The 64,476-nt window shown below is 34.1% G+C and overlaps 1 protein-coding gene across 1 annotated transcript; it reads left to right on the top strand.

Moving 5' to 3' along the window:
- Positions 1 to 521: 521 nt before the first annotated feature.
- On the top strand, positions 522 to 57,261 carry LOC133199868 (unconventional myosin-Va-like). The gene is made up of 45 exons (XM_061335687.1): positions 522 to 761; positions 5,065 to 5,106; positions 6,803 to 6,913; positions 8,224 to 8,335; positions 9,025 to 9,226; positions 9,564 to 9,720; positions 11,166 to 11,296; positions 11,514 to 11,608; positions 12,030 to 12,137; positions 12,631 to 12,737; positions 12,943 to 13,074; positions 13,421 to 13,554; positions 13,911 to 13,992; positions 14,093 to 14,233; positions 14,580 to 14,789; positions 15,140 to 15,280; positions 17,806 to 17,903; positions 18,631 to 18,717; positions 18,842 to 18,953; positions 21,986 to 22,197; positions 22,486 to 22,600; positions 22,863 to 23,054; positions 24,599 to 24,688; positions 25,108 to 25,332; positions 26,031 to 26,124; positions 26,213 to 26,478; positions 27,109 to 27,192; positions 27,492 to 27,656; positions 30,792 to 30,968; positions 31,678 to 31,728; positions 32,621 to 32,747; positions 36,207 to 36,245; positions 36,945 to 37,134; positions 45,857 to 45,977; positions 49,700 to 49,777; positions 50,396 to 50,489; positions 50,908 to 51,060; positions 51,890 to 52,041; positions 52,298 to 52,387; positions 52,581 to 52,731; positions 53,130 to 53,263; positions 53,455 to 53,526; positions 53,675 to 53,760; positions 54,894 to 55,065; positions 55,265 to 57,261. The coding sequence occupies exons 1-45, from the start codon at positions 735 to 737 to the stop codon at positions 55,502 to 55,504; spliced, it is 5,799 nt and encodes a 1,932-aa protein (XP_061191671.1). The 5' UTR covers positions 522 to 734; the 3' UTR covers positions 55,505 to 57,261.
- The last annotated feature ends 7,215 nt before the right edge of the window (positions 57,262 to 64,476 follow it).

Raw genomic sequence — 64,476 nt, forward strand, 5'->3', positions numbered from 1 at the left:
TTGACCCTTGTATCAACCAAACATAAATAAACAGACAACTTGGCTGAGACAGAGAGGTGATATATGAATTAAGCAAGGGGAAAAAGATTTGTTTGGCTTTATTAATTAACTTCATTTTATTCCTCATATCTTAAAAAATCAATTAAGGATTTAAAAAAAAATACCCAACCATGTAAAAACACGTGTGTTAACGTTTGACACAATCACTTGGATGATAATGACCCCCCCCCCCCCTCCCCCCTTCTTCCGAACACACTCGCATACACACGATTAATATTGCATTTCTGTTTTCCCCATTAATTACATGTATATTGATTGTACAATCACTGTGAAGGTCAAAACATAAAATTTAAGTCGTCTTTTAATTCCGCAAAATATCATATTTAACTTATTTATTAATTTTGTTACAAGAAAGAAAATTTTTTTTCGGGATCGAGATTCCACACATGCGCCACAGGACAACACGACGAAAATACCTGAGATCATTCCGATAGGTGACAGGTCGTCAGCGGAACGTTTGACATGCACCTGGAAAACCGTTAAGCGTGCAGGTGACAAGATCAGAGATAAATCTCGGATTTTTAGGGTGGGCGGACTGAGACTCACAAGAAAACTAAGGTCAGAAAGAGAGCAAAAAATATGATATTTAGACGAGTACAGACGCCATGAGACTCGATCCCGGATAAAAATAAATTACTGACGACAAGTGTGAACGAAGAGGGCGCCATTAAACAATGACTTCGGCGGACCTATATGTTCAGGTAGGCAAAAGATTCAAAACAAAAACGTGTCAAAGTTGTGGTAGATTCTAACTGTCAGGTAGCTGACTGTGTGGCTACTAAGCCGGTTCTGACACGAGAATAACATTTTAGGTCAGTGGGAATATGATATTTTTATCTGCACTGTCATTGTTTTGCTGTACATGACTAATTATCCTCACACAGGTGCCGTTTGACACCTGTCGTTTATAGGTGAGAGGGGCGGATCTAAGAATTATGCAAGTTCTGTTTTTGATATGTAACAGAGATATTTATGTGCCTCTGCTGGGGATTGAACCCCGGGGCCTCTGGCTTGTCAGTCCAGTGCTCTACCGATTGAGCTAAAGGGTTAACCCACTAGACCAAGTTACTTAGTAGGATGCCGTGTATCTTACACTACCACAGATACATGTCTCATGATATTCTTTTTTGACATTGATATTTTTTCGACATGTATCAAAAACTTATTTATTAATTTTTTTTCGATGTGAATGAGCCCATAACTGGGACTCCTTACTTTGAAGTATCTTCCATGAAACTGAAGCAATCTGTAGTTGATTTTGTTTGTTACAAACTGCCCCCCCCCCCCCAAAAAAAAATCAAACTTGCCCCATCTTACATGTACAGTTTACATAATGCCACTTAGCTGCAGATCTGTAGCTCGCTGGTAAAAAAATTGGAATGGATCCTACATACGTCAAATTTACAAATCATGAAAACATAAAAACCTTAGAATGGTTTGAATCCTGGGTTTCTGGTGCTTGATTCAGTTTCTACATGAATATAGAGTGTGTTTTGATTGTCAGACTCTAAGGTGAATTATCAAAGATGCAGTATTGTGTACAGTGATTGTCCTATGTTTTACATGCATGCAGTGATTGTCCTATGTTTTACATGCATGCAGTGATTGTCCTATGTTTTACATGCATGCAGTGATTGTCCTATGTTTTGCTTTAGTGAGACTGAAATTAAATGTTCTTCCAAATGAATCTACAACATGTGAATAGAGAGAGGAGACATTGTTATATTGACATGGTGAGGGATGTTAGTTAATGAGTTTTTATATCTGTATTGTAAGTGATAGGGCTCATATATCCCCCTCCCATCACCTTCCGACCTTTAAAGACACAAAGATAAAAGAAACTGTATGTGTATCATATAGGCAAAGAAAACCTGGTAAATAGTATTAGTGCAAATGTTTAGGAACTGAAATTATTTGGAGCGATTACAGCTTGTAATACAAACCATGGGACGGATCTACACTAGGATGTGTGTAGTGTTAATCTATCAGCTGATTCTACAATGGGTATTGCGCAATCAATGTGTTACATTACTGAGTGTTATGTCAAAGGAATTTTAAATCTTCCATGAGCTTCTGAAATCTAGAAATTCTTAAAGAAAGCAAAATGACTTAATTCATGGTTGATTTAGGCAGATATAGTGTTGTTTTGTGCAGCTTCTTTGGTGATTCATGAAATAATGAGACTTTTTTAGGGAGTGAAAGTTTAGGGTCTGTCCCCAGGGCTTTCAAAAAGTTTAGAAACAGGTGGTACTTTTATAAAAATAGGAGGTACCTTGTGGAAGCCATTTTAAAAAAAAATGTTTTATCAAATTTTTCTCCATTGAATATTTTCAATGGAGATATCATGATTTCAGCAGGGTAAAGTACTGGGTACTGGCAGATTTTGAAAGTCCTGTTTCCCTGACCCTCTGTCTGTTGTCTGTTTTCCTGTCCTGACCCTGACCTAGGTTATACATATCTTTTTTAACATGTTCTATGTAAATCGTTCCTGTTTATATGTACTTCAACAAAGTTAATCATGTTTCCTTGTGTTGAAACGACTTACACTGAAAAGTAAAACTACTGGCTTCCTGTCTTCTAAAAATAAAAAATAACAAGAGAGAGAGAGGGGGGGGGGAGGGGGAGAAAGGGATAGAGAGAGAAAGCAAGAAAGAGTGCATTACCACTTAGAGAGTCCTGATCGACATATTGTAAGAGTAATTTTAAATTGTGAAACTTAAAAAGATACTTCCCAGTGGATAAATAACAAATGTAAGATTTGCCACAAGCTGAGTGCCACATATATGTTGTTTAGTTCAGATACCATATCAAAAAAGAATGAACCTGATGCATGTTCAAAAGTCATTCACATGTCATCAGAATTTTGGTAAAGACTTAATTATGTACAAAACAGGGTCATGTGATTTTTTTTTAAATGTAAACATGGTAAACTGTCAGGTAATTGTCGGTTTATATTCCAGAACATCAGATCACAAATTCTCTTTTCTCGGCTTAACAACACCTTTAAAATGAATCTCCACAATTCTTTTACAAATGCCATGATAAACAAATAAGCAATAGTGTGTGTATAAATCAGTCTGGTAGAGGATTGTTCTTTGATTCCACATCTCTGGTCTTGTGTAGATCTGCTTAATATATACAGAATATAAACTACACCATCCAGAAGCTTATTACATCCTCCTTCACAAAATTCATTTTTCTTTTAGAAACCAATAATTAAACACAAACATAATTATGAATATATACAGACTACCAGGGCTATTAATTGTTTGATGGAGGTAGATTTGCCAAAAAATAAGCAATGAGAAGTGATGTGTGAAAGGCAATATTGTCAAAATGGTCAGAGACGCTTAATACCTTGTTCTCTCCAACTTGATGGGACCCATAATTAAAAAAAAAAGAGAGATGTCCAATGATTTGAGATTTTGAGGTTAAAATACATTTATATATTAGAAGTTTGAACTTTTAACATGTTTAATTCACTTTGACATTATCCATGTCATGATATTTGAGATAGCAAAGTTCGAGATAAATAAAAGATATTCAACTACATGTTTATACTTTTCACTTTCAATTCTGAGTCTTAATTAATTCTAATGATTAATTATTTAAGTAGAAATAGCTGCTAAATTCATCATCATGTGACCTTGAACTTACTTGTGTTACTTTGTTATCCTCCATTAGTCTGGTTCTCAATCAGCTTCATCAAAAACAGAAAATTAAAAAAAATCTCAAAAATTTTGTACAAATCTAAACATGTGTATACATAATGTAGACAAAGTGAAGCCTGCTGTATAGATCAACATTTAGCCTCGATTGACATTTCACTGGAGTAATGAAGAACAATTACTGGTGAATTACTTTTAGTAATGATCCTTAGTGAATCAGGCCAACTCAGACTACAGTTTGGTGATGAGGGAGTTCTAGGGCAGTACATGACCACTTTGATTTTTCTGTGGCTATTTTGGCTTTGAAAATAAACCATTGCATATGCCAGCATCTGTGTTTGTCATTGAACATTAGATATACATTACATGTAATTATATGTTAATGAAAAGTAAACTTTTTATGTTTTTTTTTTAAATCTGTCTAATTCCTATGTTGTGTTGACAATATGTCCGGGCATTCTTTATTCTTGAAATGACCCGTAAATTTGGGTCAGCATTAAGATGAGGCTGACTAGGAGGAGAAAGCATCCCTTCTCGCCCAGCCACAACTGCTGTGAGCCTTATGTATTGATAAGGTAGACAGAGTAATCCATTATTTTGAAAACAATGGCATAACAATTGATGAAACATTTAAGTCAAAATTTGACACATTGATTGTATTTGTAAACAAGATTATTTCAACAATAATGAATTATAGATCTCGCTGAATATGTTAATGCATAAGCTGTAAAACAGAAAACTAGTTAGACTTGGCCCACCTGCTTCTGTGCATGTTATTATTCATAAATATTTATATAAAACGTTGGAAGTTTGCAGTGACATGTAGAATATTGAATGAATAACTCATTCACTCAATACCAGAAAATCTGAGAATTAACCACAGGATGGCCATGTATAGACATGCAACCTTGTATAGATCAGAGTATTGTGTGGAATAATTCATGGATGTCCTTTAATGCAGTATGGGAATGTAATGGAGATATTCTTGTCAATTTGATGATGCATTCTCAATCTTGATTCATATTTGTGGAACAAAATTCAGACTTCTGCGATATTGGAAATTGTAGATTAAATGATCTTTTATTTTCTTGTAGACATATTTGATTTGGATTTTTCAACTCTGAAATTTCAACTTGAAATTGTTTGATCCACCCCTGAAATATCTTGTTTGACAGTGAATAGTGGCACATAACGTTTTACAATTCGAAAAAAAATTCAAATATTCTTAAATCCACTGAGGATTTATTCTGAAGACATTTAATTCTTAGATCCACCTCCAAACATGGAAATATTAAGATCGCATGTCTTTGATATTTATCGCCGATTTCAATTTCAGACGTTTCTCAAGGAGTCGGAAATAGGCCAGGTTTATGTGAAGGTTTGTATGTATGCTTGTCTGTGGTGGAGGAACGTGGTCATTATTAACACCTTAACATGGGTCTAAGTTAATTTGGTTGAGGTCCATTTCTAACAACTTGATATAACTTGGATGTGTGTGTAATTTTGTTGGGGGTTGGGGGTTAATTTTTAGGGCAGATCAATGTAACTAAAACGTCAGTTCAGGCGTTGGGGGTCAATTTAGGCTGGGGGTTTTATTTGTGGGACAAACAAAACTAACAACTTGACATAGGCCTTAGGTACAGTATAGGGGTAGTTTAATTAATGTGTGTGTGTGTGGGGGGGGGGGGGGGGGGGTAATGTAATGGGAAATCATAACTTAACTTTGACAGGCATAATTTGGTGGAGAAACATTACTAGATGCTTATTTCAAGGTTGAAAGTAATTTTGTGGAAAAGCCTTAGTATAGCTTATTGCGGAAGGGATGGAGGTGGAAGGGGGGGGGTAAATTTTGTAACCAAAAGTCTTTACTAGTTTCTGGGGAAATATTTCGTAAAAACAGGGCACAGGAAATCAAAATGAAGAAACTATTAAATATTTTAAAGACTTCTTATTTAAATTAGTTATTGCTTGACTTTAACATCTACTGCTATGGACTGATGTAGTACCAATAATTATAGATATATTTAGTGCTGTTATAATTAACTTTAACTTACAAGGCTGTTTTAGAGTACTAATACTTAGGCCACATAAACTTAAATTTATGATTGTCATCCTTATTTGCAATGAAAAAACATTGGGCTGGCAGGTGGTGGTGGTGGGGGGGGGGGGGGGTCAGGATGAGAGTCTAAAATATTTTTGTGTGGCCTTGTGTGTTGATTTAGTGCTAATATTCCATACTCACTTATAATTATCATATATCCTTACTTATTTTGGAAGAGTGTGTAAACTTATCTGACAGGTTATTAAAGGTTTGACAATTATTTGAAATTATGCCACACATATACTATAAATCACTGTTTATTTTTGAGAACTTTATTTTCGCTTATTTTTGCGAGGCTGTCTTCTAGCAAAAATTTGATTCTCACATGTATTTTTATTGTAAAAAATTATATCAAATGAAAGTCAAAATTAAGGTTTTGTCCTGTTAATAAATAACAAATGACTACCTCGCAAAAATAAGGTGTCAGAAAAATTTGGTGATGTATAGTATAGTGAAGTTATCATATAACTAAGTAGTGTCATCTATCTACTTTATCATTTTGTAAACCATGTTTTCTTTTGCTAATGACCAATCTTTCTGTGGACAGAGAAACTCAGAGAGGTCAGAGTTCATTGCTTTGGGAATTTAGTGAAGGAAAACCTGCTAGAAAATAATCTCAATATGTTCAAATACCATATTGCCAGCAAAACAAACAGCGAAGGAGAGCTGGTTTACAGTGTATATTAAGAAAGAGAATTTAAGAACTTAGCAACAGTAAATTAGGTTTTTAACACTATTTAATTAAACATATATAGTCTTCTAGGACAATTTTTACTAGTAAATTTAAGTTCTCTTTTTCTGCAGAAATAAAAAATCTTACCTAAAGTAATATGTAGAATATTCATACAGTTTTGTTCTCTGTGTAATAATTATAAGTTTGATATTTTTACATATTTTTTTCGATGTAAATATGCATTCATTTATGAAGTAAGCACTTCTTAAAACAATTTTGAATCATTTTGAATTTTTTTAGGGAGCCAGAATATGGGTCCCAGACTCAGAGAAGGTGTGGTTAGGGGCGGAGCTACTGGAAAACTATACAGGACAAAAGAAGATAAAAATACAGTTAGAAAATAATGGCGAGGTAAATAAAACAAAGAGATGCAATGTCTGAGAGAAACAGAGATAGAAGGAATGTTTAAGAGAGACAGAATGTCTAAGAGAGAGACAGATAGAGAGAATGTCTAAGAGAGAGAGAGCTTAACAATATGTTTGGCGATGAAGAGAAAGAGATATCCTTGATTTTAAGCAGAAAGTTGACATGTTTGAACTGTTATCATTACCTTCAGTGATTAATTGTAAACTATTAATTATCTTGACTACCTGAGTTTGTTTGCTCGTGATTTCAACATGTCATGAGGTTATAAGCATTGAAGATAAAATATCAGGACTTTTATTGACAACCAATGGTTTGTCCAGTACTGCAGATAATATTACTCATAGAGAAATGCATTTTTTTCCTAACATTTAAGAGAACGTAATAAAACATTGAATTTTAAGTTTGTACATTACATCCTGTTTATATTTCACAGAGAAAGAATGAATACATTAAAACAATTAACTCCTAATTAATTATCACTACAGTTCCTGATGACAATAGTAAAACAAAAGTACAACGTTCCTCTTTATTTCTCTCCGTGATCTCTTTAGTGTTACATTGTGTTTGGTGTTGTGCTCATTAATATGCGACATTAACGTCTCGTTAACAATCGGCCTTCATTATGTCCTGTCCATAAAAACCACATCTGGACATTACAGTGTACTTAGTGTCCTGGTCAGTGACCTCATGTTTTAACTGACCTGCACAGGTCACTTGTCACAGCCAATATTACTGGGCACAAGTTCTTTCTCATCTCAAGAATATCTAATACAGGAGGGGGCATACTTCACCTCACACTGTAGTAACTGACCAGAGGTCACATGTCACAAACAATATTACTGGACACAAAATCTCCCTTTTCTCAAGAGTATCTAACACAGGAGGGGCATATGTGTCCTAACATGCTCCCAAAACTGTTGGTCCTCCGTTTGTTTGATATCTCCTTTAATTACTAAAGTCTGATAAAATGTTTAAGCTTCACAAGACTGAAGGTTTAGTCATCTTTATAGTTGTCCACTTAACGCGACAAAACAGTGACCTTCAGAAGATTTAGTACATATTAAGATACTGAGTAATGATGATACAGCAAATATTTTAACAGTCTAGTCTATCATGAAAGGCATACATTGCATTATAAATGATCTTTTTGTCCTAATTATCTCCAGCAATAATCCAGATTTTAAGAGAGAAGGCCTTGATTGAGTTCTTGTTTTAAAACCTGAATGTTTAAATAAGAAAATGACAGTATTAATAGCCTTTAATTTATATGCATTCTTTATTTTCTTTTATTTAAGGAAAGAGAATTTGAAATCAAGGATAAAAATAGATTACCACATCTCAGGAACCCAGAGATTCTGATTGGAGAAAATGATTTGACATCACTCAGCTACCTCAACGAACCAGAGGGTTTGTTACAACATATTTAATCATAACAATTGTCATTTGTTACAGAAGATTTAATTGGCTAAAATTAATTTTGTTTTCTGATTGGAGAAATAGACTTGACCCCAGTGCTGTACAATTTATAAGTGTATTTTTTGGATAATAACTGTATCTAAACAATATTATTATATGATTGAATAATTTCCCTCTTTCTGATTGGCTGAGATCCAACAATGTTAGAAAAATACTATGTTATATTGACCTACACGTGACCTTCCAGGTCAATATAAGGAATTATTGCAGGTCAATATAATGAATCATGTGACCTTCCAGGTCAATATAAGGAATTATTACAGGTCAATATAATGAATTATTCCTGTTCCATTTTTTCATGTTACAATGTGTTCTTGTTGAAATTTCTCGTTAAAACTTACAATTAAAGCAAAAAAAACAGTCTTGTAGGAGTTTGCTATCATTTAATCATATAATAAAACAGTTATTGCTGTTTTTTGAGGTCAATACGATGATTTAGACACCTTCGAAGTTCAATATTCACCTTGCCCTTCGGGCTCGGTGAATATTGTACTCCTCAGGTGTCTAAATCATCGTATTGACCTCAAAAACCAGCAATAATTGTATATTATTTTGTTTTCAGTGTTATACAATTTACAAGTGTGATTTTTGGAGAGTGACTGTATTTTTTGTATTTTCAGTTCTGTACAATTTACAAGTTCGATTTTTGGAGAGTAACTGTATCTACACATACTGTGGTATCGTGTTAGTGGCCATTAACCCCTACCAACAGCTCCCTATCTACGGCAATGAACTCATACAGATGTACAGCGGTCAGGACATGGGGACCATGGACCCCCATATCTTCGCTGTGGCAGAGGAGGCATTCAAACTCATGTCCAGGTATGTTAATAAGATGTATACCGCTTGGCATTTAAACTCATGTCCATGTCTTTGTGTGTTAAAATTAGAACTGCTTGACATTCAAATTAATGTCAAGGTATGTGAAGGTGTAATACTGCTTGACATTCAAACTGATGGCCAGGCTTATAAAGAACTGAAACTCCTTAGGTCCAGGGTTGTGAATGTTTTTACCGTTTGTACCGCTTTGCATTCAAACCATCTGGAATGGGATTGATGGTGTCTGTGAAGTTTGCATGAAAAACATGCACATCATTTGTTTTCTGAAAAAAACTGCCTTTTTGGTAAAGATATTCTGACCAACTGTTGTTTTTTTCAGATTCGATAAGAACCAGTCTATTATTGTATCTGGAGAATCGGGAGCCGGGAAGACTGTGTCAGCGAAGTACGCCATGCGATATTTCGCGATGGTCGGAGGTTCTCAGAAAGAAACTCAGGTGGAACAGAAAGTCCTCGCATCTAACCCAATCATGGAGGTAAAAAAAAGAAATTATGCCCTGTCCTGATAATAAATCAATACATAACCCCATCATGGAGGTAAAATAACCCAATACATAACCCCATCATAGCATCATAGAGGAAAAATAACCCAATACATAACCCCATCATGGAGGTAAAATAACCCAATACATAACTCCATCATAGCGTCATAGAGGTAAAATAACCCAATACATAACTCCATCATAGAGGTAAAATAACCCAATACATAACCCCATCATGGAGGTAAAATAACCCAATACATAACTCCATCATGGAGGTAAAATAACCCAATACATAACCCCATCATGGAGGTAAAATAACCCAATACATAACTCCATCATAGAGGTAAATAACCCAATACATAACCCCATCATGGAGGTAAAATAACCTAATACATAACTCCATCATGGAGGTAAAATAACCCAATACATAACCCCATCATGGAGGTAAAATAACCCAATACATAACTCCATCATAGAGGTAAAATAACCCAATACATAACTCCATCATAGAGGTAAAATAACCCAATACATAACTCCATCATAGAGGTAAAATAACCCAATACATAACTCCATCATGGAGGTAAAATAACCCAATACATAACCCCATCATGGAGGTAAAATAACCCAATACATAACTCCATCATAGAGGTAAATAACCCAATACATAACTCCATCATGGAGGTAAAATAACCCAATACATAACTCCATCATAGAGGTAAATAACCCAATACATAACCCCATCATGGAGGTAAAATAACCTAATACATAACTCCATCATAGCGTCATAGAGGTAAAATAACCCAATACATAACCCCATCATGGAGGTAAAATAACCTAATACATAACTCCATCATAGCGTCATAGAGGTAAAATAACCCAATACATAACTCCATCATAGAGGTAAAATAACCCAATACATAACTCCATCATGGAGGTAAAATAACCCAAAACATAACCCCATCATGGAGGTAAAATAACACAATACATAACTCCATCATGGAGGTAAAATAACCTAATACATAACTCCATCATAGCGTCATAGAGGTAAAATAACCCAATACATAACCCCATCATGGAGGTAAAATAACCCAATACATAACTCCATCATGGAGGTAAAATAACCCAAAACATAACCCCATCATGGAGGTAAAATAACACAATACATAACTCCATCATAGAGGTAAAATAACCCAATACATAGCTCCATCAAGTAGATGAAGAAAATGCGTCTACCCTTGTAGTAAATTATTTTTGACACCATCATGGAGGTTCAGAAAATGTGTTTAGTACCCGTAAAGGAAATATATTTAACCACATTATGGAGGTGAAGAAAATGCATAAGTTATGTTATTAATTTGCTTGCATCTATTCCTTGTAAGCATATTTAAATGAGCAATGCATATATATGTTTATATGTAACATGTATTTCCTATTTGCAGGCTATAGGTAATGCTAAAACAACGAGAAATGACAACAGCAGTAGATTCGGGAAATATATAGAAATCTCCTTCAACAAAAACAACGAAATCATCGGCGCCCATATGAGGACTTACTTATTAGAAAAATCTAGGTAAATCTACCAATATATCCTAAGTCTGTCCTAAGACATTAAGAACTATTTAAAGCTTTATGATGAATTCTGGGTAATTTTTCGGAGTGGTGTATCAAGCTTTATGATGAATTCTGGGTAATTTTTCAGGGTGGTGTATCAAGCTTGATGATGAATTCTGGGTAATTTTTCAGGGTGGTGTATCAAGCTTGTTGATGAATTCTGGGTAATTTTTCAGGGTGGTGTATCAAGCTGCAGATGAGAGGAACTACCACATTTTTTATCAACTTTGTGCTTCCAAAGATCTACCTGAATTTAAGAAGTATTGTCTGTGTAAGTATGTCTGTCTGTTTGTCTGTCTGTCTGTCTGTGTGATGTCTTTGTGTATTTATTTTCCTCTGAGTGAAGGCATATGAATTAGTGCTGATCATGTCTATGGCACTACATGTAGTATGTCTTTATATGAATGGTGTATAATGATACTCAATAGAAATTAATTAATGGTGATTTAAAGTACAGTTCAGTGGAAGCAATACTTTGTGCCTGACAAATCAAAGCCAGTCTTTCTGTTTGACATTTTATTTGTTTGTACTGAATTATACCTCAGTAGTAGGACACAATGAATTGCCATTAAACACCACATTTACAATTTCCTTGTACATATATTGTGCTGCATGAAGATAGATTCTATCTGAGTGACAGGGATAAAGAGTGTATATATATTATACATGTTTAATTTGAATCCTTATTTCAGTGTCTCCTGATGATTTTTACTACACGAGTCATGGCCAGGCTCCAGAAATAGATGGCGTGGACGATGGTGAAGATCTGGTTTCTGTAAGAGAGGCATTCACAATGCTGGGTAAGGGAACCAGGCAGGAAGGGACTAGTTAATACTGAGTATTAATAATCTAAATGTAGCTTTAATTAAATTTAATTAAATTTTTGAATTTCCACAAGTAGTTATATTCCTATGCAAAGGAAAACAAAAAAATGAATTTAAACATATTTGAGCTGATAGCAGCCAGAAAGATTCGACTGTTCAAAACTAACCATGAACCTTGAGAGCCCTTTCTTATGCATTAATTTGCTGTAACTGACTCAGAACAACATATACTGATGTCTCCGACTTGTATAACTGACTGTAACAACACATACTGATGTCTCCGACTTGTATAACTGACTCATAACAACACATACTGATGTCTCCAACTTGTATAACTGACTCATAACAACACATACTGATGTCTCAGACTTGTATAACTGACTCGTAACAACACATACTGATGTCTCCGACTTGTATAACTGACTCGTAACAACACATACTGATGTCTCCAACTTGTGGTTGTTTTAAGGAATCTCTGAGAAGGAGCAGATGATGATATTCCAGATTCAGTCGGCCGTCCTACATTTTGGTAATGTTAAAATACGGGAGGCTGACGGAGAATCGTCCGAAATAAAGGTCAGTGTGACCTTATTATCTCCAGAATAATGAGGTCAATATGTTCAGTTTGTGCTCCAACATAATATCACAATAATTACATTATCTTTTATTATATTCATCAGCTAAAACCCTTTGCTATCTTAATGTTTTTTGTGTGCATTTTCCATGTTAACTTTTTTACAAGGATTAGAGTTGATGGAGATTTTTTTTTCTGATTTTACAGAAGGATGACAAACATTTAACCATTATGTGTAAACTGCTGGGCATCGAGGAATCTCAGATGAGGATGTGGCTCTGTAACAAAAAAATTGTCACCGTCGGCGAAGTGTTAACAAAGCCGTTAACGTTAACGCAGGTAAATAAAGGTGGGCGAAGTGTTAACAAAACCATTAACGTTAGCTCAGGTAAATAGAGGTCAGGGAAGTGTTAACAAAACCGTTAATGTTAGCTCATGGAAATACAGGTCGGCGAAGTGTAAACAAAACTGTTAATGTTAGCTCAGGTAAATAGAGTGTTACATGTAATCTATGTAAATCAAGTCCTATTTACAATAACTTTATTTTTGTGTAAGTAACCAAGATTGTATCTTGGATTGATTTAGTAGTAAAAGCAAATTGATGGTACAGTATAATATAGTATGAAGTTCTTCAGTGAAGTTGTTTTTGTGGTGTGCAATAATAATTTATTTCTGAATTTTTTAGGCATCCTTTGCCCAAGATGCTTTAGCCAAACACATCTACGCACAAACATTTGATTGGATCGTGGAGAAGATAAATAAAGCCCTACAAAGTGGAGCAAAGTCCACAAAGTTTATAGGAGTCTTAGATATCTACGGGTTTGTACAAAAGTTCTTATTTGTCACAAAGTTTATTAAAGTCTTAGATTTCTGTAGATATGTACTTATCACAAAGTTATCAACAAATGTGCAGTAAAGTTCTACAAATTCAGAGACATCTAGATCTATATGGGTTTATACTTAAATTATTAGGTCTATCAAAATTACAGGATATTTAGCTACTTGAACATGTATATAATACATATTCCAACAAACCAGAATGCACTCAAGTCAATAGATGCTTAGATAAAGTCAGGTGCAAACTTCATTCAGTTTAAGTTGAGATAATTTTTCCATAATGATTGTTCACAATAGTAGATGTATATTGACTAGTTTATTGATATTTATTATTTCAGATTTGAAACTTTTGAAATTAACAGTTTTGAACAGTTTTGTATCAACTATGCTAATGAGAAATTACAGCAGATATTTAATATGGTAAGACATATTCGTGCCTTGTACTTTACAATATTTTTTCCTGTGGGTAATTTCCTCAAGTATTGTCCTTTTAAAATAGATTTTTTTTGTTTATTTATAGCACGTATTTAAACTTGAACAAGAGGAGTATGTAAGGGAGGCCATTGAGTGGTCATTTATTGATTTCTATGACAACCAGCCGTGTATTGACCTGATTGAGAGTAAGCTAGGAATTCTGGATCTTCTGGACGAGGAGTGCAAAGTAAGTACTGATATAATGTAAGTACTGATGTAAGTAAGTACTGATATAATGTAAGTACTGATGTAAGTTAGTACTGATATAATGTAAGTACTGGTATAAAGTAAGTACAGTGAAACACAGTTATTAATAGCGAAGTGATTTTTATTCCTGATGGTTTTAAAATATCTTGTGAACTGAATGGATATAACGAGTTATGTTTAAATAACAAATCAAAATTATTGGTCCCTGGCACTGTTATAAGCATGTTTTACTGTACTGATGCAAATTCAGTACTGATTAGTATAACCTAAGAACTGATGTAAAGTTATTGTTCGTGTCCAGTAAGTAAGAGTTGTTTCCCTTACAGATGCCCAAGGGTTCGGATGAGAATTGGTGCCAGAAGCTGTACGATAAACACCTGGGGAAGGCCAAACATTTCGAGAAACCTCGAATGTCACGGTCAGCATTTATCATTAACCACTTCGCGGACAGAGTCGAGTATCAGGCTGATGGATTCCTAGAGAAAAACCGAGACACAGTACTGGAGGAAAACATCAATATACTGAGAGCCAGTGAGGTCAGTTATCTCCCCTTACACATATATACTGAGAGCCAGTGAGGTCAGTTATCTCCCCTTACACATATATACTGAGAGCCAGTGAGGTCAGTTATCTCCCCTTACACATCAATATACTGAGAGCCAGTGAGGTCAGTTATCTCCCCTTACACAGCTGGTTTCTCATTTTTGTGAACATAGAGTCAGAATTTTTTTTTAATAAATAAAAACAAATTTGTGTTTTATGAGAACTTATGTTGTGTAAATATGTATACATACAATAAAATATGTTATGGAAATACTTGTAAACAAGAGTTAATGATATCTGTAGTTTGAGCTCATATATACCTCTATCATTTTATATGTTGTAGTTTGAGCTTGTGGCTGAGTTGTTTGAAGAGAAAGTTGATCCCAATGAGAAGAAATCTCGAGCAGGCTCGGCAACAACTCACCCCCTTAGGCAGGCTCCAAAGGGAGGGCGGGGCTCAAACAAAAAGACAGTTGGATCACAGGTCAGTACACACATACTCAGAATGAGTACACATGTACTCAGTACTAGAATTAAAGCAAAGAGTATTTATCAGAGTAATGTTAATGCAAACTCTTAATCAGTTTTCATACTGCTAAATTAACTGAAGCTTCAGAATGGTCCTTAAGCTTTAAACTAAAAAAATATTCTAATTGTGAAAGTTATAATGTAACATCGTGCACATTAACTTTCTGATTAATAAGGACTGATTTGTCATTCACCTCATTTAAAGCTTTAAGAAAAATATATTTGCAAAATATTATCATCTATTTTATGTGTATCTTGTGTAAAAATAAAATTTTCAAACCAAGAATTCAGATACAATTATCTTTCAGAGCTTTTCTCTATGATATTGAGGAATATTTCTGTGTTTCAAACATATTGTAAATGTATTATATTTAGTGTGTACAATATTTGGTGGAAATTGACTTTTGAACAAGCTGGCTAGATTTGATTAAGATCGTTTCTTAAAGTTCTTATTAACATGTATGTACATGTATATATGTGCAAGACATTTAGCATTGTACTTGAATTAGAGGAAGTTGTTTTCTGCCAAATGCGCTAAAAAGAATACACAGCCAAATGTGATACCTTAACAGTAAATTTAATCTGATGGCTTTATATCCACATTACTACTGAGTGTTGTTAATTTTTAGCAAGTACAGAAAGCCACAGTGGGAGATCAGGTATTGTTGTAGTGGTTACTATGGTTACCATACTAAACTGGTTCTCTGGCTTATATGTATCAATGTAGTGGGGAACCAAACTAATATAGTTCCAAGACCAGTGTAGATCACATGGCGGGAACAAAACTCATCTTGTTTACTAGCTATATTTGTTCCTGAGTTTGCCAGTTTTCCTGTTACTCAGAATTATGTTACACACACATGTATTAATGATGTTTGTTGCATATTCATATTTTTGAATTAATCCTATTCATTATTCCTGTAATCTCTTTAACTTAATCAGACCTTCATGTGTTTGTGTTGGGACTTCAGAGGTTTAATTTGGTGGCAAAGAAGAGAAGAATTACATAGTTACATTGAACAATACACTATGATATATATCAAAATATATAAAGTATAATGAGAAATTTTAATGTTCATACATTATAAGTGGTTAAGTATTGTATCACGGGAATTTTATGCTGCTTGAATTGTTGATTCAAAGCATTCAATTGATGATTGTAAAATGACAGTTGGTCGTTAATGCATTTTGTTGAGACTTTAACTAATGTAATTAAATTTAAAAGGTTAGTTAGGAAACATGTACACAAAATAGGGCAAGTGTGGATGTAAACATTTTTTTTATTTGATATATTTTTTGGCCATTTTTTGTACCAGCTTACATATACACGAGAGAAAAAGAGTTGCATGATTGAAAGCAAAAACTGACATAAAAAGGGGGGATAAACTAGATAGTAAATATTGTACATTTACATAAGTTCTAAGCAGAAGTATTTGTTTATACGGTTAAACTTGTCTAATCCGGCCACAACTGGTCCCAAAGGAATTGGGCGGATTAGACAATGTTCCGGATTGGACAACATTTTAAACAATTAAATTTATTGGAAGGGACTTTAAAGTTTACATCATATTAAGCAAGGTTTCAGAATTCACAACATCCGGATTAGACAAGTTTTAGTGTATATACATTATAATCTATTTATCTACAGTATTTGTGTTTTGGGTGTGATCTGCTTTCTCCATAACCAAGATTGTTTGTTTACTAACAGTTGCTAAGTTACAGAAATTTAACCAATAGAGAGTTTGTTTACTGATGGTGGTTGGGTTATAGTATATAGTCAATATAGGACAGAAGAAGTATACCATAGATCTTAATTTTAGTGATTTGTTTTTATTTAATGGCCTACATGGTTTGACTTCAGCAAAGTGATTAATTTGAATCAAATTTGAAGAAAGCAAAATTTATTAATTTTGATTTAGTACACGAATATTAAAAATTTCCTCTGAAAAGAACCATCAAATGAATTATGTCAGAAAAGTAGGTCACTGTATGTAATAAGGTAAAGCCATATATATCATGACCTAATTGCATCTCATTATGACATCATAATACTCATTTGAGATGTCACAAAAAATTCTAAAAATTTTAAAATGTACATGTATATTCCTGAAAATCTTCATCTTTGATTTTATAAATATATATGTACAAATGCATTCATAATTATACATGTATACTGATTCTTTTTTAGGATAAATAAAAACAAGACTGACTGTGACAATACATGGATCAAATTTTAATAATGTATTATATTTCATATTCAAATATGTGAAGTAAAATACACAGTTGTAATGATACAGAGTGTAATGATTTAGTGTCAAAAGTTTGAAGTCATTTGGTAACATTGTAGTTAATTTATTGCTATTCTTTGATTTAAGTTTAGGAGATTAGAATAACAAGATTAGTAATGCTAACAGAGTTCCAAGCGCTGCAATTTTACTGTGTTTGATCAGGTTCTATGATGACTTTTTTTGTTGTTTGCAGTTCCGAGAGTCATTACATAAATTGATGGAAACATTAAATGCCACGACGCCACACTATATCAGATGTATCAAACCCAACGACACAAAGGAGGCCTTCATGTAAGTCCTAACACTTCATATACAAACATTAAAAGCCACGACGCCGCAGTATATCAGATGTATCAAACCCAACGACACAAAGGAGGTATTCATGTAAGTCCTAACACTTCGATTCATATACAAACATTAAACGCCATGACGCCGCACTATATCAGATGTATCAAACCCAACGACACATAGGAGGTATTTATGTAAGTCCTAACACTTCATATACAAACATTAAACGCCACGACGCTGCACTATATCAGATGTATCAAACCCAACGACACAAAGGCATTCATGTAAGTCACAGGCCCCCATATACAAACATTAAATAAATGTGACAAAACAAAACTCCCAGAACTCCATCAATCTTGACTCCATTAATTACCTCCAACTTTGTCAAAAATCATTATAAAACATTCACTCTCTCTTGGTGTATAATGTCAGTTGATATATCCACAGAGACTTCTAACCTTACTCCCTTTATTTTCATCAGAATTCCAGTAAGGAATAAGAAAAGCTTGGGAGAAAAAGTTTTAGAAATCAGTCTTCTTCACAGTTACAGAATGTAATCAGAATAAATATATGGAATATTGTAGTATTTTCTGAATCATTTCTTTAATCCTCTAAATGTTATTGTGATAGAGTAAGATCCAGAATAGCTAGTATTGCTGCTTTGTTTATTTTGGACAATAAGGAGATCTGAAACACATGTAAATACTTCAACTCTGTTGTGTTGATGTAGATTTGAACCAAAGCGAGCCGTGGAACAGCTGAGAGCCTGTGGTGTGTTAGAAACCATAAGAATCAGTGCTGCCGGATATCCATCCAGGTAACTGTCCTCACCTGTACTGGATATAAGTAACTGTTCAAACCTATAGTGGTAGCCAGGTAGTTTATCCATACATGTATCCATTATCTATTTTTAAGGATTCTGATTGGTTGTCTATTTATAGATGGAGCTATCCGGAGTTTTTCCAGAGATACAGAGTCCTGGCTGGCTCTAAAGACATCAACAGGAGTGACCAGAGAAAGACGTGTGAAAATATCCTCACCAAAGTCATACAGGTAGGGGGATCCAAGAACTCTCTCACTTAATATTACTGTATGGAGCTGGGGGATCCAAGAGTTCTCTCAATTGTGTATAGGGTACTAGTTTTTGATCCAAATTTACCTCAGATGAGGAAGAAATCAAAGAATTCTCTCAGTATTACTCTCATCAGGCCAGGATCTAAGTATTCTCTACTGTACTTTTACAGTAGTAAGGTGGGGGTCCAAGAAAATGTCTTGGAGGGGGGGATCATAATCCGCCCCTCTTGTACAATCAGTCATTTCTTTGCATGGACATGATTTTCTTTAAGTTATAGATCTTCAATTCTGTACAAAAAAAATTAAATTTGACAAACTCCATTTCAGTTGTCAATGAGACCTTCATATATTGGTGACTCTACATTTAAATTATTTTATAATTTATTATTATGCGCCACGTTTGTATACAATACTGATGAATGATCTAAATTATGTATGAGATGACCTGATCTGTCTTTATATTAACTCTGTACTATATGTATGTCTACTTATGATGATCACTGCTCACCTTGATCTATCAGGGTAATGTGAACATAATGTATGAGATGTTAAGATCTGTCTGTACTATTTGTATGTGTACTTATAATGTTTATTGCTCGCCTTGATCTATCAGGGTAACGTGAAGAAGACACCACGAGGTCTCGAGGTATCAATAACTTCTGTTATTTCACTGTTATACATGTAACACTGTTCTATAACTTGTTATTTATTCAGTTATTAGTTTGTATTTTGAATATTCTTTAATCTTTATTATGCATATTTATTATTAATTTAGTTTGTATTATGAATATTCATTAACATGTTTTATGAATATTTATTAATTTGCATTATGAATATTTATTAGTTTGTGTTATGAATATTTATCAGCATTTATTCTGGACTCTTTTCTTTCTCTCTTAAGAGTAGTATCAGAGCTAGCCCATGATAGTCCATGATTTTAGGTTGGCATTGGGAAATGTATCCATGATTTTGTAGCAACATTGAATTTTTCACAAATAGAAAGATGAGTGCTTGTCAATGAGATTTTCAGTGTAAAGGCCAGGACTAAGTTTGACCTGTCTGGATATTTGGGTTTAATCTTCAATACAACTTTGTTGTAAATTAATGTAAAGTTTTGAAGGGAAAATGGAAGAAATGTTTGCAATGATTTGCAGCATGTGTATGAAGAACAAATATTGCATGGGATTGATTGCAATGTGTGTACCGGGCTTAATAGTATTTTCAGTTAGAAATCATTGTTAGCTACAGAAAATATTTTGTATCAATGGGGCAAAAAACCAAGATTTGTTAAAATTTACACATAATTATATACATAATAAGTGTTCAGAGATTACACAATTTACAAAACTTATACATATATCATAGGCATTGGAAGCAAATTGAAAATGGGGTGGGTGGGGGTTAAACCAACAAAAAAGTTTGGGGGGCTAAACCACAATTTTTATGACTATATTATGTCTATCTTTGCAAAAAAAAAGTTTCCGACATCTATGTTTATACATACTTAGTGCTCAGAGTTTACACAATTTAGAAGAGAAACAAGGATCTTGATACTGTATAAGAGTAATTATTCAATTAATAAGTTAAGTGTAGACTGAAAGGGTTGAAACAGTTGATGTTTTATAAATTACCTTTGGGTGGAATGGTATAACAAGGTTAAAATTCATAAAGTGGTTTGTCATTCTGAAATTGTCAGTAGGTGGATTAACAATGACTTACTGGATCCTATCCCCTACACAAATCATCATTTAAAGGTGCTTGGACACAGATTTGAAGTTAATATTTTCTCAAATTTTCTGTATAATTTCATGACTTATATGTTGCTATAGCATTTCATACTAAAATATAATAAAAATCTTATTTCATCTCGAATTTATTAAAACTTCGAATTTCTGGACGCGTTGGATTGACACATCCTTGCGCTTTCACATATTTTAATTTTATTCTTGTGGCAATTTTGTTGTGTATTAATGAAAAATATTAAAACTATAACCCAGAAAATTCAGAGTAGAAATGTTCGAAAGCAAAACCCACTCACAGTATTGTAAGTCCATGCTCAGTGGTGTGTGCAGAGTTTAACAATTGAACACACCCGGTGAATCGTAAACATTAACAATAACAGAGCTCGTGCCCTGTTTACAAAAACAGTTTACGTTTCACGGGTGTGTTCAATTTGTTAAACTTCGTACACATCACAGAGCACAGACGGACAATACTGGTGAGTTGGTTTTGCTTTCGAACTTTACTGCTCTGAATTTTCTGTATTATAGATGTAATATAACAAAATTGCTTCTTTTCTTATATATTAAGGATAAAGTTAAAATTTGTGTAAGTGTAAATATGTGTTAATCAAATGCATCCCGGAATTTGTAGTTCCAATAATTTCCAGATAAAATAAGTATTTAATTATAATTTCGTGTGAAATGCTATTTCAATATATAAGTCATGATATTATACAGAAAATTTGAGAAAATATTCAGTTCAAATCTGTGTCTAAGCACCTTTAAGGTCTAATTCCACAATTCTGTAGTCATCCATAAGCTAATATGTCTGTTTCTTCACAAGGATTATTTATACAGCTAACCATAACATTGCCCTGTGGAAATATAGGAATCTAACACTTCTAAGATTATGATTCTGAGAGGGGTATATTTAACTGTTAATGATAGGTCATTTAAGATATAGAAGAGAACCATTTCATTTAAATTTAAAAATTTGAAACTGAATGATAGTCCCTTTAAATGTCAGTCTGTTAAATGTTTGAAAAAAGCATGTTGCTTGGCAATTTCAAAAGTTGAAAAAAAAAACTCTTGGAAAGAGAATTTGCAAATGATTTTTGCATGGTTTGAATACCGTGGAAAATGTTTGATTAGTATCTAAGAACATGTTTTTTTTATCTTTTCTTCTTAATTCAAAAGATAGTTAAAAACTTAAAATTTTTGCTATTTTAAAAAAAAACATAAAATCTAGGCCGTTTTTTTTTTTTTCTACTTTCACTTTCATTTTCACAGGATCCAGACAAGTACAGATTTGGAAAAACCAAGATATTTTTCCGCGCGGGTCAGGTGGCTTACCTGGAGAAGTTACGCTCCGATAAACTGAAGGCGTGCGGAATCATGATACAGAAACACGTCAAAGGCTGGTTGGCACGACGACGATATCAACGAATCATGAAGTCCATCACCCTGTTACAGAAATATGGGCGGGGTCTGCTGGCCAGAAGGTCAGTTAAATTAATTTAAATAAGGGCAGGGATTTACTGGCCTGGAGGTCATTTTGATTTATGAATATAAAAATATGAAGGGGGGGGGGTTTCTGGTCTCGAGGTCAGTTAATGAATATTAAAGATATGGGTGGGGTTTGCTGGCTAGAAGGTCAATTGATAAATGCTGAATATAACTTCCTAACACTCTTCTGTGATATTCTGAATAAATATCTCTATATATATTGATGTAAATTTCTAACCTTCAATAGTCAAAGATAGTAAAACAATACATTTAATTTTTTTCAGACATGCCAAATTTCTACGGGAAACGTTTGCCGCCACTCGTATTCAAAAGCACTGGAAGGGTTACAAAGCAAGGTCACATTATATCAAAGTCAGGAAATCTACCATTATTATACAAGTAAGTCATTCAATTTCTTCATCTATTCCTTCTTTTTTCCTTCATGATTATAAAATCTTCCATATAGGAACTCTAAGAAACTGCTTATTTCTTGCCAAGAGATTGTAATCAGAGCAGCATATAATAAAACCTCACTGAATCCTTAGCATCTCGTGTCTGGGTCCATTGAATGAGACATTAAAAATAATGTCCCAACCTAACATATCAACGTGTATTTCCTTATGAAAACAACCATTAATTTAGCTTTGTGGTCTTTTAACAGTCAGCCATTCGAGGATTCTTTGGACGCATTCTGTTTAAGAAGGAGCTACATGAACATCGCGCTATCACGATTCAGAAACTTGTACGATCCTGGCTGGCCAGGAAGAGGTATAAGAGAGTGATGAGGGGGATCGTGTTACTACAGAGTCACTACCGACGACGCCGAGCCAAGAAGGAGCTTAAACAACTCAAGGTATGGGGCAAGAGTAATTGTTAGGGAGTGTTAATTATTGGAATTTATTTTGATTGTAATCACTGATTAAGCAGGGAGCATTCAATAATAGATGTGATCATCATATAGATTTTGTTTCAAATACATGTCATGATGTTTAATAGAAAAATTGAAATCCAAATATGAAATATTCTATCTTAATATACAGGATCCTGAAAGTTATAACTAATTTCTCTAATATTCAGTTGATGATTAAGGAGAAGCATCCCGTCAACTGAACTCCTTAAATTGATTAATTGCGTTCAGTTCGCAGATTTTTTAACTTTCAACATGTAGTTATTCTCTTTCGGTTTTTATTTTGTAGTTATGTACTTTCACTTTGTAGCTGTGTACTTTCAGTTTTTAGCTCTACTGGTCAGAGACCAGAAGAGCTTATGCAATAGTAAGGTGTCCGTCGTCCGTCCGTCTGTCTGTCTGTCTGTCTGTCTGTCTGTCCGTCTGTCTGTAAACAATTTTTCAAAACGCTACTCCTCCTACAGTTTTGGTCCAATTTCAATATAACTTGGCACACAAGTAGACTACACTAAGATACATAATTTAGTGCATCGGTTTTTGATTTCGATGGACGGTGTTGTCATGGTTACTAAAAATAGAAATTTCTGTGAAATTCCTTTAAAACGCTACTCCTCCTACAGTTTTGGTCCGATTTCAATATAACTTGGCACACAAGTAGACTACACTAAGATACATAATTTAGTGCATCGGTTTTTGATTTCGATGGACGGTGTTGTCATGGTTACTAAAAATAGAAATTTCTGTGAAATTTCTTTAAAACGCTACTCCTCCTACAGTTTTGGTCCGATTTCAGTATAACTTGGCACACAAGTAGACTACACTAAGACACATAATTTAGTGCATTGGTTTTTGATTTCGATGGACGGTGTTGCCATGGTTACTAAAAATAGGAATTTCTGTGAAATTCCTTTAAAACACTACTCCTGCTACAGTTTTAGTCTGCTTCTAATATAATTAGGCATACAAGAAGACTATACTAAGATACATAATTTATTGCATTGGTTTTTAAATTCGATGAACAGTGTTGCCATGGTTACTTAAAATAGAAATGTCTGTGAAATTCCTTTAAAACGTTACTCCTCCTACAATTTTGGTCTGATTTCAATCTAATTTGGCACACAGTTAGAATACACTACGATACATAATATGTATTTCTGTTTTTTTTTATTTGGGTGAATGGTGTTGTCATGGTTACCGGTACTAAAAATAGAAATTTCCGTGAAATGCTTTCAAAACGCTACTACTCCTAGTTTTCATTTGATTTCAATATAACTTGTCACAAAAGTAGACTACATTAAGATACATAATTCTATTTATTGTTGCATGTTGCAATGTTTCAAATCCAAGTGCTACTTTTCTTTTGTTATACAAACAGACCAGTAGAGCTACAGTCTCATCAGAGACTTCTGGTTTAGTTATGTACTTTCAGTTTGTAGTTGTGTACTTTCAGTTTGTAGTTATGTACTTTCAGTTTCATGCTTTGATTTCAGATTGAGGCTAAGTCTGTGGAACACATTAAGAATGTTAACAAAGGCCTGGAGAACAAGATCATACAGCTACAACAGAAACTGGATGCCAAGGTAAGGGAGGGGATCTAAAAATTGTACAAAATAGGGAGTGCATCTGAATCAAAATTGGGGTGTGGATCTGATTCAAAAAATAGGGTGTGGATATGAATCATAATAGTGTGTAGATACAGTATATATATATATACAGATACAGTAAATGATCAGTATTAGGAAGTCACCGTGATGTTGAATTAGAATTCTTTATAATTGAGATTCTTTATATCAGTTTAAGAAACAGTGAAAAATAAGGAAGTTCTTTATTACTAAGTTAACTTGTATGGTGCGAATCTGAATCCAATTATTGTACATGTGTAGAGTTTGTTTGAGATACTCAAATTCACCAGCAGATAAACAATTCAAATATAACCTACATCATCTGAATTATACATGGATCAGAAATATAAATAAACTCCTGCTGTCATTTATTACAGAACAAGGAGGGTATGACCATAAAAGAACAAGAGGTCTACATTAAACAACTGAAGACTGAGATGGAGAAGCTGAGGTCCTCGAGTGAGGAGGCCAAGAAGTCCTCAAACAAGATCACGGACCTGATACAGCAAATCAAGGACCTCCAGGAAGAACTCAGTAAAGAGAGGGAGGACAAGCAGGTCCTCATCACAGAAAAAGAGGAGTTAGTGAAGGAACACACACAGGTGAGAGAGAGAGAGAGAGAGAAACGGAGAGAAAGAGGGAGGACAAGTAGGTCCTCATCATGGAGAAAGAGGAGCTAGTGGAGGAACACACACAGGTGAGAGAGACAGAACAGGTCCTCATCACAGAGAAAGAGGAGTTAGTGAAGGAACATACACAGGTAAGAGAGAGAGAGGGGGAAGGAGGACAAGCAGGTCCTCATCACAGAGAAAGAGGAGCTAATGATGGAACACACACAGGTAAGTGAGAGAGGGGGGGGGGACAAAGAGGTCCTCATCACAGAGAAAGAGGAGTTAGTGAAGGAACACACACAGGTGAAAAAGAAACAGGGGAAGAGAGAGAGAAACAGGTCCTTGTCACTGAGAAAGAGAAGTTGTAAAAGGAACAAAGAGAGAGAGAGAGAGATGGGGCATGTAGGGGGCAGGTCCTCAAATTGAGAAAGGACTGTTAAAGGAACAGACACAGGTAACAGAGAGAGAGAAAAGGAAGAGGTTTTCATTACAAAGAAAGAGCTAGAAATAGAAAAAAACACTCAAGGAAAGATAGAGAAGGAAAAAGGAGAAAAAAAAGTCCTTATGACAGAGAAACAAGAGCTATGAAAGGAATACACACAGGTTAAAGTGAGAATGAGAAGGATTAACCTTTTACTTGTATTCATAAAGCAATATCTACAATATCTACCTATTCTTGTTTGTTACAGGTGTTAAGTAAGATGGCGGAGGAGAAATGTAAACTGAAGGAAGAACTAGAGAAGGCCAGCCTTAAACTACAGCAACAGGAGACCAGTACGGATGGTAGGGGGATCCAAGGTTTCTTTTGATTAATATATTAGAAATAGTGGTGGATCATGAATCTGCATAATGATTTTATTTATCATTTAAGATGTGCTAAAGAGGAAATTAGAGGAAGCTACCCAACAACTCCAGGCTGAGTTTGATTCCGAGCGTAGCCACCACCAGAGACTCGTTAAAGAGCACGCTCGACTCCAGCAGAGGTTCGAGAATCTACAGTCTGAGATGCAGATGGTAACATCACCACACGGCCACAAGCGGACTCCGTCTGACATCAGCGCAATAAGCCTGGAGTCCTACACCAGCTCTGCGTCCCCTGACGAAGTCAAGTACGAGGAGGAGGCACCGGAGGACAAGGTGAGAGGAGGGTTACTTAAGGTTCATTTACCTTCTGATAAGAGAGATAACTCTTACTACCAAAAAATTTATTAAAAGTACATAACCAAATTCTGACAGATAAGGTGAGAGCAGGGTGTTAAATAAGGTTCATTTACTTTCTGATAAGAGAGGTAACTCTTACTGTAAGGGAAAAATAGATTAATTCCCCCCAAAAATTGTAATATGCTGGATTTGTTTGCATTTTATTTATGACTTAGATTTCTTTTTGGGAAATCAGTGTCTTCAAAGCAAATTTTGTTTGAGTAAATAAAGGGATAATAAATCTTAAGGCTCAGACAGGCTTTGTAGATGATTAAAATGGACAAAAAAAATTTGGAGTTACCAAATAACAAGGCAGAGTACTACTGAATTGCCAGAAGGGGCAAATGAAGTTATTCAGTACTGTGTTTCAAATAACATAAGAACAGGCTAGAAAAGATTAAGAAATGAAACAAGGAAATGTGACACAGTTTTCTTTTTATGTTTCAAAATTATTATAATATTAAAAAAGATAAGATAGGATGGGTTATGAATAAAACAAATATTTTCTCAGAGAAGAAATGAATTTAAATGATGCACCATTATTAGGAATTTTGATGTTGATTGTAGGATCAAGGTTATGGTACAAAAAAGAAAAAGAAGGCACCTGCTCCTCCTGTACCAACAGCGAGCGCCATGGAGAAAGAAATGAAGGTAAAACTTTCTTCTAAAAAAAAATTAGAAACTATGTCACTGAAAAGAAATTAATTTTATTGCTATTCTTAATGAATGCCTAGAGAGAAATTAATTTTATTATTTTAAAAGAAATCCAGAGAACTGGGATCTTTGTATACACATGGTCAAGTGGATAAATTCTATTTCCACTTATATTTCTGTATCTCAACCATACATACTTCTTAGGAAAAAATTAAGTCTGTGTCTCAGTGGTGGATCCAAGATTCAAAATTTGTAGTTGCCTTGTAATGAGAGGTGGATCAAACTTTTTTTTGTAGGATGTTGATGTTGGTTTGATTCTGAGGCTACAGAACAAGATGAAGGAAATTGAGCAACAGAAAACAAAACTAGAGGAAAAACTGAGGCAGTATGAAGAAGAGGGTCATCCAAGGGCAGGCAACTCTGACGCTGTCATCTCAAACTCAGCTTTTGATGCTCTTAAGGTAGGTGTTATCATTACAGTACTGAGAAAAACACAGGAGTGGATCAAACGTTTCACCATTTCTGGGATGGATCAGTCCCTCGCCCACCCAAATATATATTGAACTCTTGGGAGGCTGCAGGACACAAAAAAGGAAAACTTTTCTTTTTGTTGTCAAATAAGAATTTGAATTGTCAATCTTTCTAGCATCAGATTTAGCCTCTGTCATAAAGATTTCACATTTATCCTGCTCCACTCATGCTAATTACCAGAATTTATTCTTATCAGCCAATCAAATTCCCAGAATTTACTCATTCTAGCCAATCAAATGTCAAGCATTAATTCCTATCCAGCCAATCAAATGTCCAGTGTTAATTCCTCCCAGGCAATTAAATGTCCAGCATTAATTCCTCCCAGGCAATTAAATGTCCAGCATTAATTCCTCCCAGGCAATCAAATGTCCAGCATTAGTTCCTCCCAGCCAATCACCAGACCTCACACTGTATGTTGTTCTTCCTTTTCAGTGTGCAAAAAATTAGTGTGTTTAATTTTAGGATGCATTTTTATTTTAATTTTTACTTTGTAAAAGTTTAAGAATTTGATTATAGTTGTGATAGAGCATGAAGTGTGAGCTGATGTTAAAGAAAAAAAATGTTAAATTTGTTAGAAATTTCTGTATAAAGTCTCAGGGGAGGTAACTCATTTAAAATTGAAAAACAGAAGAAAAAAAAAATCACCAGTAAATCTTGTAACTAAAGAAAACTTATCATCAAATTTTTTGCTTTTCTTCCTATACTTCTGTAAGATAAAATAAATTTATTTCTTTTCTTCACTTCTTTATTTCTTTTTTCTATAAAATCTTTCAAATTAAATCACTAAATCTGTCAACTATTACTAAACTACAGCTTCTATACAACTAGAAGGGCACTATTTCTTTGATATAAATAAATTTATTGATTCGGCAAAAGGAAGATGATAATTCAGAAAACAATTGACATATTAATTACAGAAGGAATAATTCTGTCTCAATGAATATTTTATGTAGGGAAAAGGGAAATAACTTTCAGGTTAAAGTTAGATAACTCTATTCCATCTCATATTTATCTCTATTTCCTTATGCAGGCCACACAGAGTTACAGACAGACAGACAGGCTGAGTTTTAACTTGTTCTCTGTCTTAAGGACATTTGTACTTACTTGTCTACATTATATCGTTGAATGGGACTTATTAAGATGATCTAATTATAAATCCTATTTATAGACATGTATATCTACCTGTTACGGCTATCTAAACATTGTGTACTGGACAGATTTCATTCATATTTATATTTTTTTTATTTCTACTTATTCCTTGTCTTTTTTAAAATTAAATTTATTTTTTAAAAGTGAATTGGAAAAGTGTCAAGATAATTTGACATTTTTATTATATTTCTCAATTAGCAAACCATTTTTGAATGTTGTAGATTTACTTAAGGGGATTTAGTTTGTTAAAACTTACAGAAGAGAAACTCTTCAATTTATACCATTTGTAGCCTGCATTGACTTTAGTGTACATGCAAAGTTTCAGAAAAATCTACCAGCTGGGTATTTTTAGGGACCATCTCAAAATACACATATTTATTAAAGGATTGTTTGGGGAAATCCATTTTTTTCTCACTTCAAAGCAAACACTACAAGTTTGTGCAATGCAAACCCTTCTCGGCCCTCTTAAATGAATAATCTACAGTTATTCTACAATAAAATTAGGTGTAAGCCTTACACATTTGAGCAAAGATTACTTATTTGAAATATATACCCATTATCACTCTATGAAAGAAACTTTTCCCTGATGATCAGTCATTCCTTGCTGCAGATTTTTTGTACCTGGTACATTCAAGTAGAAAAGGTGTCAGATAATTTTGTTGAGATGGTGTTTTTAGCGTGTTACAATTTGAATAATAAAATGTAAGAAATGAGGGAAAAGGTTGCTTGTTAACAGAAAACAGAAAAATCCCTGATTACAGCATGGGGGTTCTCATCAGGTAGCTTAACCAAGGAAGACAACTCCTGTATGACTTGAGGGATTAAGGCCTTTCTTTATCAATGCTTTAAACAGATTTGGGTGAATTTCTCTTGGTTTAAGTGCATGATCTGAGAAGAAAATGATGTGTTTTATCATAAATCCTTAACTTGTTTGAAATTTAATTATCTAAACCTCACTGAAGAATAAATCTAACATATATTCAGAATGGGTCTTGGACATTTTTAACATACATGCATAAAAAAAAATTCTCTGTTATGCAAAAACAGACATATTATTCTGTGTTCTGCTTGTCATTTAAGGTTGTTTACCTGTTAATTATTTGGAGAACTTCCTCATATAAGTTTTTTGTCTTTTTCCCATTTTTCTGAAATACAGGTGAGGGGCAATGCTTTATGTTTTAATGATAACAGTTTTAATCTCTTATCTTAAATTTAAGAACTGTCTCTCTCTTAAAATTTGTTTTAAATTGATTATGGAGAGTTGCATCAGAGGTCAGGTGACAGAAAATAAGACAAAACCCTAAACTTGAGGATGCTACATATGGCCAGACTGTAATGAGTTTTTGTATCAAGTCATAATTAGAGATGTGACGTAAGAGTTATATCCCTTACACAAAGTTACCTCCCCTGTTTATTGCTCATGTCTGCTGAAGTATTGTGTAGGAAATGCCCATGTTTTGCTGGGCATAGCTTAAGGTAGTACATTTAATTCAATTTTTGTTCAGAGTTTAAGTTCGATTTTTGTTGCATGCTTGAATTTTCCTTGTTTGTGTGTACTTGTCTGTGGTGGATCTTGAATTTTTGAATAAAAATTCAACTTGAATGTAGAAATTTACTTTATTAATCAATTTTGAATTATTACCATGTTTAATGATTCTTGTTATTAATTCATTGATTTAAAACTTAAAGAACCCATAGCAAATAAAAATAAAATGAAAAAGCAAACAACAAACTAACATAAACAAAAAACAATAAGCTTAAAAGAGAAAGAAAAGAAAACAACAGAGAAAAAAAGTGATGCTTCAGATTCAACAGAATATACCTGTACCTCTTAGATCCACCACTGAGGTTTTGTTTGATCACCTGTTTATTTTATGCACGAACCTTTGTATCTTTTCTCTCCGCTCCCCCTGCAGCAACAGCTTGTAAACGCGGACGACGTTCAGCTCGTGATCAAGTTACAGAAACGTGTGGCTGAGCTTGAAATGACAAAATCCAAGCTCGCTGATGAACTTGATGAGAGGGACGATGAGGACGAGGAAAAATCAGGATTTAAAATCACCACCCCCGAGTTTGCTTATAATAACTTAAAGGTAATGATGGACAGGGTTTCAGAAACAAAGAACAAACTGGTCTGTAGTTAGTTCTATAAAATTATGTCAGAGTCAACACATTTTAATGTTTGTTGTTAATGTTGATCAAAATTGTTCACTGTTCTTTACAATGACATGATAGCCCCCCCCCCCCCCAATAAAAAATTAAGTGTAGATTTTCTCCAAAATATCTCTGAAATTTAGAAATTGAACTTCAGACTAGCTGTGAATAATTCACAGTTAACTAGATGTGTAGTTTAACAGTAGTCAAGCTTTACAGTAAATGTTTTCCTTGCTTTACTACGCAAAATCACAATTTTTTTTTTAGCTTCTAATTAGTATATAGGTGTTGAAAGTAGAGTCTAGCAACTTAAAACCTTTTGTTGCAATTTGACCCAAATAATTGTCACATGACCCAGTAAACTGTCACATGACCCAGTAAACTGTCACATGACCCAGTTACATGTACCTAAGAACAGTAAGCTTTATTTCATGTGACCAAGTTAGCTTTTTAACAGGTGACCAAGTTAGCTTTTTAACAGGTGACCATGCTGGCTTTTTGTCATTTAACCGAGTAGCCTGTTCGACATGTGAACAGATTTTCTTTTTGTTATGTGACCAAGTTGGCTGTTTGTCATGTGACCAAGTTAGCTGTTTTGTCATGTGACCACGTTATGTCATGTGACTATAGCTACAGCCTTTGTTACAGAGTATGAATGGACATATAGACAAGGAACCTCCACATGATAATAAAGAGGAGGTAACTCTGAACGAAAAAATAGCATGGTTTGAAAAAGACTTTCTGGACAGTAATAGGAATGTAATAAATTATACAGTATTAGATTAAAAGGGAGATATCACATTAACAAAATTATCATAATAACCAATTGAAACTTAACCTGTAGAATCTGAAAGTTAGACCAGATGTAAAATTCAGTCTAAAATAAAACCTGGATTGTCTGCAATCATGAACATTATTAGTGATATGAATTTACATTATTAATAATTAGCATCTTGGATATTAACAATTGTTCATTTCGCATGAAAATCTCATGAGAAATCTACATGGTAAAATATAACATGCCTCTAAAAAATTGACAGAGAACCATAAAAATACATGGTGAAATCTGTAATCAGATCTGTTCCCCCTATAGTATAGGTTCTAAATTTATTGTATTTCCTGAGTCTTCCAATTGCATCACACATCCTCCACTCCCCTCTATATTTACCTTGAATGTTTTAAATATTATAAAATATCTGATATGAATAATAATAAGATCTCGTGCATGTATTGTGATATTTACTTTCCTGTATATTGAATTCTTTATTATTGAGAAAAATAATATTAATCATGTTGTGAGAGTTAGGTCATTCAGAAGAGAGAAAACTGAAATTGTAACCTTTGAAATTTCAAATGCAAGTATAATCTCTCACATAGAATATGGAATTCTTATTCAATTTGTTTAAAGAGAGGTAACTCTTACAAAATTTCTCATTCAATTTGTTTAAAGAAAGGATACCATTATGAAAATCTATAACCCTTACAATATTTGATGCAAGAGATAACTTTTTCAAAATTTAATTAAAAAAGAGAGATAACTCTTACAAAATTTGTCTAAGGAGAGATAACTCTTACTGGTTCTCCTAAACAGATGCAGGAACTTCAGAATGAGAATGATAAACTGAAGAGAGAGGTGGCGAAGTTAATGAAGTCCATCTCCCAGAATGTCAGCTTCGAGAAAGGAGGAACTAATTCCCCCGCCGGCAAGGAGTTTATGGGTAAGTCTATTTATAGACATTGGACTTGTGGTGACTTGTGATTTTATTGCTTGCTCAGAATCAGTCTATGTGGTGTTGTGTTACTAATGTTGAAATACTAATTTTCTTGCTTTAATGTTTATCTTATTGGTTTCTATAGCCAGAGAATGCTTAAAGTCATTTTTACACTTTATTTCTCGGGTCAAGAGGGCATAGCACCCTATTTAGTCTAGAACATTTTAATGGAATAGAAATAATCAAATTAAAAAATTTGTCAGTAAACTGTAAATGTATTATTACTTGTATGAAGTATATTTGGCAAAAATTAATTTATTAATAAGTAAGTGTAGATTTGATTTCTGAATGTCCTAGATATAGATATATATATGTAAAGACATCTAGCTATATATTTGATTATAATAAGCAGGTGCAGCTCTTCCTGAAAAACGCTAAAAAGAATACACAGCCAAATATAGTACATTTACAGTAATTTGTACTTATTTGTTTTTCTTTAGCTGGCCAGTAGAGAATTCCTAGTTAGTGTTAGGGTTATAATCTGTTTACACTAATCTGTAGTTATTTGTTTCTTTAGCTGACCAGTAGAGAATTCCTTGTTAGGGTTATAATCTATTTACAGTATTCTGTTATTATTTTATTCTTTAGCTGGCCAGTAGTGAATTCCTTGTTAGGGTTATAATCTATTTACAGTATTCTGTTATTATTTTATTCTTTAGCTGGCCAGTAGTGAATTCCTTGTTAGGGTTATAATCTATTTACAGTATTCTGTTATTATTTTTTTCTTTAGCTGACCAGTAGAGAATTCCTTGTTAGGGTTATAATCTATTTACAGTATTCTGTTATTATTTTATTCTTTAGCTGGCCAGTAGTGAATTCCTTGTTAGGGTTATAATCTATTTACAGTATTCTGTTATTATTTTTTTCTTTAGCTGACCAGTAGTGAATTCCTTGTTAGGGTTATAATCTATTTACAGTATTCTGTTATTATTTTTTTCTTTAGCTGGCCAGTAGTGAATTCCTTGTTAGGGTTATAATCTATTTACAGTATTCTGTTATTATTTTTTTCTTTAGCTGACCAGTAGTGAATTCCTTGTTAGTGTTATAATCTATTTACCATATTCTGTTATTATTTTTTTCTTTAGCTGACCAGTAGAGAATTCCTTGTTAGGGTTATAATCTATTTACAGTATTCTGTTATTATTTTTTTCTTTAGCTGGCCAGTAGAGAATTCCTTGTTAGTGTTATAATCTATTTACAGTATTCTGTTATTATTTTTTTCTTTAGCTGGCCAGTAGTGAATTCCTTGTCAGGGTTATAATCTATAATCTATTTACAGTATTCTGTTATTATTTTTTTCTTTAGCTGGCCAGTAGTGAATTCCTTGTTAGGGTTATAATCTATTTACAGTATTCTGTTATTATTTTTTTCTTTAGCTGACCAGTAGTGAATTCCTTGTTAGTGTTATAATCTATTTACAGTATTCTGTTATTATTTTTAGCTCACCTCGACGAAGTCGAGATGAGCTTATGCTATACCCCCGGCGTAGGTGTCGGCGTTGGCGTTAGCGTCGGCGTCCCAGGTTAAAGTTTTAGGAGCAAGTCCCATTCCCAAGTAACTATAAGCCCTACCTGGACCAAACTTGCATGGATGATGCATCTAGGGATGGACACTACCAAACTTGCTTCGGATGCTGGATCTGACCTAGATTTTCCAGATGAGTGACCAGGTTAAAGTTTTAGGAGCAGGTCCATTCCTTAGTAACTATAAGCCCTACCTGGATCAAACTTGCATTGATGATGCATCTAGAGATGGACACTACCACACTTGCTTCGGATGCTAGATCTGACCTAGATTTTCCGGATGAGTGACCAGCTTAAAGTTTTAGGAGCAGGTCCATTCCCAAGTAACTATAAGCCCTACCTTGACCAAACTTGCATGGATGATGCATCTAGGGATGGACACTACTAAACTTGCTTCGGATGCTGGATCTGACCTAGATTTTCCAGATGAGTGACCAGGTTAAAGTTTTAGGAGCAGGTCCATTCCCAAGTAACTATAAGCCCTACCTTGACCAAACTTGCATGGATGATGCATCTAGGGATGGACACTACCACACTTGCTTCGGATGCTGGATCTGACCTAGATTTTCCAGATGAGTGACCAGGTTAAAGTTTTAGGAGCAGGTCCATTCCCAAGTAACTATAAGCCCTACCTTGACCAAACTTGCATGGATGATGCATCTAGGGATGGACATGGCCACACTTACTTCGAATGCTGGATCTGACCTAGATTTTCCAGATGAGTGACCAGGTTAAAGTTTTAGGAGCAGGTCCATTCCCAAGTAACTATAAGCCCTACCTTGACCAAACTTGCATGGATGATGCATCTAGGGATGGACACTACCAAACTTGCTTCGGATGCTGGATCTGACCTATATTTTCCAGATGAGTGACCAGGTTAAAGTTTTAGGAGCAGGTCCATTCCCAAGTTACTATAAACCCTACCCGGACCAAACTTGCATGGATGATGCATCCAGGGATGGACACTACCACACTTGTTCAGATGCTGGATCGGATCTAGATTTTCCACATGTGAGACCAGGTTTAGATTTAGGAGTAGTCTCATTCCCAAGTAACTATAAGCCCTACCTTGACCAAACTTTCATGGATGATGCATCTAGGGATGTACACTAACCAACCTGCTTCGAATGCTGGATCTGACCTAGATTTTCCACATGAGTGAATTTTAGCCATATTTTAACCAAATTAGCATGGATGATGTATCTAGGGATGGACACTTCCAGACTTGCCTTGGATTCTGAATCTGATGTACATTTTCCAGAAGAGTGACCAGGGTAATTTTTTTTGGAGTAGCTATATAATATTATGGCCTGTTATGATTAAACTTGCATAGATGGTGCATCTAAGGATGAAAACTTCCAGACTTGCTTTGGATGTTGGAACTGACCAAAATTTTCTTGATTACTAAACAGGTCAAAAGTTTTTTGAGCAGGTCTATAATTAAATCAAACTTGCATGGATATTGATCTTGCGATGTACCCTAACTAGAAAAAAAATATGATGTGAAATTTGCCTTACTTATAGATAACATTCGTCGAGGTGAGCTTCGTAATCTTTGATTACCTATGTTTTTCTTTAGCTGGCCAGTAGTGAATTCCTTGTTAGGGTTATAATCTATTTACAGTATTCTGTAGTTATTTTATTTTTAGCTGGCCAGCTGTAGAGAATTCCTTGTTAGTGTTGATTAGTTTTCTGTTTTCTCTTTCTATATATTCCTTCTGTCTGCATGCTTCTCTTCACTGTGATTGGTTGATTTGTTGTCATGTGATCTCTGCTTGGTGTGTGATTGGTCCTCCCAATAATCACTATTAACTGTGAAATGATTGGATGTTACTAACAACATGCTGTGTTTCTCTCTGCTTTGATTGGCTGATTTTAAAAGATGCTAAGAAAATAGAGGATCAAGTGAAAGTATTTAGAGGTAATGATGTTAAATAAAGAAAAAGAGTAAAATGCTATTGTTACAACTAAAAAGAAAAAAAAAGAATCACAATTTATAAAATTGAGTTAAGGTCAGCAAAGTCACCAAGTACTGTAAACCAACTATTATTCGTGTCATCTTTTATTCCCAAATTGTCAGTTTGAAATCAATCCGGGGCAATTAATTTTCGTGACTGAGGAAACATTCTGTGCAAATACAAAGCAAAATAATTGGTTCGTGGCGATTAATATTCACTAGTAAAACTAGGTCACAAAACTTTATTTATCGCACATGAATATTTATCGCACACGAATAGAAGTTGGTTTACAGTATACAGACATATCGGGTCACCAAGTATACAGACGTATCGATATGCAGTGGAAATGGCTCCGAGTCCTAGTTATCTTTGTGGCTTTTTTTCAAAATCCTATCCATTCAGTGTCAAAATGGAAACAATACTATTTTTTTTTCAGAAAGGCAATATAATTCAAGCTTAATTGCAATGTTCGTCAGTGTCAGAAGAAAAAAAAATCTTGTTAGTCTTAATATTTAACTTTAATATTTACTCATTCATCATTTATCAAGGCATAAGTTACAACGTTTGAAACAAGATTTACCAGATTTATAAATTTTGAATATGCACACTTCAAACATTGCCAATATTACTGCTGAGAGTGAAGATTACTTTGTTGTTTACAGACCAGTTTACAGCGATGGCTGATGAGTTAGACAGACGTCGCGAGGAGTGTTTACAGTTACGGGCAATGTTAGCAGAGAAGAGCATCACAACACACGCCATCGCAAAAGAGTCGTACGGAGGGAATGATGACCTAGTTAATGAAGATAATGAGCTAGCGCTTGCTTACAGAACTCAGAAAGAACTCAACAGGTAAGATAATCTCTCATTCAGAGCTCAGAATAAACAACAGGAAGTTGAAATGAGACTTGGAATTATGGGTAAGTACTAAGTAGAGATATAAATAGATATGATATAAGTAGATACTCAGTAAAATATGAACAGCAAGTCAATAGACTTGTAGATCTCTGAATCAAACCTGACAGGTGAGTGGATTGAAAAAAACTCATGTGATACAAATTCATCTGAGCCTGCATGAAATGCATGGGAAAAAAATTGATTGGTGTTTATGTACTGAGTATGAGAATGAAGAAATCAGCCAGTGTAAATGTGTGCTCGGTAGGTAAGTGAGTTTGCTTGGTGTGAGAGTGTACTTGACATGTATATTAGTGTGCTCAACAGATGTGTGTGAGTATACTCAACAGATGTTTATGTGAGTGTGTTTAGCATGAGTACGAGCATACTGAGTGCACTAGGCAGGCTTTATTTGTGTACAAAGTTATTGTATGGTCTCTATACAGTGAGGAATAGAGAAGTTAGTGTGGACTAAGGCAAAAACAGTAATTCCTGTGTCTATATATGACAGAGAGTTAATTTTTTGCAATCACATTCCCTGAAAATGTCAAGGATTTCATTCTTTGCCACCATGCAATGAAACATTCCTTTTGATAAAGAAGAAAGAGAAGTCTGGCATCCAAAGTAGAGAACTTTAAAGATAAAGGGGGTGAAATGGCCCTACATGCACATCAGCAGCATTGATGTGTTATACTGTGCTCGATTGGGATTTCAACCTAGATCATCAATATGTGACAGCAGACCTGCCTGCCTATATATCACAGATAACAATGCTGTCCTGTATCTATCAGTTTCTGAATGATGATGACAGATAGATGAAGCTAAACTTATGGTAAGTTATATCCATTTAATATATTTATTGAATTAATAAAATAAAGCTTTTTAAGCTATTGAGTGGATAATACAAGTGGTAAATGTTATGATACTTCAGATTGTATTTACCGGTAGATTGTTTGGGGTTGAAACCAGTATACATAAACTTATTAATTAGATCTAGGAGGTCAAAGGAGGGATGTTTGGTTCCTTGTTTAAATGTTTGTTGACATTCTTTTTGAACTTTGAGACCACTCAGTCCATAAAAAGATTGTTGTGGGGGAGGTTTCACCTTAGATTACAGGTGGCAGTCTGTCCTTGTTACCTGTGTCAGGTATATGAATCCTGGTTGTTTGATCAGGTCTGACACAATCCATACATTCTCTGTAATGCTGACTCTGTCAGGTACAGATCTTTGTAGTAGAAACTGTATTAATTAAGGAACTCACTCTTATAAGGAGAAATATTTTGATAATCTGTATTTTAATGATTTCAAAACAGTGTGCAAAATATGTGATTACAACAATTGTATCTTTAATATACAATGACATGTACCAATATCCCATCACCTTAAAACTCAATGCAAATGACTGTGTAATTATATTTCAAATTTGAATCAATGAGTGACACAATTTTTTTATGTATGAAATTAAGTATTAAATCACTGAATCCCCCACACAAATTCTTACAATTAATCATCTGATTTAATTAATTGTCTGTAAAAAAAAAAATAAATAAATAAAATAAACAAAGTGTGAAAACACTGGCAGGGATTAAAAATAAAAGGAATTAATTACCTAAACTAATTAACATTAATTACCCTCTCTTGACATAATTGCATATATAACCACAGGTAGATTTTAACACCTTGAGAGGTAAACATTGAGTCAGGTATAATTGAGTTTTTGTTACCTATTTATTTCTCTGTTTACAATACAAGGTAAATCTACTGTGTAGTACCTATTTATACATAACTCATTGTCTACAAGCCCCAGTGTTACATACAGAGATAACTAAATTCCACCGTTTATGTACCGGTTTTAAATAAGTCAGGATACCTGGTTTATATTTCCACCTGGGAGTTACTTGTGATTATCTTTACCTGGATTTACTGAGCTTTGTTCAATCTTCTTGCTGCAGGTAAAATGTATCTATTAACTAATCATTCTGTCTGTTAATTAAGATTTTCTTTGGTCAGTTGATTCATTTTATTTCTCAGACAGTGTGTTTTTATTTCCCGTGAGCTAGAATTGATGTATGATGTGTGTGTAATATGGCCGATTAGATTTGAATTTCAAACAAATTTAACTGGTAACTTAAACATGTGTTACATGGTACTTTGTTAAAAATCAATAATAATGTTTGCAATATGCATTTTAAACAACTGACATTGTATCAACAAGTGTTACCCTCTACATGTTAAAATAATACTCCCTTTGTAAGGATCAGAATCCAGTTATCAGGACAAGAAACCCCCACCCCTAAAGCACCCTGACCACTAAGTCTTCTGTAGAGGGGATTAATATAGTAAAGTACAAAAAAAAATCCAAATTTCAACTAAGGTAATTTTTTTTTTGGCAACAATATTTTCAAATGGAAGCAAATTAATGAATATCGAACCACTGAATTTACAATGCATGAGGTTAATAGTCAGTCAGACCCCCCGTGTCTCACTAAGAGAGGATTAACAGATATGACAGCTTTCTTCTCCTCCCACGCTCATGTCCCTTCTTCCTCCTCCTTCCCATTCTTTCCTCATGCTCATCCTCACATGCAGTTTCCTCATATCCATCCTGAGGATTCCATCTCTGGAATTTCAGGGTTTTATGCCCTAGCTGTACACAGATGTGTTTTGCTTGTTTTTCTTTTGAAATTGATCACTGTTTTTATCTTCAACTTTTTCGTTCAATTTCTCCTTTCTGTCCACAAACTCTCAATCCCCCCCTTATCTTTATCCCCCTCCCCCATTTCTTTATCCACTCTCCCTTGGTGACTGCATCTTCCAATTTTCCCCTTTTAAACCAGGAGTTCTGCCCCCTTTAACTGAGTTAACCATCACACTCATGTGGTCTACTATGAATACATTGAGCTCTCGGTATTAATCTGCTAAAAGAAAACAGCTAGTCTTCTGATAGAATTTAATCTTTAATTTAATATTTTCTTTTCATGTAGATTCGTTTCACATAATACATAACCTGTCATTTACAGCCAGTGTGACATAATTGCCCACTGGAAATTTCAGCATTTTAAATTATCTCTATAAAATGCTTTAATTCTTTTGAAGGGATTTAAATGTATATTGAAATGAATATCATAGTTAAAAAGAAACCTAATGAACAGTTTAAAATGAAAATGTACCCCATCACATAAGAGAATCCCAGACCGTTGGTGACATAACTATTTCTATACAATCTATGTCCATCTTTTGTATTCACTCATAGATGTGTATTGAGTGGGTTTAAATAATTACCTTTGATAACAAAAACAGGTTTTGATACAATCCCTGGAATTCAACCAGGCATGCTACCTGTGTTAGGTACAAAAGATTCTAGGGAAAAATCAGGAATTTAACACAAAATGAACATGAAACGTTGAGGGGTCAGGTTAAACATCAGAACAGAGACAGGAAGTAAGGGGGGACACCATTATTGTGTTTGCTTTGTAATCGGTGATAATTAATGAATTAAATGACTCCGATGTCCGTTACAGAGAAGATGCAGAGGTATGTATGTGTTACCCTAGAGAGTCAGACCTGGGGAAGTTTTAAGATAATTTCTGTGTTATAAGTTTACAAACCCTGGGGTGGATTATGATGACATTGTGTGACGAGTTCTAGGGGTACATTGTGTGTTTGAGTTCTAGGGGTACATGTGATATTATGCCTGACATGGATATGTGATATAATTATAAAATTTCTTGAGATAATTGGAATGTGTGTTTGAAACTCTTTTGTTTATAAGATTATTCAATGAGCTTAAAATAAACATGTTGATGGAGTGGACTATACATGAAACGTGCAGGACTAAAGGTTGCAGAAATACGCTAGGATGATTTCTATAATATCTGAATTTGAACAATAAAAGGGCTTAAGTTTACATAAAGAGGACATTCAAAGAGATACACATCAATAGATTATTTAAAAGTGCAGACAGTGTCTTGTGTGAGTAATGTGTAGCTTTCATTAATGAACTTTTCCAATATAACCAGGGATCTCGATTGTCTGTATTACAGTTTTACTTCCTAAAATTCTGCATCTTTATTTGTATATTACAGGGAGGAAATGACTATTTTTAGTTTAATAATACTTTAAGGTTTTAAATGCATTTTTCATTGGTTGTCAGATCCATTCATCCCCCTTAGAAAACATTTATGAAGTTGTGTAATAGTGCCCCCCCCCCCCCAAAAAAAAATTTAATAGCTTAAAGAGTCCCACCTATTATTATTTAATTAATAAGTAAATTAAAACAGACATGATAAAGACAACTTTTATGGGTCATCATAATATACTCATCAATTAAAGAATTTCTTGACCTGCTGTACAAGGAAAGGATATCCATTATCCTGCAGAATTCTGTCAAAGGGCCCAGGGTTTATCTTTAATGGATAAAGAAAGGTGTAAACCTCTCTCAAAGACTGATCTTTTTAAAATGACAAAGACAGCACGGTATCGGAGACATTCCGTGTTGATTATAACGCGAGGGGATTACCATTGTCATCAGGTGCTGGATTAACTCTGATGTAAATATGGATTTAAAGAGGACGTCATATTTACCGATACCTCAGGATAAATGATAATCACCACAAAAAAATACAGGCTTAGGAAGACTTTCTTCACAAGAATTACTCATTTGTGGGAAATTAATATGAAGGGGGGGTTTTCTACTTGATAATCCATGTGCTAAGCTGTGATCAACATAAGAATAGTGATTTATACATCACAGAGAAATGAGAACTGATAAAATTAATATTCAACATAACATGTATACTGCAGTATGATCATTTCATTAAGTAGAATTTTGATGTCAGTGCACTTTTTTAAAGCTTGATCAGAAATTTAGTTTCCAGAGAGAAATTATAAAGAAAAGAAAGAAAAGCCAAAACTGATCATTAAGTTTAGACTTTAAGGTGCTCCATCACAATAACCTACTGAGGGATACACATTTATTTGAACATTACCTGATACATGGTTTCTACCTGTGACCCTGTGAGAATGTTGAAGTAAGATAAAATTCAAACAGGTCCATATACAGATAAAAGAAAAGAGTTTATTTGTCAGAAACATCCCCATTTGTACTACAACCTCCTAATTATGGACTAACACCTCCCCATTGGGGGTGTGTAGTTATTCAGATAAGGGGCCTACGAGGAAAGACCAAATGTGTAAAATATCTTGTGAGGAAGATAAGAGTTTACTAGTCAAAAAACATCCTCATTTGTAAGACAAAGGCATTTTTGAATGGAGTTTTAAAAAAAAACAACAACTGGATTTCAAGTTCTCTTCAAATATAGAGAGATTTTCCTGTGATTTAGTGTTACTTGTGGACTACTTTCAGCATCATTGATATTTCTTTTATTTGTTATTAGTGTGTCTTCCTTTTCTTTTCATTTTTTTTAATAGATTTTCAGATCGTGTTTGTTTTGTGGATTATTTTGATGTTAACATGATGAATACTAAGTTTTTCTTGCAATTAATTTTTTCTACTACTAAAGGTAAAATTTTTCAGAATTAATCAGCTGGAAAGATATGCTCTTTACAAATAAATTGTTAATGTTCCCCTGAAGGCCAGGCTACAATGATACCTCCCTAGATATGTTTGTTGTAATTCAAAAATCAAGTGTTAATTCAAAAACATATATTTCTTATGTTTATTAAACAGATATTTCTTAGATTTGTTTTTAAAACAAATTTCCTGTTTATTTGAGCTATTAAATAACAAAGATTTCCTTAAAATTGAAATTTCTGACAATAATGCATTTTGGGGTTTCAATGATTGAACATGGTAAACAAAATAAATGAATTGTTAATTTTTGTTTCCCAATGTTTTTCATAATGAAATTTTCAAAATCTTAGAATTATTTAAGGAATTAAAATAAATTCTCCTAGCTGATGAACTTGTTTAAAAAAAATAATTGAAATATGAAAGTTATCTTTTTAAGACAAAAAAGGGCCCTTTCCTAATTTTCTGCCATTTGTATCTAACATGACCTTGATCTCAATCCTGTCAAAGTACATAAAAATGCTTTAAAATCAAAAGATGTGAAACATGACTACTTCATTCATTATTTGGAAGTTTGGGAGAACATTTATTGTTATCGATAAGGAAACAGCCATGTAATCCGAGAAGTAAATGGCTGTAAATCTTATTTTTATGTTTTACGCAGTCATTACAGTTTTTGTATGGTTTGGTATTGCTAAGAACTAAGCGAAACTTAAATGTTTCAGATTATATTTTAAACATGTTAAATTTTAAATTTTGATCTTTCTTTGATGTTTTTGTTTTCTAAAGTCAAAAATCAATTTCTTTTTTTTCCAGCTCAGTAGAAAGACATGAGTGGATAAATACTCAAAATGGAGGAGAGTTATTCCCCTTTGACTGTAGAAAATGACAGCATAATATCGCACAGTCAGAACGGTTCAGGAAACTCAGGACCAGTGTCCAATGTCAGGAACACCATGGGAGGCAAGGAATCGAAAGATGAGAAAGGTGGAAAATTTACTGAGGACAAAGTCCGAGGTCAATCTTCCTCAGACCACATTAAAGACAAAGAATCAAGCATAGAGAAAAAGGCAGGGAACAGAGACTGTGGTGTTTTTGTTTTAAATATCAAAGAAGAGATAGGAAAGTCTGCCTGTGGTACAAGAGAAGAGGAAATGTGGTCTAATGGTAATAAAGATGATGGTGATTTTACCAAGGCCAGACCCCAGGATCATCATAACTTAACCCTCTCTCTGGGAGATGACTTTAAGGGGAATGATAAAAAACTTAACTCTAGAGAAGAAAACTCGCCCGACACAAAGAGTGACCATGCTGTCATTGAAAACATTCACAACAGAGATGAAAATTTTACAGACTCTAAGATAAATGTTCAGGAGGATTTTGAATCTCATGGTAAAAGTAGTCCGTGTAATTTTAATAGTTTTAGTGATCCATTAGGTGACTACACAGACAATTTACAAAAACAGGGACAGTGCAATAATTGTCAGAACAAGGATCAAATCCATAAATGGTGTTCATGTTCAAAACAAGCTGATGTGTTCAAAGACAATAACAATCATACAGATGGTAATTCTCCCTGTGGGACTTGTTCACAAGAACTGGGACCTTTAGAGTCACTTCAAACTAAAGGTCTGGATTCTGATTCTATAGCTCAAACTTGTCAACACCAAAGTTGTTCAGCATGTGTGCACAATCAACAGAGCAATGCAAAAACTCATGAACCTTACGAAGGTTCAGCTAGACATGAACCAGTAGGTGGTTCACAAACATGTTCACAGTGCAGTGAGAGCAGTGGTGTGATGACATCAGTGTTTGATGCTTTATTCTGTGAGAAGTGTTATAAAGAGTTTGAGTTGAATGTCTCTGTGGCTTGTTCAGTAGAAAATAACTGTTCTGAAAAAACTGGTTCTCATGAAATCCCAGAGGAAACTGGTTCCTGGCAGAGGATGGAAGCTGAAGATAGCCATTTGATAGACAGATCCTATCCAGTTCAGGAGTATGATTTAGGAAATTATCAAGATTTAGGAAACAATAACATTTGTGAAGACAGTGAGTGTGGGTATATGGAAATTGTTGATCCGCATGAAAGTAATCAGAAAAAAGAGTTTGAACAGGAAAGGGAAACACAGTCCATTGAAGATGACCCTAAATACAGAGAAGTGGAAAAAAGCCTACATGGGATTGATATACATGTGGAAGACTTTCCTGGAGGTGGAGAATTGGTGGATGAGATCTTTGACAATGTGGATGTGTTTGATGATACAGTAGAAGCCAGCACCGTGATCCAGACATCTGATTGCGTCCAGTGGGAGGGGAACTTTATGTGTACATGTGAGGAATGTCTGAAAGGGCTCCGGATTGAGCGAATCGTGACTGCGGATAAATCCACCATGTGTCCGGATGATCCACCTTATGTACTGATGTGTGAGATCTGTGAGGAGTAAGTAGTGATGTAGAAACAAAGAGAGAGAGAGAGTGATAATTAACCCCAGGTAATACTGATAGACCTGGGGGTCAGTTAATGTACGTGAGAGTCAGCTTGGTGTATGTGTGTGTTAATGACTAATGCTGATGTGAGGGTACCCCCTTCAATGTGGATAGGTGTGGGAGTCAGTAAGGTTGATGTGTGTGATTGTCAGTTTGGTTGATGTGTGAGTCAGTAACTAACTATGGTTGATGTGTGAGTCAGTAACTACCTATGGTTGATGTATGTGATAGTGATGTTTATGCCTGTATAAGAGAAGGGTCTTTTATGTAGTAAGTGTCCTGCATTTCTGGATTATTTCTGTCCTATCAATGTAAGTACTGAGCATTCTTTTTGGAGAAAAAAAAGAATATACGAGGAAAGCAACAATATAACAAGTCTTTTGTAAGCAAAAAGGTTTGTAACTTTGGCCATAAGCCACATTGTCTTTGAAGTCACATTGTCTTTGATATAATAAGACTTCAGTTTAACACACAATATCTTTTTCATGGTAAAATTGGACTTTTTTCTGCACGCTTAAATTCCAGAAGTGTGTTAGAATGTTATTCAGTTCTTGTAAATGTTGCTCTGTAGTTGAAAATTCAATTAAAGCTTGTATAACTTTTCTAAAAATAGGAAGATGAGAATTCCTTTGCTAAAAAATGGATTTTATATCAATGACCAGGTTACTGGAGAACCAGCTACAAAAAACAGAGAAGGACACGAAGAAGAAAGAGGAGAAACTGAAACGGGAGATAAAGGAACTAAAACAGGAAAATGAGGCAGCGCAGAAAATCATCAGCCAGGTAATACACGATACATGATACACCATGATACATAATAATACAGGTTATACATAATAAAACGGGAAATAAAGGAACTGAAGCAGAAGAATGAGGCAGCACAGAAAATCATCAACCAGGTAATACACGATACACCACGATACATAACCATACATAATAATACATAATAAAACGGGAGATATAGGAACTGAAGCAGAAAAAGGAGGCAGCACAGAAAATCATCAACCAGGTAATACACGATACACCATGATACATAACCATACATAATAATATAGGTTATACACAATAAAACGGGAGATAAAAGAAATGAAGCAGGAGAACTAGGCAGTGCAGAAAATCATCAACCAGGTAACACGATGCACAATACACCACGATACATAATATTACAGGTTATACATAATAAAACAAGAAATAAAGGAATAAAACAAGAGAACAAGGTGGCACAGAAAATAATTAACCAGGTAACACCAAAATATACAAAGTTATCAAGTCAGGTAAGATACATTATACACAACCATATACAGAGATAATAAGTCAGGTAATACAATATACACCATACTCCACCATATGCAGAAATATCATCCATCAGTTAAGATGATATATGATACAATGTGATACAGAAATATCATCAGTCAGGTAATATGTTATATGGTAAAGTTTTACAGAGATATCATCAGGTAATGCAATACATGATACACCATGATACACACAAGTAAAACTTGGGGAGCTTTATGTAGAAAATGTTTAAAGAAAGATAGCAGCTAAATTACTGCCACTTGTTACACATAACCACCAACCAATCAAAAGCTTTCTTCCATAGCCTTCTCACAATCTACACAGATTTTCCAATCAGAAAACTAAACCCTACATAAGTTATCCAATCAGAACTGAACCAATCAAAGTCTTCATTTTGTAACCTTCACAGGCTAGCCAATCAAAAAACCAAATTATATCCAGTAGGTTATACAACCAACCAATCAAAAATCTTTTATCATTGTCAGTAGATCTCACCATTCCCCTTATAACCTACAAAGTTTATCCAATCAAAAAATCATAACTTACAAAGTTTATCCAATCAGATGTCCAGATATCTGTCATGGTCTTTGTACTGTCTAAAGAAATGTTTTCAAAATGTTTGATTTTCTCATATGCCCCATCCCCTTAATTACTTAACATACAGTGAGTATAGTGAAAGGTTTATATAATAGAATAGATTAGTTCATCTATATAGATTTTTTTCTTGAAATGATTCATTTTATTTTTTTTTCTTGAAGTGATTTATTTTATTTATGGTGACAGTTGGTTTTTGTATATCATTCTTTTTTTATCTTTTAAATTAGAAAACATTTTTTTATGTTTGTAGATTTGAATGTTATTTTTTTTTTGTCTGTGATCAATGATTTTATTGTTTTGTTTCACAGTTCAACAGCATCACCCGCGTATGTACTGATGTAGAGTTGACATGTACTCAGTGTTACTATTTATAACTCAGAGTTACTATATATAGCACTGTTTATACTGACTGCATTGTGTTTCTATTATACTGACAATCAGGGGGAGGATCTCATAATTTCTGTATGTAAAATCTCCCAGCTGAAGTATTTTGTTGAAGCACAAGGGGTGTTTTTTTAGGAAATGCTACAAAAATTCACACACTGTGAATATACTGGGGTCATTTGAGATCAAATATTTGATATTTTGGAGGTTGACTGAAAAATACACACTTTACATATGAAGCTAATAATTTTTTGTTAGGGATGAACAAAAAAATTCACACATTGCAGCAGCATTGTAATAAAAAAATTAAGCACTGTTAGTATGGCAGTCAGGATTTAATATGGGTTAATTGCTGTCCCGGTACAATAAAGTTTTAAAAAATACACACACAGTCTTTTGTTAGGGATGGACAAAAAAATCACACATTGCAGCAGCATAGTGAGCTAAGAATTGAGCACTAATATTGGTTAATTGCTGCTCTGGTACACTAGGGTTAATTAAAATACACACAAAGTCTTCAAAGAAGGTCCGTTTCATTTGTGAGGGTTTTCTTTTTTTTTTTTCGATTTAATGGGGGAGGGGATTTGAATCCTCAGGAAGGGGGTTGGGCAGGCTCTGCTGTAAGAGAAACAGAGGTTTGAACACTCCACCGTGAAGTCATTACTGTCTGTTAAGGAATTGACATTTGAATTAGGATATTAAGCTTTTGATTCCGATATGGAACTTAAGTATGAGAATATCAACTTAAAAAGAGTCTTCCAGAAATGTCAACAGGAAATGTAGCCATGTGTAAAATACATATACATCATATATATTAGGGGAGGGAACTTAACCAGAAAAAAGGATAAGGAAATGTTGTACAGATTTAAATCTTGAGCTGAAAAGAAATTAATTTTTTGAGTTGATCTTTTTTACTGTGTGACAATGCTTGCACTGAAATCCTTCACACCTGGGACCAGGATTCTGCCACAGTCACCCCTCTTCTTAATTAAAAATCTCAGACTTTTAGTACTCTGCTCTTTAGTAATTAATTTGCTTTTATGTCACCTAGAAGATTCTTAGAGAGCTTTTCTGTACCCCTTGGCTTATATTTTTCCCCCTAGGGTTTTTTGAAAAGTTTATAAAAACTCTCTTGACCAAACTTGTACAAAGAGTGCATCTAATATCTTAGACGTAAATAGTAAACTATCCCTCTACAAGTGCTGAATACAGCATTAAAGGTCATCTCAACATGACCCTTAACCTTTTATATATGACTTGACCTTGACCTCAGTGAAGCAATGGATGACAGTATTTGTTTATATTTTGTTCTGCATGCATTTATATTTTGGTATTTATTTTACTCAATAACACAGTTATACCAGCATATAACCAAGACTGAGTAGATGATATATAACTATGGTATAACACACTCTGTAGGGGCTGAGAGTGATGTTAGCTTGCACCAAGCTGTTTATATTGATGTGTGTGTGTGTGTGTATATGTATGTGTGTGTGTGTGATACGAGTGAGTTTGTGCCTGTGCATACATATGTAAGAGATTTCCTTTTTGGGAGAGATTTTCTTTTATTTTGAATTAAAAACATCAGCATGATGCAGATTGAAGTTTACAAACTGTCAGAACCCATGAATTATAACAAATACCCCTTATGTCCAACTGCATTAATAATTTTAATGGAAATCCCTCTTTAACCCATTTCCTTTAAGTACTCTGAATTTTTGACCCCACATTACCTGTATGTATGACATGTGGCATGGTAACTGATTTTCTAGGTTTAATATTCAATTTGCAGATTTACTATTTTTGGTATTTTAAGTATATCTTAATTACTAATGTTAATGTTGGGATCATTTTCTTGTACACTCAGACTTTTATTTACTTAAAGTTAACATAGTTTAAGTTACTCAACAGAATATTTACGTCAATCTGTCTAATCGGTATATAATACTATATATTAATATTTGTTGCGTCTAGTATTATAAAGAACTATAAATTTTAACATGATAAATTATAGAGAGTTATTTTAATTTTTTTTAAGCATTGGAAATTTGATAAAATTTGATTTTCTGTGACAGGATACTGCTTGGCATGGTTAAGTTAGAAGATTGATTTTGTAATTTTGAAATGATGAATTTAAGAAATGGCATTCTTGAATGATTTATAATTGTTTGTGTACAATTTCTGCTCCCTGAGTTATAAATAATGACTACTCCCTTTGTGTTTTGTAGAATCTTCAGTTAGGTCCCGAGGCCAAGATTGAAGCCACGATGCAACATGAGATTACTCGACTCACATCCGAAAACCTGGTGAGTATCGCTCAACATGAAATTACTCGAGTCACATCCAAAAACCCTGGTGAGTATTGCTCAACATGAGATTACTCAACTCACATCCAAAAACCTGGTGAGTATTGATCAACATGAAATTTATACTCAACTCACATCTGAAAACCTGGTGAGTATTGCTCAACATGAGATAACTCAACTCACATCTGAAAACCTGGTGAGTATTGCTCAACATGAGATAACTCAACTCACATCTGAAAACCTGGTGAGTATTGCTCAACATGAAATTTATACTCAACTCACATCTGAAAACCTGGTGAGTATTGCTCAACATGAGATAACTCACATCCAGAAACCTTATGAGTATTGCTCAACATGAGATTACTCAACTCACATCTGAAAACCTGATGAGTATCACACTCCATCATTTAAGACACCACAATTATTGAACCTTTTGTTGAAATGCATTGAATTATGGCAGAAGATACACCACATGAGGAAGTTGAATTGAATTTTTATTGAATAAATATATTTACTACAATTAACCCCCAAAACACATGGAATCACTTTAATACATGAAAAGAAATATGATGTAATATAAAAATGGAAGTAGTTTTTTCACTGAGTTTTGTTTTTTAGGACTTGAGAGAGAAGGCTGACAAGCAGGCAGACCAGATCCGTAAAATGAAAAAAATGCTGAAGGTGTATGCCAAAAAACTCAAAGACGGGGACGGTAAGTTTTAGATTCAATTGGGGGGAGGATGTAAGCCAAGAAGCTCAAGGATGGGGCCATTAAGTTAAAAGAGAATGTGGAGGGGGGTGGTTAAATAAAGTTTTTACATACAAATAAAAATCAACAGTTGGAAAGAGGTGAAACCAAATACCTGAGTAATGGGCAAGGACTGTAGAGGGAGAGGTGTACATTAGAGTATTTGCTATGTTGTATGAAAAGTGGCTGGGTTGGGGGGGGGGGGGGAGTGTGTGTGGGAGGGGGGAGGGGTTGATATCACCAGATAAAGAGACAGATTCATTATTAAAAAAAACTTAACAGAAGATGTTCAAAGTAGGTAAATATACATTATGTCTAGTGGATGAGATCTTAGAACAGAAGATGATCTAAGTAAATAAATATATATTATGTCTAATAACAGTGGCAGAGATTGAAGCCGAACTGGAGAAAGACGACAAACAGAAGAAGGCAGAGGACAATGTGGCGACAGTTAAACACCTGGACAGGACGTATATGGGAATGTTAGAGTATAAAAAGGAGGATGAGGGACGACTCGTCAAGTGTCTCATCATGGGTATGTGTCATCTCAATTATCATCTAAATTATCATCTACTTAATAAATATACACAGATTAAGTGTCTTGTCAAGGATGCATGTCATCTAAATTATCATCTACTTAATAAATATAAACAGATTAAGTGTCTTGTCAAGGATGCATGTCATCTAAATTATCATCTACTTAATAAATATACACAGATTAAGTGTCTTGTCAAGGATGCATGTCATCTAAATTATCATCTACTTAATAAATATACATAGATTAAGTGTCTTGTCAAGGATGCATGTCATCTAAATTATCATCTAAAAGATCATCTACTTAATTAAGGACATACGCAACGTACCTTACCCACTGATAATTTTCCAAGATATTCTTAATTTAAGATTAAAGTGCCATGAGATGTTCGTAGACAAAAAATATGCATGCATTACCAGGGGTTTTGAAAAGATATCAATTGATGAAAATTCTTGTATAATTCAAAGAAAAATATACAAAAATTTCTAAGCATATATTCTAGATGTTTTGTTTATCCAAACTTGTTTTAGAAGAAGTGTACAACAGCATATATAGACATTAAAATGTAGCAAACAGTTCCTTTAAGTATTGGAACTCTTCAACTCCAAGGAAAAAGACAATAAAGTTCAAACTATGTTGCGTATGTCCTTAAACTTGTGCATGGGAATGCTATTGCATTATCACTCTATATCATGATCATACTTAATTACTTTCATGTTGTTGTGGCTGAACTTCAAATTTCTTATTTAATATCTCTTTTAAAGTATTTTTTTCAAAATAATTAGATCTGTAGAAAAACAGTTTGTAATGTAGACTCTTTCTTCTTCAGATTTGAAGCCCAAGGTAGCTCAGGGTCTGTTACCGGGTCTGCCGGCGTACATCCTGTTTATGTGTGTACGACACACGGATTATATCAACGACGACGAGAAAGTCCGCACTCTCCTGACAAACACAATCAACGGCATCAAAAAGTGTGTCAAGGTGAGTCAAACATTAAAAATTGTGTCAAGATTAGTCAGTCATCAAAAAGTGTGTCAAGGTCAGTCAGTTGTCAGAAAGTGTTTCAAGGCTTGGTGGTGTTTGGATGATTTACTTTCAATGTAAACAGCAACAAGCATGCTGTTCTTATTGATGTGGTATTTTATTAAAAATGATAAACAAGTTCTTCTGTTGTTTGGAGCAAGATTTCAAATAAGTCTTTTAAAAGTTTTATGTTTATCTTAATATGTTTTTATAGAAACACAACAAAGAGTTGGAGAGAGTGATACTCTGGTTGGCGAACACGTGTCGACTTCTACACACCCTTAAACAGTACAGCGGCGAAAAGGTAAGATTGATATAGATTGATACTAAAGGGTAAGATTCCCTTTACTGTTTCAATATGAAGCAAATACCAGTATACAGCTGGTCTCATAGCATTATATATCTCTTTTAGGTTTGGTCAAGTTATTAAAAATTTACTCTTTTTTCACTGGGTACATTACATTCACTTGCAACTGATTATGAAATTTATGTTTCAGACATTCCAGTCAGAGAATACAACGAGACAGAACGAGCACTGTCTACGTAACTTTGATCTATCGGAGTATAGGCAGGTGTTTAGTGACCTCGCCGTGTGGATCTTCCAGACGATGATAAAATACATGGAGGAGGTCATCCAGCCCATGGTCGGTAAGATATCTGTCTGTCTGTCTGTCTGTCTAACTGTCTGTCTGTCTGTAACTGCCTGATAAAATACATGGAGGAAGTCATCCAGCCCATGGTCGGTAAGTTGTCTGTGTCCAGTTGTCCCAATGACTCTCTGTGTATGTCTGTCTGTCTAGTTGTCTGACATTGTTTGTGTCTGTCTAACTGTATGATAAAATACATGGAGAAGATCATTCATCTCAGGGTCAGTAAGTTGTCTATGTAATTGTCCATCTCTCCAGATATATCTCTTTGATTTTTCTGAATGTGTATAAGTATTTTTCTCCCTGAAGTAAAACTTGTATATAAAGATTTTCACCTTTTTGGCAGAAACTGTCATGGACATAAATAGTAATATCTGATGGAGTTGTCTTCCCTTGTAGTGCCGGCGGTGCTGGAGCATGAGGCTATCGCGGGTCTGACGGCTAGTAAACCCTCAGGAATGAGGGGGCGCAGCAGCAGTACCGCTCAGGACGAGGACGTACGAGAACTGTCTCTTGACACACTCATGAAATCTGTAAGTCACTAACAAAAACTGGACCAATCAGAGTGCCTCAAACTTTCTGATTATATAATAGATGTTAAATATTTAAAAATTAGTTATTGTAGCATAGACTTATTGTTGAGTTAAAGTTTGATGTCAAGTTTGTCTACACATTCTATCTTAGCATGTGGTTTTAACTAACATGTTCTTGTGTTCGTTCACAGTTGAACAAATACAACCAAGTTCTGTCTCAGCATGCAGTGGATCCTGAATTAGTCAAACAGGTGTTCAGACAGGTATGTCCAATCAAACTCATAAGTTTTTCTTTTGTTTTCTAGGGGTGGGGTTGGGGGTACATTTATTATGGTAAAGTCCACTGTAGTTTACAGATACTGATAATACGCTTCAGAGGGTTTTTTTCACACTTGTCTCTCTGTGTTTAAGTTGTATTACTACATCGGATCCAATGCCCTGAACAACCTTCTACTGAGAAAGGATATGTGTAACTGGTCCAAAGGCATGCAGATCAGGTAATTATAGAACAGATCAGGTAATTATAGAACAGATCAGGTAATTATAGAACAATCTTCTTATAAAGAAAGGATATGTGTAATTGGTCCAGATAAAGTGATACAATAACATGTATAAAGTAATACAGGTAAATTATTACGAGCAGTTTTGAAGGTATTTTTAGTACAATCAGGTTGTATAACTTACAGTAAATGTAAGCTAGGAAGAATAATGCTTTTTTTAGCTCACCTGAGCTGAAAGCTCAAGTGAGCTTTTCTGATCACCCATTGTCCATCGTCCGTCCGTCCGTCTGTAAACTTTTCACATTTTCAACTTCTTCTCAAGAACCACTGGGCCAATTTTAACCAAGCTTGGTACAAAGTATTCTTGGTTAAAGGGGAGTTTAAATTGTTAAAATAAAGGGCTAAGTCCCCTTACAAGGGGAGATAATCAAGAAAAGAAAAATAGGGTGGGGTCATTAAAAAATCTTCTTCTCAAGAACCACTGGGCCAAAAAAGCTGAAACTTATGTGGAAGCATCCTGGGATAGTGAAGATTCTAAATTGTTAAAATCATGACCCCCGGTGGTAGGGCGGGACCACAATAGGGAATCCAAGTTTTACATTGAAATATATAGGAAAAATCTTTAAAAATCTTCTACTCAAGAACCACTTGGCCAGAAAAGCTGAAACTTATGTGGAAGCATCCTGGTGTAGTAAAGATTCTAAATTTTACAAATCATGACCCCCAGGGGTAGTGTGGGGCCATAATAGGGAATCCACGGTTTACATTGAAATATATAGGAAAAATCTTTAAAAATCTTCTTCTCAAGAACCACTGGGTCAGAAAAGCTGAAACTTATGTGGAAGCATCCTGGGGTAGTATAGGTTCTAAAATTCAAATCATGACCTCAGGGGGATAGGGCGGGAAATCTGGTAAAGAACAGCATGGCCAAAGTTACTCAGGTGAGCGATGTAGCCCATGGGCCTCTTGTTTTTCAATTATAACAGTTTTTTTTTATTTAAAAAATAGGAATATTTCTGTTCAAAAAAATGGCAAGCAAGGTTAACCAAGATGTCTGATGTCACAAATCAAAATGATGTAAAGTAATAATGATCTACATTGGATGGAATTTATTTGTTTGCTGTTTACAGGTATAACCTGAGTCATCTCGAGCAGTGGCTCCGAGATAATAAACTGAACGAGTCCGGTGCTCAGGCCACACTTGAGCCCATCACTCAGGCATCTCAGCTCCTACAAGCTCGCAAGTCTGAAGCAGATGTAGACAGTATATGTGAGATGTGCTCAAAACTTACCACAGCCCAGGTAACTCAAATGTCAAATTAAGATTTTGTTAGAATTTGGTAAATGTTAATTCACAAAATCTCTGGTATATTAAAGCTCGTAAAATCTCAGCAATTTCTTAAGATTTTTTTTATTGAATATGCCTTTTTTTCCCTTTTTAGATTGTGAATTCCCCTTTATTCTATTTTTAGATTGTGAATACCTTTTTTCCTATTTTTAGATTGTTAAGATCCTAAACCTGTACACACCTGTGGATGAATTTGAGGAGAGAGTTCCGATCAGCTTCATCCGTAAAATCCAGGAGCGATTAAAATCGACGAAGAAGGGGGAGGACAACACCCTCCTTATTGACACTAAGTATTCGTTCCCCGTCACGTTTCCGTTCAATCCGTCAAGCATTACTCTGGACTCTATAGAGATCCCAGAGAGCTTACATCTAGACTTCTTATCACGTGTTTAATGTCTACAAGTCATAGGATCTATTTATATATCTGGTCAGATTTATTACTATTTATGTTTCTGATTGGTCAGATTTATTCTTATCGATGTTTTTGATTGGTCGCTTATTTACCCTGTACTGTGTGATAGCCAATAGTTTTTTTTTGTTATATAATTTTGTGCTTTTTTATTGGTCTGTTTATAGATTTTCACTTTCTGTGATTTACCTAGTATTCTTCTACATATCCTCTTTAATAAAAGTCAAAGTCAAAGGCCGCTTTCTCAATCTGAGTTCAAAAGGTCATGACCCTTTTGTGAATTATTGTCACTGTATACTAGGATGAAATAATTTTGTGATACTCTAAATTTTTTCCCCATTTTATGTGCTTTTTTTTTAATCTTAGCTGCTGAAATACTAAGAACATTATATCAATGTGAATCTGATTTGAAACTTCAGATCAGTATAGGGTATGCTAAGATGTATATACACAAGATAATTTATAATATATCTTTAAACAATAATGAAGCATATCTTAACAGCACAAAGTCTTAACAAAGTTACACCACAGACAGATAACTCTTACTTTTTGGTGCTTTTTCACTGTGTAATTTTTTTTCATTAATGTTTTAGTCTTGTGTTGTTTGCATTCTGTTCAAGGCATTCATGCATTATTGACCTATTTATACTAATCAGGTTTATACCGTTTTACTTTTGTGACAAATTGTGATAAAATTTTCTTCTGTGAAACTTTTGTTTATGAATGACATTGGAATTGTTTGTGTCTAAGTTAGATAACGCTGATGAGGTCATCCCTGTATTAAACAAACATCCTCAATAAGTGTGGAAATATGCTTAAATAAATGCACACATGACCATGATGACTAAACGTTAAACAAAACTGCTTCCTAATCGGTCAAAGTTAGATAACTCTCCATAAAACAGAGAACAGAATTGATTTTTTTGTTTCATGACCAAAGTTATTTAATCAAATCTCACTTAAAATTAATTTTAAATTAAATTTAGAAGCACGTATATATATGCATTTTCAGAACTATATATGAATTCATAATTTACTTACCTTGTAAAAACTAAAGGATACTTGTCCCTTGTGGACTGTAGGGAACTGTCTCTCTCACTCAATGACGTATCATTCAAATTGAAATCACGATTCTTGTTTAGTGTTACAGGATTATCCCTCCGTACTACATCATTGTATCAACCCTGTTATAATCTGTTCGAGTGTTTGTGTCTCTCCTAAGTCTGTGATGTACTGTAGACCTATATATCTGTCTAATGTCTATATTGCAGCATCGTTGACATTTGTGTGGTAATGTGTGTGTGTAATTATTTGTTTGTTTGGGATCTTGTACATGACTTTTTCTGAGACAGGCATTCCTATTATTTAATCTCCTAGCATGTAAACTGGAGGACAGATATATATATGTTTTTTACTAAACACGGTTGACTTTCCCACCGGATAATATTGGGGCTCAACTCCAAATCAAACAATAACAATAGCTGCAGAGACTTGTTAATTAATTGAACAAAGTAATGTTTAACTGCACGTTTTCATAATCTCACACTGAATTTTAGAAGGTAGAATTATGATTTAAATTTAGGTAGACTTAGCTGTAAAGATTAAAAGTAAGTGTGTTTTGGGTTATGGCAAGGCAAGTAACTCTTCACAGAGCTAATATACTACCAGAGTTATCTAACTTGTATCAGTTACACCATTAAATGTGTGTTAAATAACTTTTACTATCGGATGTTATATATATACCGGTATACATGTGTTATTTATTTGTATTGTTAAATTTGTATAGTAATTAGAATATTTTCTGTGTTTTTATACATATACATTGCAAAATTTTATGGTATGAATTGAAGAGCATATCTTAGTATGTTATAATTAAATCAATCTGTTAATACAAAGAAATATAGATCGCTGCAGACCTTGCTTTTATTTAATGAGCTAGAATTTTCTTTGGGCTGGTTGAAACAATGTAAAGGAAACAATGCACTTTATACCTCAGGTTTACAGACATGTGTTGTCTGTCTGTCTGTTTGTTTATTTCCCTGAAACTTTGAAAGATGGCCACCTTGATTTAATGTAGGGTTGTCCCTAACAATTAAAATAGCAGGAGACGTTAAAAATGTAGTAGGAGGTCTGAGGTTCCTTCCTTAACAGGGGGATGAGGGGGAATACCAGAGTAGTCAGGGGAATTATGTCATTATTGGCGGGGAAATTCCCTGGCCCCCAGGTCTTAGGAACAACTCTGTAATGTATTGTTTTTCTATCTTGAAAAGAAACACACCTTTGGATAAAGGAAAACTGGGAACTAAAATGACTGCATTCAATTTCAAAATTGCCAAAATATGAGGGGAAAAAACAAAGTTTGCATAAAGCATCTTTTTACAGCCAAAACTGTTGAGCTAAATATCATAATTCATAGACATCTGTTTGAATTAAAACTTCTTAAACAGTATGCATTTCATCACATTTGATAGCATAGTGTTTCACAATCTTTTTTCAGCAAAAACTACTTTTTTGTAATTACGGAGTGTTCTTGTATTTGGTATGACTATATTGGTGCTGTTCTTAATTTTGGGAAGTTTTATGGAACCTTGGTAATTTATTTGAAAAACTGATTTTTGGTTTAAGTTCAATCTTTTTTCGTAGAAAATCAGACATTCCACTTCAAAGATCGACATTCCAGAATTTTTATGCGAAATTAAGCAAACTAAAATATATTGTATTTTTGATTTTTTTCCCATGTGCTAATGTAAATACAAAGCTCTAAACCAAAAATTCAAATCTACTTAATTTTTTAAAGATTTTTTTTAAGTTCATAATGCTGCATTTTTTTGAAAAGTAACATTATTTCATTGCCAAATTGTGAGCTTTTCTATTTTCTTCCTTTCTTTCTTTTTTATTTTTTTTATAGATATTGTATCTATTCTCTCAGTCTAAATTTGTGTTTCAAACTGTGTATTTTTCTTTTTTATTTTGGGAGGGATAGGGGTTGAGTAAAAGAATTTTTGCATATAAATGTTGATAATACAATAAAATATGATGATAATATTACTTCCTGAAAACCAGGTGGAAGTATTTAGTGTGTAGCTGTATATGATAATAGTTGCACAGGTTTATCATAGTTTTGTGTTTTGAAAAAAATGCAATAAGTAAATTATGATAAATCTATTATTATAATAAACATGCTATTGTAATAAGTGTATTATTATAATAACAGGTTTTAATGACTTGAGTAGTGTATCTATTTATAGAATTCAGTGTGGCAAGATTAATTTTCTACAAACCACACTTTATATGTTGCAGGTGAAATGCTTTGCTACGTGGCGCAGGCCATGATACACAATCAGCAGTTTACTTAAAAAAAAAAATTAAAAATTAATAAAAAAGTTAAACATGCAAATTTTCTTGTTTTGTTTGTGAATATTGGAGAATGCAAATGGGGGTATGCAGAATATAGATGTGTAAGACTATAGGTTCAGATTAGATCACTCCTTACATTCCTGGGGCCCGTTTTACAAAATACATGTAGTAAGACCAAATTCAATTCTGTTTATAACTTTCTTAATTATATTATATTGAAAATGGTTTTAATCTTTTTAAAAGGAATGTAGTAAGATATTTTTACACTGGCAATTTTAAACAGAATCTTTAATTTTTCAAAAGTTTACATTCAACTTAAGTTTTTGGTCTTAGTCGTAAGTTCTTTTGTAAAACGGGCCCTTGGATCGTAATTGACCTCAAAGGAGCTGAGAAATACAGTATCACAAATCAAGGTTCACTGACCCTCTGATACATGTAAAAAGAGCGATAACTCATACTTCTTTTAACGACTATTATTCCATTTAAAAAATTGTGAAGTTAACAGGCCGTTTCTGTTAAATTTTGCATCGCAGGGTATATGTTGAAATTGTTTGCATTTACATTATAATGTAGATTTCTTGTGGAAAATCCATATCTTGTATGATTAACAGAGGGGTGGTGGACCTAAATCTACTTGGCTATTTTGGAATACAAGTGGTGTGATGTATACCGGTTTTTGTAAATTGAAGCGACTTTAGTCAGACTATTCAAATGGGTAGAAAAGGGGTACAAACACAATCTTCGCTTCTGTAACAAAGAAATGGCCAGGAAAGGAAAACTGAATTTAAATGTTGTTTTCGTATAAAAACAAATATATACTGTATTTCACCTCTCCAAAATTTCTTTTAAACATTACTAAATAACATTGACAACATAAGTTGACCTTTAACATGACCTTGAGTCAACGTCATGAAACACCTCAAACACAAACTCAATCTAGATAAAAGAAGATGGGCGTGTTTGGCGTGTGATCTGCAGGAATAAAGCGTACGAAACATTTATAGTTTAAATGTCTACGATCTGGTCGGCTGACCACAGCTGGACATATTCTACAAAGTTACGCACATGGGAAAATGTTACATTTACCTTGAAATACTTTGTCAAATTAATATATCAGTCCACTTATCTTAATGATTACTACATGTAAAACTTAGTAACGCTTGACATAAATAATAAACACCTATAGCGTATAGTTAAATGCGATTACATGTATATAACTAAGTATCAGTAGGTTGGAAGAATTGCTTTCGCTTTCGGTGCAACAGAACCAGAATGTATCTATTTAAAAATAAATCAGTATATAAAATTAAACAGACAAATGAACTGATTGTTTGTACTAAAAAAAAAATATTAACGCTCCATGCGAGGATCGAACCAAAAATATTTCTTTTACATTGCACTGTACGGGTAACGCATACTACTGAGCTATCACCACTACACACACTTTATGGTTTTTAAAGCGACAATGAAGCACCGCATTTACACATCAGAATTTTTTGGAAAAAGTTCATTTTTTATCGTCTCTGGGTCTTCTCTCCTTTTTTACAAATGTTTGTTAGTTTCTTTGCATTAAAATGCATACAAATAACGTTTCAAAATCATGGAGATCGAGATGACCAAGAGGTAGCAAATTTTTAGAAAAACGTGTTTGAAAATGTAACATTTTGTATCAAATGACTCATCTAGCCAATTTTCAAATTCTTTTTTAGCAAATCAAAATAAAATATCGGGAAAATATTTCCCTTTCCTATTTCACAGGAACCCGATACATCAAAAGAATGCTAAAATTTCATGTAACAGGTCAATGAATTTTTCACTTTTCAAGTGCGCCCAGATTCCTGCCGAATGCCAATCAAAAGCGCCCTCGTTCTTTGAATTAGGCCTATGTTATGAGTACTCAAATTTGATTTTTATTCCAATACCATAGTTCAAAAATTTTTCTAGATATAACAAACTTCCCATCTTCCCTCAGCCTCGATGTTGACGAATTTCATGATACCCTTAAGGAACCTATAAACACTGCTCACTGAAGAGTTCTAATTCCATTGCAGTTTTATATGCAGTTAGAGTGATCTGCTCTTTGATGTAATATAGAATAAACGGAAATCTTAAGGTCAAGATTTAGTAAATGAAAAGAGCCTACAGATTTCTCAAACTTGAGAAATAAATTCCTTTTATGATGCTTTATAACTATAGCTCGGTCAAATAAGGTGTATCGGGGCATAATTTGCAAGAAAACAAGACGAAAAACCATCTTGTAAACTGTCATTTTCAATGAAAAATTAAGAAAGCCAGTCACGAATATGGGAGTTTTTTTCCACATCAGACGAAGGAAATGTATTCAGATTGCCTACAGTCTCTCAGAAAACGGTAATTTGTATGTTCTTAGCCTATTCTTTAAAATAATGTAAAATTGAATATAGGTATCGGGATTACTTTTCACATGATTTCAAATTGAATGCCATGAAAATACTTTATTTTCTACATAATTCTATTGGAGCTGTAAAGTACGGGAAAAGGAAAGTTTAAATTGATTATGACGTCATAATGGATCTAGCACCGAAAAGACGGTCTAAAGTCATTTACTAGATCTTGACCTTAAGTAAATGACACAACTTGAAATAGATTATAAAGTATTCATAACATTATTTTAGACCAGTACAAAGTAATTGAAAACATTATTTACATGTATATTCCCAATGTTAGGAAAGAACATTGATTTCTGTTCACTACGCAGCTAGGTTAAGGACTCCCATATATACGTCAGCCTATGCAGAGGTTCGGTAAAGCTATTATGACGTCACGTTAAAACAATACAAATGAATCTCGATGAATAAATACTATATGTTCTTTTTAAAACACATTAAATACTTTCGTTTATCATAAATATTATAAAGATAAATGGATGTGCAACTTATCTTGCCATAATAGCACTTAGCGTATGTAGAATGAAAGCCAGCTTGATCTCGCTGTACTTACTGAGATGACGTCATTTCTTAGTTTGACACGCAGTTTCTCTGTACTTGAGGCGTGGATCAAGCTTTTATCGTAGCTTGTAAAAATAAAAATAAATACGAAACACGCGTAGTCGGACCAAAAGAGAGAAATATTCTGAAATATATTAATCCACATTTTATTGTCAAACTAAATTGATAATGTGTAGACTTTATATTAGGCCGTAGGGAGCACATTTGTACAGTAACATGCTAGAATGACAGGTCCAGCCCCTCGAAAATATCAAAAGTTCAACGATATCCGCTTCACTATAAATTCTGAATTTTTAAACACGTGTAGCTATTATCCCTACTATTCTGAAAAGTGCTGGGAGCTGGTTGTGCATTGTTGATTTATTCCGTAATGTAACATTATTCCAATGTGAATTACATTTTTGACTGGAGTTTTTAGAAAGACGGCTAAATTTTAAAGAATTCCCGAGCATGAGGAAGTTGCTCCCAGCACTTTTCGTGTTAAGGAATTTGTCTCAAGGAAAACAGAATAAATTTTATAGCGGAAAAATGCCCGTATGTCGTTGAACTTTTACGATCTTTGTAGTAGTACATATATGTTCCAGGGACGTAGCTTCCATTGTGGCAATGAGGCAACTGCCTCACTAGATTTTTAATAGTTAGAATAATCTAACTGTGTCTCGGGACAGGCCCTCACCACAATGTCCTAAGGACCCGGTTTAACGATAGAACATTCTATGAAGATTTTTAACCACCACCACTCCCTTCCATAGTTAATAATACATTGCAGAAAATATCTAACTTGTAAAAATTATAATTTAAGCAATTCTATAATGTACGTTCATATCATCAAGGTTCGGACTCTAAGTAGGTAATGATTGGAAAAATTAAAAACTGATAAATGTTTGACAGTTATAGTTTTCACTAAATAAATACAGTTAAATAAAACGTGTATTCATCTTAAAATATGTTACAAGTTTCAGTAAAACATGGTAAACATATTTAGTAACTCTTTTACCATCGTCGGAAACCTGCTGTCGGTCTAGCTTCTCTTACCTCGTGGGTTTCTGACGATGCTCTTTTAATTACTTTAATAATATGTGATATCATATCCACGCTATGAAACCGGTAAAATTACCTAAATTTCTGTGCAGGACAAGTCTGATATTTGCATTCTAAAAACCCCAAATCCATTTTCGGTCCGGTGGGGTGTTCCCCCTCTACCCCCTCCCCACCATGGCTCTGCCCTTGACCTGCTTGGGGCCTAAGGCGGCCCCAATACCCCCTGTCCCTATGGTTTTGCCTCACTAGAATTTAAAGTCAAGCTACGCCCCTGTGTTCTAATTTTAAAACTGTCACGTGACAAACAGCTGATGTAAGCTATGTCGTTTTGTCCGAACTCAGCAGAGATCCGATATATACAAGTGCAAACACCACATATCACATTTATCAAAACTAATGCTGTTAAAAAAAATATTAAAATTGTATTCATTTTCCCTGAATATATTAAGGCGTATATTTCATGGGCGTCCTTAACCTAGCTGCGTATTATTTAAATGTCTTTGAAAATTTTTCCTGGAGAAATATGCCAGGTACCCTATTGAAAATGAAATAGATAAGCTCAATGTGAACACCATTATAATTTTCTCAAAGTCTAACAAACATTTTTCATCAGTGTTTTAAAGAGCTTCCTTAAGGTCATAGACAACAACATACTAATTTTTTTCGCTAAAACATAACATTACACTATTTCAGTTTGGTACTAAAAGACCTTGATCTATTAAGTATAACTTTAAGTTAAAGGTCTGTAGTGTAGGAACTTGGGGGGGGGGGGCTATCATTATTATTTCCCCAACAAAGAATTTGTCTTTATAGTTCCTTACGTTCAGATACTTACAATTGACCAGGTAACGACAAGGAATTAAAGTTCAATGGAAAATTGCTTACTATTGTATAAGTACTGAATACATTTATACTTCAGATGATTTGCTCGCTGTTATTAATTTTACTGCATGGCTCACTTTATTTTTACAATTATACATTTTTTAAAAAATACAATATGTACATGTTGTGAAACACTGATGCCTTCTTGTGGAAGCTCAAGAAAGCCCTAGTATCAACCGTTCAGGGGTTATGGCCCAAGCTAGGTTAGAGTTTTCAAAGTATGTCAAACCCCAATGTCAAAAATATTGATAGCCGGAAAAAGGTCTTTCACAAGGAATACGCATAATTGAAAAATGAACATGCCCTATATAGCACCAGTCGTTCCGCAGAAGTTATAAGAACAAAAGTTAATTTTTTTTCCAGTTTGCGGACAGACAGACATACGGACGGACAAACCAAAAACTATATGCCCCCATATCCCCGATTTTGGGGACAGAGTATCGTATGAATGAAAGGCAGATATTAAAACATACAGACACAAACGCACAATATTCATGTCAGAATACTCAGGGCACTGTCTTGCAGCAATCTTTCTTTAAAAAAAAAATAGAATAAGAAAAGGTGTTACAAATGTGTTAATGGACCCAGATTTTTTTCCGGAGGAAGAACTTATGATCTTGCCCACTGAAAAGGAAAGAAAAGAAAGGAAAAAACAAAGCAAATTAATAAGAAAAAAGTATACGCATGAA

Source organism: Saccostrea echinata, unplaced genomic scaffold (assembly GCF_033153115.1).
Source record: "Saccostrea echinata isolate AGI-Se365-2 ecotype Australia unplaced genomic scaffold, CSIRO_AGI_Sech_v1 ptg000036l, whole genome shotgun sequence".
Classification (NCBI taxonomy): Eukaryota; Metazoa; Mollusca; class Bivalvia; order Ostreida; family Ostreidae; genus Saccostrea; species Saccostrea echinata.

What these genes read in the sequence shown, in the direction of transcription:
- LOC133199868 (XM_061335687.1), top strand. Translation starts at nt 735, where the DNA reads ATGACTTCGGCGGACCTATATGTTCAG. An exon ending in TTCTGGACGAGGAGTGCAAA is followed by an intron (nt 14,234 to 14,579) that starts GTAAGTACTGAT and finishes TTTCCCTTACAG; the next exon opens with ATGCCCAAGGGTTCGGATGA. An exon ending in CAAAACTTACCACAGCCCAG is followed by an intron (nt 55,066 to 55,264) that starts GTAACTCAAATG and finishes TCCTATTTTTAG; the next exon opens with ATTGTTAAGATCCTAAACCT.